This window comes from Sander vitreus, chromosome 6 (genome assembly GCF_031162955.1).
Source record: "Sander vitreus isolate 19-12246 chromosome 6, sanVit1, whole genome shotgun sequence".
In the NCBI taxonomy this organism is placed as follows: Eukaryota; Metazoa; Chordata; class Actinopteri; order Perciformes; family Percidae; genus Sander; species Sander vitreus.
Genome location: NC_135860.1, coordinates 4,406,810 through 4,477,737, shown reverse-complemented (window position 1 = coordinate 4,477,737; position 70,928 = coordinate 4,406,810). Strand labels below are relative to the sequence as shown.

General features: G+C 39.9%; 4 protein-coding genes and 1 long non-coding RNA gene across 5 annotated transcripts in view; 4 read left to right on the top strand and 1 right to left on the bottom strand.

Annotated features, from left to right (window-relative positions):
* dpy19l1l (dpy-19-like 1, like (H. sapiens)) overlaps nucleotides 1–2,874 on the top strand; it is a 29,325-nt gene extending 26,451 nt beyond the window's left edge. The window contains exons 21-22 of the mRNA XM_078252154.1: nucleotides 71–196; nucleotides 777–2,874. Of these exons, the coding sequence (XP_078108280.1) occupies nucleotides 71–196; nucleotides 777–948 (298 nt within the window). The 3' untranslated portion in view covers nucleotides 949–2,874. The remainder of the gene's footprint in view (nucleotides 1–70; nucleotides 197–776) is intronic.
* Nucleotides 2,875–3,992: 1,118 nt separating this feature from the next.
* LOC144519184 (uncharacterized) lies at nucleotides 3,993–8,982 on the top strand. The gene is made up of 6 exons (XM_078252153.1): nucleotides 3,993–4,140; nucleotides 4,417–4,484; nucleotides 6,679–6,964; nucleotides 7,188–7,342; nucleotides 8,001–8,274; nucleotides 8,482–8,982. The coding sequence occupies exons 2-6, from the start codon at nucleotides 4,421–4,423 to the stop codon at nucleotides 8,630–8,632; spliced, it is 930 nt and encodes a 309-aa protein (XP_078108279.1). The 5' UTR covers nucleotides 3,993–4,140; nucleotides 4,417–4,420; the 3' UTR covers nucleotides 8,633–8,982.
* A 4,252-nt stretch (nucleotides 8,983–13,234) lies between these two features.
* Nucleotides 13,235–38,170, bottom strand: LOC144518879 (uncharacterized). Its single transcript, XM_078251751.1, has 11 exons — nucleotides 38,107–38,170; nucleotides 37,407–37,695; nucleotides 36,988–37,142; nucleotides 36,411–36,690; nucleotides 36,064–36,212; nucleotides 31,452–31,542; nucleotides 31,140–31,207; nucleotides 30,290–30,575; nucleotides 29,839–29,993; nucleotides 13,870–14,149; nucleotides 13,235–13,639 (listed from the first exon to the last, which is right to left on the bottom strand). Exons 1-11 carry the CDS (start codon nucleotides 38,168–38,170, stop codon nucleotides 13,489–13,491), a joined length of 1,968 nt encoding a protein of 655 aa, XP_078107877.1. The 3' UTR covers nucleotides 13,235–13,488.
* On the top strand, nucleotides 22,707–24,943 carry LOC144519183 (uncharacterized). Its single transcript, XR_013502089.1, has 3 exons — nucleotides 22,707–22,884; nucleotides 23,155–23,222; nucleotides 23,458–24,943. It is a non-coding gene; the product is annotated as an uncharacterized LOC144519183 (long non-coding RNA).
* Nucleotides 38,171–40,615: 2,445 nt separating the features above from the next.
* Nucleotides 40,616–70,144, top strand: smarcc1a (SWI/SNF related BAF chromatin remodeling complex subunit C1a). The gene is made up of 28 exons (XM_078252152.1): nucleotides 40,616–40,856; nucleotides 42,280–42,399; nucleotides 42,539–42,624; nucleotides 42,915–42,996; nucleotides 43,449–43,541; nucleotides 43,702–43,771; nucleotides 44,029–44,098; nucleotides 44,584–44,659; nucleotides 45,007–45,132; nucleotides 46,605–46,723; nucleotides 47,203–47,336; nucleotides 48,983–49,042; nucleotides 49,191–49,228; nucleotides 50,739–50,860; nucleotides 51,262–51,333; nucleotides 51,447–51,560; nucleotides 52,203–52,356; nucleotides 52,537–52,647; nucleotides 52,742–52,801; nucleotides 53,202–53,460; nucleotides 53,687–53,848; nucleotides 55,031–55,086; nucleotides 57,270–57,420; nucleotides 58,210–58,388; nucleotides 58,814–58,948; nucleotides 61,632–61,959; nucleotides 65,295–65,420; nucleotides 66,132–70,144. Exons 1-28 carry the CDS (start codon nucleotides 40,671–40,673, stop codon nucleotides 66,221–66,223), a joined length of 3,381 nt encoding a protein of 1,126 aa, XP_078108278.1. The 5' UTR covers nucleotides 40,616–40,670; the 3' UTR covers nucleotides 66,224–70,144.
* Nucleotides 70,145–70,928: the final 784 nt, after the last annotated feature.

The following is a 70,928-nucleotide window of genomic DNA, read 5'->3' as shown; positions in this document are numbered from 1 at the left end:
CAAACATTGTATTGATTTACATATTTATATTTATATAATAGATATTCATACTGTATTGCGTTCCACGCAGGGAGAGAACCAAGCTGGTCTACTCCATGTACAGCCGCATGACTGGCGAAACGGTCCGGGGGAACCTGATGAAGCTGGGAGTGGACTTCTTCGTCCTGGAGGATTCCTGGTGCACAAGGCGAACCAGGTACCTCCCAGAAAGGGGGCACATTGTTACCCCAGGACCACGTTTCTTTCTTTTTTCTATTCTTTGAAATTTGTTTCAAATATGTAAAAGAAAACAGAAAATCAGGCCATTCAGAAAATAAAAAATATAGAAAACATATAATATTAACAAAACACTTGATTTTTTTTCAAATTTATTTTCACATGTCCGAAAAAGGAGTGGGAAGAAGTATCCACTTTATAATCCCACCCCTTCTCCACGAAACATTTTTTAATAATTTAACAAACTTTCTCCGTCATGATTTTTCTTTTTTTAAACTCTTATAATAAATATAAATAAATAAATAAGTGAATAAAATAAAATGATTAAGGGAAAGCTACGAATGAATCTAAATAAATAAACAATATGCAAACACCTTTCTCCCTGTACCCTGTGAGAATCATCTCCTTATATTTCTCTTTTTTTTTATCGAGAGAGAATAACAAAGAAAGCATAAACTATACGTTTTTATTCAGTTAAAATGCTAACCTTGTTTTCTTCTTTCTGTCTTTGTCTTCCTCTCTGTATCTTGTTTCTTCCCTCACTCTCTCTCTTCGCCCAGGCCTGGGTGCAGCATGCCAGAGATCTGGGACATTGAGGATCCCCAAAATGTTGGTAAAACTCCGTTTTGCACCCACATGTCCAAGAGCTCACGTCCCCACTTCGCCACGGTCTTCTCCAATGACATTTACAAAGTTTTAAAAGTCCCCAAAGCTACCAAAGATCTCAGATAACACCGTGGGGCCGACTGGGTTTTTGCATTTTGATGAGTCACTGCCATTGCTGCTTTTTTACCCAAACCCCCCGCAGTTCCCCTATTTTTTTGTGGTGCTCTGATTCTCTGAGCGAGGGACTCGTACATTAATAGGTTGGACACGCCTAAACGGTTTGAGTCTCTCCACACTCGGTGCGTTCGCAGTTCTCGTGACTTCAAGGAAATCCCTGTTCCCCACATTTTGCCAATCATCCTTACTGCTGCATCGTTGTCATCCGGCGAGTTTCCCATTACGCCCATTGGTGCCCAAGTTAATGCTAAAAGGTTTAGTTAGGCTTTATTTAGTCTGTTGCATTGGTTCTGTTGTATAGAATCTTTAGTTTAAGAAACATTGTCTTCAAAGAGATGCTGTTCATACATCAGTATTGTTTCTAACTGTGTAGAATTCATTTTTCTTTGACTCGTGCTGAAGAAGTACACTTTGTCTGGACCAATCGATGATGTCCACATACTGTGAAGCAATACCCTTTGCAAACTTGACAAAAGCTGACTTCCTGTATTGTTATGCATAGTGTTGATCTCTAAAAAATGTTTTTCAGTAGTACATGATTTTTATAATTTATTTCTGTGAGTGTTTTTTATGCAAAGTCCAGAGACGTTTTCTTTAGAAGCCAACAGTGTTTTAAGTCTTTGGACTCGCAGGGGAACATTCTGTTCTAGTGTTTGGAAGCTTTTAACAACATTTGTACTACATATCATTGAGCCCAGACGGAATTCATTGGAATTCAACATTTCACACAGTAGAAGAACTTTCATTCTTGATTTAGTCATAAACTGGCAAAGAATTTTCTTAACTGTGCCCTGTTCCAACATTTATGTAAATACCCAAACAGTTGTTTTGTAAAATACCAGTGTTCGGCCTTTAAAAGGTTATTTTTGTTTCTTGAATTACTGTTTATTGCCAAAGGAAGTGTTGATATTGAAGCTGCATATTCGGGGGACTGTAGCACATAAAAAAAATATGTTTTTAGTGATTTAAGAACCTTAAATTTGTGAGTTCTGTGGCAGCCAATCCAAACTATTTGTAGCAGTGGATTTAATGTAAATGGTAGCAGTCGTTGGTTTCTTCTTCAGGGCGCATAAATGACTTGATTTCAGCAAATACACTTAATTGCTTTTTGGCTGATCTTTTGGTTAGATGAGAAGATCGATATCAGGTCTGTATAGGAGAGTTTTATCAATCTCCTTGTTTAATGGGAAGAAGGCAAATCATTGTACTCAAAATGTTGAACTATTCTTATTAAGACGAAGGAGTCGCCATGTTGGAGGGGTAGCAACAGGAGAAACAAATGTTTTCCTCCTGCTAGAGCGTGAGTTTAAGCCAACGCCGCACAGAACTGTTCTGTTGCATGTTTACTCCTCCAACATGATGGGATGTCCTTCACCATTATCGATTACTACTTATCAAATACTTAATGGGTTTTTCATTTCTGAAAAGGCTGCAAGCTTCTCTCAGCTTTAATGTATTCTTTGTGGATGAACTTGTAACGGGTTAAAATAATTGAGGTACACAACACACCGTGGTGCCGGTGATTTCGTTGATTGGGCGCCAGAATGAGATGATAGTCCTTCTGCAGCGAGATTAAATGTGCCGGAGCGAGCGCTTGAACAAATCACACAGTACACATTTAATCTGTGACATTTTGTCTATCTGATTTCAGAGCTGTTGGTTTATGTATTACTTGTACGAAGACTGAAGTTTCACGGTGTAGAAGTGATCTTCTAGGTCGAGTGCCCGTTTTTTTAAGGACTGTAGCCGCCCTTCCCAAAACACTTTGACATAAGTAGTTTGTTCCTGTCGCAAACGTAAATGTGTTTCAGATGTCTTTTATAATATGTCTATTTTGTCTGTATTTTAAAAAAATAAATAAAATATTTGCCATTAGCACCTTTGCTTTTCTTTTTTTTTTTTTTGTCCTAAATAAATGTTTAAAAAATAGAAATCAGTTATTTTCCTTCTTAATAATAGTCTAATCAGGAATTACATTTTCTATAGATGGTGTCACAGATGTTTCATGCAAAACTGCAAAAGAAATCCATTGCTGATATTGTTTTATCAAAAGTGTTTACTACAAAGCAAAATGAACACAATAACCCCAGTTAGTTATTTATTTAAAGTCAGTAAGTTTGAGTCATGGAGATGAGAGTCCTGCACCTGAAAAGAACCACTCTAATATTTTCTGTGTCAACTTCAGCAAGTAGATGAACGTGTGTTAGTGGACAGCAGAGAAATGAGTCCAGAAACACAGTCTGCTTAAATGAATGTCGTCGTGGCAAAATAAAAGCCCTTTAAGTTTTAAATCATGTAAAGAGTTCAGCCCATTGGTTAACTCCCTTGATGGTTAATGCATTTGATTTCACTTCCCTACTTGTGAGTTTAATTTCAGAGGTTATCCAAGTACATGCAGAGAAGTATGCCAAAGATCACTCAATTCACAATTTAATTTTTCACCAATATTATTGGTTCAAGAGTATATAGAGTAACTTATCTAGGAAAAATATAGGAAGACAATATTCTTACACTCAGTGGCAGTGGTGGAATAACTAAGGAATGGAAATAACTAATGTACTCAAGTACTGTACTTGTGTACAATGTTGAGGTACTTGAGTATTTCCATGTTATGCTACTTTATACTTCTACTTCACCACACAGAGGGAAATATTGTACTTTTTACTCCACTACATTTGTCTGGAAAGTTATTATGATTTTACAAACAAAACCTACAATCAACTTATAGAGTATGATACATTGTTATAGATGTATAGATACATACAAGTACCATGTTTGATGTAGTAAAAATTAGCTCAACCTAAACCAGCTGTGATGGGTTTAGCCCATGCATGGAAAGTTACCAACAGGAAAAGAATGAGGAAAAACAGAAACCGTTAATGCAGAAAATGCTTAGCCTCAGATTTTTATTTTGCGCAATGTGCAAACTTCTGTTTTATGCCATCATCAGTTAAATGTCTGTTTCAACATTTAACATTTCTACTTCTCTTATTTCTCTCTGAAAACACAAAAACATAGTCCAACTCACCAGTTGACCTGTATCTCTTAACTAATCAAGTACAAATGTAGGAGCAGCAATATATATACTAACACAACATAAACAGCAGCTCCTCGTCGTCTGGGTTCATTTAGCAAGTCAAGGTATGTTGTTGAATAATGATACTTTTAAAATATATTTTATAATATATATTATTAAGAAAAGAATCTGCTTGCTGTGCATTCAAAGATAAGACTATACACATAGTTTCTTATTTGCAGTTGCCACCATGTTCATATCTACGCAGCTTGGACATTACATTAACTTCTGTAGCAAAGATAGTCGTAGGTCAGGGATGCATTTAATACATTTAATAATGATGACAATATTTATTCATTCAGTGTATTTCTGCTATTGACTCTCTTGTCTGTTTTAACCAGAACAATGAAACGCAGTTCAGTTCTTCTTTTGCTGTTCCTTCTGGGGACGTGCTCGGCTTACACCTATCGTAAGTATGATCCTGCTATATCTGTGATATTGTTCTTATAAAACATTAAAGACCCCCGACAGTGAAACATGTATTTTGTTTATTGTTACTTCACTTGAATGTTTGAGCTTCACTGTGCAGAATGATTTATGTGCAGAGTTTCACATTAGAAAGCTGGTTTCACATTCACCTGCTGAAGGGGGGAAAGTTTCTCTGAGTTTACCTGAAATTCAGTTTAAGACGTTGACGTACGCTGCTATCACTGCCAAGGACAAGGGCGGACTGCAGCGTGTCATTCGGTCTGCAGAGAAGGTGATTGGCTGCAATCTGCTGCCGCTCCAGGACCTCTACGCCACCAGGACTCTGAAGCGTGCTGGAAAGATTGTGGCTGATCGGATCCCCTCCCACCCCGGCCACAAACTCTTTGAGTCACTCCCCTCTGGCAGGAGGCTGAGGTCCATCAGGACCAAAACCTCACGCCACAAGAACAGTTTCTTCCCCTCCGCCACTAGCCTTATCAAAAAGGCCTGGAAACCACCCTGACTCTCTCCACACTCCACCTCTGGCTCTACATGCCACTGTACTTACTCTGCTGTACTGCTCTTTTTATTTTTAATACATACTATCTATATATATTTATACTTGTTTATATTCTAATACTTGATTTTCTTAAAGTGCCCATATTATGCTCATTTTCAGGTTCATAATTGTATTTTAAGGTTGTACCAGAATAGGTTTACATGGTTTAATTTTCAAAAAACACCATATTTTTGTTGTACTGCACAGCTCTCTCTCACTGCTGCAGATCCTCTTTTCACCTGGTCTCTGTTTTAGCTACAGAGTGAGGCCTCTTTTCTTCTTCTTCTGTACTATCTTTGATTGCACTCGCACATGCGCAGTAGCTCAGATGTAGATCATGTCAGCTAGCTAGCTCCATAGACAGTAAAAGAAAGGCTGTTTCTCCAACTTCGGTCAGTTACAAGGCAGGATTAGCTGGGAGACTTCTAAATGAGGGCGCACATGGAAGTAGTTCTTTTGTAGATTATGGTGAACTTGTGTGTGTTGTAGCAGTGCTTTGCTATTGAGAATGAGGTAGCATGCTAACGCTAATGCTACGAGCTAACGGTTGTGGTTAGCCAGCTCGTTTCGGCTCGTGACATCACAAGCCGTGCCGATTTTGAACAGCTCACCCGGAGACTGAAGGCAGGACTCATTCAGAAACCGTATCTCACTCAAAACAGCATGGATGGATTTTTTTCAAAGTTTGTATGCGTGTGGAAGCACCAGAGACACAAAAGAACACCCCAAATCCCAGAAAAAGTGTTTTTTTCATAATATGGGCTCTTTAACCTTCTTATTTTTAGAGAATGTGTGACATGCACCTACAACACCAAAGCAACTTCCTTATACGTGTAAAAAACATACTTGGCAATAAGGCTTTTTCTGATTCTGATTCTGTACGAAAGGGTTTTGAGGCATTACACCATCACACGGTCTGCACAGTTGTCTTTCAACATTTTCAGCAGGATGTATCTAGTAAGTGAAAACGTTTAACTTACTACGCTATGAAAAGAGATGAAATAGCAAATTATCGGTTGGGAGCGAGACATTGATTTAAGCTTTAAGCAGCTGTAATCAATATATTTATAATAACATATTAAATGAAAGTGTGACGATGTGAAGGAGAGAGGCCACTCAGTAATGAACCTGCTGAGAATGATCACCTGAATTTGCAGCTCACCTCAGCTTTACAGTGCTTATACTTAGTTTTTAACTCGTTTAGCTGTCCAGCTTCAACTTTACTGTTTCGGTTCATTCTCACTGCTCTCATAGTGTCATGTTTGTGTTTTGCCACATCAGGAAGATGTTTTTAGTATAAGAGCTCTAAAAAGCCACTGTACACAGAGACTAGCTAATCAACATGGTGGAACACTTAGTAGCTAAAGAGACAGACATTTATCTCAGCAGTTCGTTAAGACCAAAAACAGCTAAAAGAGAGTGAATATTGGACTTATATTAGGTGGACAAACACCACTCCAAATGAATAATAAAAAAGCAGCTGTTTGCAAAAAAAGTTCACCATATTACCTTAAAAGGTGACACAACTTGTTTCTGCTGACACCAAGTAGCCAAATATACCAATAACCTGTTCAGTAATTTACAAACATGTTCCCATCAAGCATCTTAATGTGTTGTTCAACTGTTTCATTCACAGAAAATGTGGCCTTGCGTGGGAAAGCGACCCAGTCAAACCATTTTGCAGACATGTATGGTTTTGCCCACAATGCTATTGATGGAAATCGTGAATCTGACTACAAGGCCGGATCATGCACCCACACTATTGAACAGACCAGCCCCTGGTGGAGAGTGGACCTGCTGGAGTCCTACATCGTCACCTCCATCATCATCACCAACAGAGGAGACGCCTTTCCAGAAAGGCTCAACGGGGCAGAGATTCACATCGGCAACTCTTTACTAGACAATGGTGCTGCAAACCCAGTGTGAGTGAACGTAATGACTTCTTAAATACAGGGTTTCCCCCAGGAAATTGTTTAGCAGACACATGTTCACACTCATTGAACATGTGGCATTGCTGTGTGAGTACTGCCTCTACTTTTTCCCGCGGATTAAGTGTTGGTGTTATTTATTACTTTTTATTTCTATTTAGCTTTAGTACTTCAGTTGTAAAACATCTTCATGCACTGCTTCCTCTCTCTCTTTTAGGGCTGGTGTAATTTCTCATATTCCAGCAGGCAGGTCTTTTGAAATGACTTTTACCAGTCTTGTGGCGGGACGTCATGTGACTGTGGTTCTACCTGGTTTAAAAAGGATTCTTACACTCTGTGAAGTGGAAGTCTACGGGTACCGGGCCCCAACTGGTGAGAATTCAATATGTGGCTGAAGCCACACAAGATTTGATTTTCTAGGTGATGGCTCTGTTCCATTTTATATCTGGCTCTCCAGCCAGCTCCTTTATTTTAAAAATGAATGAACCTTTTAAAAATTATTCATAGGCAATATCAATTGGTAAATCATGAGAAAAAAAAGTTTCTCAAGATTTGAAACTGTGCTATTGTGGATACAGACATACAACACATGTCATTTAGCTGACGCCTTTATCCTTACAATTACTATATATGTCAGAGGTCGCCTACCTCTGGTGCAACTAAGGGTTAAGTGTCTTGCTCAGGGACACATTGGTTGATGTATCGCAGTGGGACTCGAACCCTGGTCTCCCACACCAAAGGCATGTGTCATATCCACTGAGCCATGACATACACACATTTACTATTGCTAGCTGCTGGTGCATCCTTAAAGTTTTGCTGTGTTGATCCAAATTAACAACAAGCATCTTCACAACTTTTCATGACTTCTCCATTTTTGACTGCAGTTTCCTCTTACCACTGGATAGGGCAACAATATGCTTGTTGTGAATTTCAGTTTCAAGACATATAGAGATTTGGGCAACTTTGTTCTGCAGAGAGCATCAAGGAAAACTAGTTATAATGATGTTTGCGAAATGTGTTCTGTTTGCAGGAGAGAACCTGGCAGTCTATGGTAAAGCCTCACAGTCATCACTGTATTCTACATTAATTGCATATAATGCTATAGATGGGAACCGGGACAGCGTCAGGAGTTCTTGTACTCACACTGAAAACGACTTTAACCCCTGGTGGCGACTGGAACTGGGCAAAACCCACAGAGTGTTTTCTGTTACCATAACCAACCGAGATTCTTACACTCACCGACTCAATGGAGCTGAGATCCGAATTGGAGATTCTCTTGAAAACAATGGCAACAACAATCCCAGGTAGTTTACACTGCATTAACTAAAATACTACTATAACTTTGTAAGTAATGGATGTCTGTCATTGGGTTTGTTTGGAACACATATATGCTTAATTTAAAAAAACTAAACTAAATGTAGGTTTGGCATCATTTAGCAGTCATTTATCTATCAAATTAGTATTCATTTATTCAAATGATCATGAGTTAAAGTATTTTCTTCTTCTGCTAGGTGTGCTGTGATCTCAAGCATCCCTGGAGGTTTCACTGAAACCTTCCAGTGTAACGGGATGGACGGTCGCTACGTTAACATCGTCATTCCTGGAAGAAGCGAGTACCTGACCCTGTGTGAGGTGGAGGTCTACGGCTCCAGACTGGATTAGGTCTGAGGAGGTTCAAAATGTATAACAATAACATTTTACATTGCATATGTTCAGCTGATACTCTTGTACAGACTCATATTGCAATCATAGATTAAGATTAATTTGCTATCTACAGATGGATGGGAGTTCTAGCTTGTTAAACTACAGATAATCAATACATTTTCATATAATGATATCTATCCATGTCCATCATCATCAGTGTGTACAGAAATCAAACAGATTTTCTGAGTTTTTGTAGTTTTATTTTATATTATTATGGACCTATTTCCTCCTTATTTGTCCTCATGTGGTCTTTTCAGCATCTAAACTGAATCCCTGCGAATTCAAAATAAACATTATAATCAAACCAGGAGGTTGTGCCTTTTATGTTTCACCTGGCAGCGTATCAGCAACATTAATATTCTCTAATTTTACAGTTTTATGTCTATGTTTATCTGACCTATCAAATCTAAGGAACTTATCTAAGTACAACTGTATTTATGTGGGAATTGACAGTAAACAGCAAGTACATGTGGCACTTTTTTTTTAAACAAAACGTGGCCTATAAAATGAAAACGCTTAACAAAAGTGCGTGTTTACATTGTTGCTATGTCCATTCAACTAATGTCTAATGTAACCTGAATATTCCATGGATGTATGAAGAGAACGGAATATTCCTCTCATTTCCTTATCATGTTGCAAGAATAAAATAATGTGACATTAGCTGTGTCTGTGTGTGAGAGTCAAGGTGGCTCCATCCTGTGGCGCCACTACACTGCTCTGATTGTTGGTGATGTTTGTTTTTCGTGCTGTATGCTTGTTCAGCTATGGACAGAGTGAGATTTCAAAAATCATCCAAAAAGGATCCCCTGGGACTTTAAAAGCAGGACACAAAAATGAAGTTTCATTTTTCTTAAGGCTGAGTATACTTCCTTAAACAGCTGGGTACTGTAGCTATAAGCAAACTTTCCTCAAACAAGTCATTATTGCATTTGTTGGAGATTTTACATATATTTACATATATTACTGAATAAAGATGTCAAAAAATGACTATACCTTTTGTTATATATATAATTTTTGGTTTTTGTTATCGCAAGTGTTTCCAACAATGTTCAAACCCAGTGAATATCGCTTGGTTGCCTGTCAATTGCGTCATATAACCTTTGACCTCTTTAGTGGCTCCAACGAAAAGAAGAAGAATTTCTGGTAAAACACAGGAATACCTTAAAACACCAGATGATACGTTCAAGAGTAATTGTAAATAATACAATGTCCTGGTTCAACACGCTCATTAAGTTATTTTTAGTATGATTATTTTGACCACGATTAACAGCGCTAAGCTAACCCGCAATTGAATTCACCATGTAACGTCAACTGTAGTTGACTTATTAAATGCTAAGTTAGCTAGCGAAATACCTAAGATTCAAATAAGTGGTGAACCCCAGAACCTTTATTTTTCAATGTTCACAAATTCAAATCAGAGTGACATCTGAAATGGCCTTACCTAACCTCTCTCTTTAACATACTTGTAAATAATAAATAATGGCATATGTTATTTAAACTTAAGGGGAGGCACCAAAGCTTATATATTTCATTAATTTACTGGCTTATTTAAAACCGGGGCAGTGTACAATAAATGTATTGCACCAGATATATTACAATACTAATTCCCATCTGTTGTATCTGGGCATCAGGCTATAAGAGCACTTTTATAATAGAAAATATAGTAACATAACACTAATGTACACCTGTAGGACAGAACTACATATAAACGCCTCTTGTCCATGGGTCTCCTGACAGACCTCCAGCTGACGGCGGGGTCTGGAGCATCCCTGGCTGGCCGGCGATCGAGCGATCCTGACCACCAGCTGGCTGTCACGTCAGACTGGAGCTTCTGAAGTCCGACAACCTCGGAGCAAATGTGCAATTGGCCATCAATTTTCGTAAAGCTGCCCATATTCGAACTCTACACAGTTGATTTCTCGCATAAAAAAGTCTCAATAGTGAATTTAGCGATGAAATAGCAGACGGAAATATACGAAAATTGAAATTAAGAGATAAATAAAGTATCTCTATCTCTATCTATATTCTTGGGTTTTCTCCCAAGAAGATAGATAGATATGTTTCCAAAATGACGACAGAGGTATTGACGTTTGCTGGGTTACAGTCAAATTGTTTTTGGGGTAGGAAGAATGATTCTTCACCATTGGCAAGCCCCTTACAGTCATTGGAGTAATGAAAACCCTTAAGACCAAGCTGTTTTTGTAAATTTGCCCCCCTTACACTCAATCGTTAATAAAGAAATCATTCATCACAGATACTATCCAATCACATAACATCATGGAGTTTACTTCCATGCACTCCTACTCATCTAGGATCCAGTGATCATCTAAGGACACACCATGAAATATACCCCAGAGTTCATGTAATACACACTCATTGCTTTCCCCACAGAGAGTACTGATCAAACAGTACCATTTAACTAGAACTTTGGTTCAACACATTCACATTTACAATAATGCTTTCACTTAACTATAAAATTACATGTATGATTTCAGTTATGGTAGGGGTGTCCAACCTACATACAGCCCAACCCCTTTTACAATGTATATGGATTGTGAGTTTTTTTATATAATTGAATCACTATCATCATATGGAAATATAAACCACAGGAAACCAGAGTCGCCCGGCTGGGGGATGTGATGAGCACCTTGGTCAAAACTATTAATCTCATCTGATCAAGAGCGCTTAATCACTGGACGTTTCTTCCTCTCAATTGTGTGCTGGCTTAGACGTCAGACAGTTCTTGGAATGGTTCTATTCTCTGATATCTGAAAGTGTCTGGTTTTTTTGCAAAAAAGAAAACAGCTTTGATGAACTGAACAACCCTGAGCGGTTGGCAGACTTTCTGTAGTTGATCTCACCTGCCGTCTTAACATATTGAAAATATGTTTGCAAGGAAAATATGGATTTATATTTAAAATGTATGCAAACAAGCTTTGAGTTTTTGAGAGGCCAATCAATGACCCTAACCCGCAATTTCCACCAACTGTGGAACGGCTGCGGATCCGCTCCGGAAAGGCGGCGGAGTCAATAGATTTCCATTAAAGTCAGTGTGTGTATTTTCACTGACTGCGGAACGGCTGCGTTCGGACTCCGTCACAGCTCCGGCAATCCGTAGCCCTCCGGAGCAGATACGCAGAGCTTCTAATTCAGCACAGGGCAGATTGTGCGGGACAGGAAGTCTAGCACATAAACTAAATAAAACATCCGGTTAATTTTAAAAATAAAATACACCGTGCTCACGGCGGATCATATTTCCCTGACAGACAGAAACAAAACCAAAACATTACTGTCACTCATAAGTAAAATGTAAACCACAGCAATTTTGTTTTATATATTTTTCCCATTTCCAACAACAAGAACAATAGTTAACTTTATTTACACAGCCTACTACTTTCCCAATACATTCAAAAAGGAACCCAAAATAAACATTTAGTATTTTTAGCAAGCTGATTATAGAATTATAAATATTGTACTTACCCATGGTAGAATCACAATAATCTCTACAAAAAAAGGAGATCAGCAGGTCAGCACCTGCAGAGTTGTTTCCCCTCTACTCTTCTGGATGGAAACAAACTGTTTTCACGGTTTTGTAGTTCTGTTTATAGAAACTACATCCTGTTATATCGCGCGATCATACGTGAATTCACGAGATGTCGTGGGTCCTCGTGACTTCAGCTGTCAGTCAAGGCCGTTTCGCAACAAATCCGGGCCTGGTGGGTATTGAAGGACGGCGGAGCACGGAGCCTACACGCAGCGGAGCCGATCCGCAGCCGTTCCGCAGTTGGTGGAAATTGCGGGTAATACTGCACACTTCTCAACTCTGTGGGCCCAAACATTTCTGTGAAAATTGGGAAATACTGTATGTGACTGTGACTGAGTTCTCAGTGCTTTCAAGATCTCATTCCCATTGAGAAGGACATTAACCTGTTCTTAATGTGTCTTTCTGCCAATGTGGAAGGAGTACAGAGGATGTGCAGTTGTAGTTTATTGAAATGTGATAGAATGATACTCTCTGTAGTTGCCACCAGCAGCTCCCACTGTCAGAGTGCTACAGGGATTTAGAAAGGGGCTTTTAGAAAATCTCTCAAAACGTATATACGTTATTGAAGAACATATTAAATATTTGGGTTGTGTTTCCAAAATGACGACAGAGGTTTTTAACCTATGTTGGGTTACAGCAAAAAAGTTTTGAGGTAGGAAGAATGATTCCACTCTTCCCCTCAGCTAGAGTTACTGTATCGTGCTGATTAGGCTTCAAGTTGTAGAAACAGCTTCTTCACCCTTGGCAAGCCCCTTCCAGACATGGGACAGAGCGATTAATACCTTTAAACCAAGCTGTTTGTAGGAGTGTGTCCTGGTCATCCAAGGACACCCAATGAAATATACCCCAAAGTTCATGTAATACACACTCTCACAGAGAAATGATAGCACTGATTCAACAACTATGATGACGTTAGTACCAGCCCTGCATCACCTGTAATTTCCTGTTGTCAAGTGCTGGAGTGGATGCCAACTTGTCCTAGAATATGGGCTTCAAATGAATAGAACAATAGGCTGTTTTAATTTTAATTGATTTAATTATATTTCAGTATTGATGACATACAGTTTTTATCTTGCAGCAGGTTTTGAGAGTACACCAAAAATCTAGCATTAGATTAGAAATTGAAACATGGCCAAACTTAATAATATGTATGCACAAGAAGTGGTGTTAACAAAATCCTACAAATGGAATCACTGTCATACTAGGAGCTAATGAATGAGTTTACAATGAAGTGATTTGTTTTTGTTACGCATTGTGAACTTCTTCAGAGCTAATCCAGGCGAGAGCCATACACCTCCACCTCACACAGACTCAGGAACTCTTCTTTTCCTGGGATGACTATGTTGACGTAGCGTCCGTCCATCCCATTACACTTGAACTCACCAACACCACCTGCTGGAATATTTGTGATCACAGCACACCTGGCAGAAGAAACAGAAATCAAAAAGGTTTCTCTTTGTTGCTTGCACGATCAGCCATGATTGCAAATGTAGGAACTGCGAGAAGAGCTTTCTCTGTCGACCTAAATGTGCTAACATTTTTTTTTATTACAGCAGCAGTAAAATATGCTGTGTTGAAATATGAAATACAACTGTATCTAAAGATGTAAAGTAAGAAACCAGGGACTCTAAATTAACAGGTGACAAGCTACCTGGCATTGCTGTTGCCAAAGTTTGCGAGAGAATCTCCAATGCGAATCTCAGCTCCATTGAGTCGTTCTGCGTCTTCATCTCGGTTGGTTATTTTAACAGAAAACACTTTGTGGGTTTTGCGCAGATCCAGTCTCCACCAGGGGTCGATGTTGTTGTTTGTGTGAGTGCAGGAGCCGTCCTCCCACCTGCTGCCATTATTCCCATCTATGGCATTGTATGCAGTGCCAAACATGTACAGTGATGACTGTGTGGCTTTTCCTTGAAGTGCCAGGTTCTCTCCTGCAAAAAGAATACTTACAAAGATTACAATTTTTTCACCTGGACTTGTTTGAGCTTTACATGACAACTAAATCATGACAAATTGTAGGTCTTATTAAATGCTACCACATATGTGACTTCTAATATCGTATTCCTATGAATGTGATTTAATTTGCAGAAAAGACAGGATCAGGGGCTGAGTGGAGGGGGTAGCTTTTGGGGCTCCAGTCCCAAATGTTTTCTCAAAAGCCCCAAATATTTGAGGTTTTTGATATACCATCAACTGTTATTTCTAGTACAAATATGCTATTCCCTGAATCAATCTGATATAATTGTGTACATGTTTTTTTGTGGATCCTTGATTTACAATTAGAGCAATCCAGATTATCATGGGATCAATTAAAATGTAGCACATTTGTCAGCTAAACGTTTATTCTGTGAACCCTTCTCCAGCATAGTGTAACAAAAGTATGTTTCAAGATCATTAATGCTATTATGTAACTTAGGAAATAATAACATCAGACAACTCTTGCCTCTTTTAAGGTGACAGGAGTGAAAAGGAGTCATCCTCAACATTTGTTGTGTTCTGGGTTCAGAATGATAAAGAGAGTAGGAAAACAATAATATAAAAAAAAACAATAATATACAAAATAGGATGTAGGCTCTACAGGATGACTGTTTTTCTTAGAAAGTTTAATGTTTTTCCGAAATGATGTACAGATGTTTATGCATTGTATTATCTCAAATGGGCCCACCACCTGTGGGAGGAACCGCTGGGGTCGGGTGCGCTGCCACACGGGTGGCAAGTGAAGGTCAGGGGCCTCGACAGACCAGACCCGGGCAGCAGACGCTGGCTCTGGGGACGTGGAACGTCACCTCTCTGTGGGGGAAGGAGCCGGAACTTGTGCGGGAGGTGGAGCGCTACCGGTTAGATCTGGTGGGGCTTACCTCTATGCTCTACGGTGGTTCCCCTTTTTAAAAAGGGGGACCAGAGGGTGTGTGCCAATTACAGGGGTATCACACTTCTCAGCCTCCCCGGTAAAGTCTACTCCAAGGTGCTGGAAATGAGGGTTAGGTTGATAGTCGAACCTCAGGTTGAAGAGGAACAATGCGGATTCCGTCCTGGTCGTGGAACAACGGACCAGATCTTTACTCTCGCAAGGATCCTGGAGGGAGCCTGGGAGTATGCCCAACCGGTCTAAGTTTTGTGGATCTGGAGAAGGCGTATGACCGGGTGCCCCGGGAGATACTGTGGGAGGTGCTGCGGGAGTACGGGGTGAGGGGGTCCCTTCTCAGGGCCATCCAATCTCTGTACGACCAAAGCGAGGTTCTCTGCAGTAAGTCGGACTTGTTTCAGGTGAGAGTTGGCCTCCGCCAGGGCTGCGCTTTGTCACCAATCCTGTTTGTAGTATTTATGGACAGGATATCGAGGCGTAGTCGGGGTGGAGAGGGGTTGCAGTTCAGTGGGCTGGGGATCTCATCGCTGCTTTTTGCAGATGATGTGGTCCTGATGGCATCATCGGCCTGTGACCTTCAGCACTCACTGGATCGGTTCGCAGCCGAGTGTGAAACGGCTGGGATGAGGATCAGCACCTCTAAATCGGAGGCCATGGTTCTCAGCAGGAAACCGATGGAGTGCCTTCTCCAGGTAGGGAATGAGTCCTTACCCCAAATGAAGGAGTTCAAGTACCTTGGGGTCTTGTTCGCAAGTGAGGGGACAATGGAGCGGAAGATTGGTCAGAGAATCGGCGCAGCGGGTGCGGTATTACATTGAATTTATCGCACCGTTGTGACGAAAAGAGAGCTGAGCCAGAAGGCAAAGCTCTCAATCTACCGGTCAGTTTTTGTTCCTACACTCACCTATGGTCATGAAGGCTGGGTCATGACCGAAAGAACAAGATCCAGGGTACAAGCGGCCGAAATGGGTTTCCTCAGGAGGGTAGCTGGCGTCTCCTTTAGAGATAGGGTGAGAAGCTCAGTTATCCGTGAGGAGCTCGGAGTAGAGCCGCTGCTCCTTCTCGTCAAAAGGAGCCAGTTGAGGTGGTTCGGGCATCTGGTAAGGATGCCCCCTGGGCGCCTCCCTAGGGAGGTGTTCCAGGCACGTCCAGCTGGGAGGAGGCCTCGGGGAAGACCCAGGACTAGGTGGAGGGATTATATCTCTAACCTGGCCTGGGAACGCCTCGGGATCCCCCAGTCGGAGCTGGTTAATGTGGCTCGGGAAAGGGAAGTTTGGGGTCCCCTGCTGGAGCTGCTACCCCCGTGACCCGATACCGGATAAGCGGACGAAGATGGATGGATGAATGGATTATCTCAAATTGCTTGAATAATAGGGCATATACAGTAGCTGCTGTAAATGGGGAAAAAAATCTCTCCGGGTGAGCATGCCCCACTAGGTTTGGACTGAGCCCCGAATGTTTCCGGCCATGGGCAGGATTTACCTCCATTTACTCCATGTTTTTTTTTTAATTAATAGGATGTATAAATGTTACATTTAAAGTCATAACATCTCTACAAATACACTAATTAAAGTACTAACTACATGTATCACATCGCAAATTTAGCTTATAAGCATGGTGACTTTATAACATCAACAAAAAATGTGTCATATGATTATTTTGGCTTATACAGCAGTTTATAATTAAGATGAAAATCCCTGAATATTTATTTATGTAATAGCTCAATTTCTCACCAGTTGGGGCACGGTACCCGTAGACTTCCACTTCACAGAGTGTAAGGATCTTTGATGAACCCGGTACAACCACAGTCACATAACGTCCCTCCACATGATCAGTAACAGTCAGAGTGAATGATTTGCCTCTACCAAGACTATAAATTTTACCAGCCCTAAAGAAAGAGAATAAAAAAGCAGCACATGAATCACATTTTACTGCCCCAGAAACATGCTTCATTTTCTCAGAACGATGAAAGAAATGCTTAAAGAGATATTTTGCTGATTTAAATACAACTCTGTGTCATGGCAGTATGGGCAATGTAATTAGATGAAAAGTGTTTTGTTTTCTCTCCGTAGTGCCAGTGCACAGATCTCCCCGCAGAGCATAGCAGCGAAGGTCTGCCGAGATCCACCGGTCAGCGAAACCAATCACTTAGATCCTTCTAAATCCGCTGGATGACCTCAGCAGATGTCAGCTGCCCCATTCCTCTATGCACTGGGTCATCTAACACCCCCTCCCCCCCCACACACACACACACACACACAAAGATGACACAGAGCTCGATATAAATCTGCAAAGTATCCCTTCAGTGAAGGAGTTACAGAAGTTAGTGGAACAAAGGCTAGACGGGATGTGATGGCAGGACCTCAGCTCTCTATTTGGGAAAGTGGAAGCTAGTAAGCTAGGCTAACTTGATTCCTACCATTAGCTTAACATTGACGCATAAAATGTGGTAACGTCAGCGCAATGTTAGCACATTTCCGCAATGCATTACTTTTTTATTTAAACAAGGCAGAGTTAACATTGAGCAAAATGCTCAGACAAACCTACACAAACAATTGTGTTCTTTGAAAATGCAGGATATTTTCTTACAATGGGTTTGAGGCACCATTGTTTTCTAAAGAGTTGCCAATGTGGATCTCTGCCCCGTTGATCCTTAATTCACAGCAATCTCCTCTGTTGGTGATAATGACGGAAGTGACGATGTAGGACTCTAGCAGGTCCACTCTCCACCAGGGGTTGCTCTCTTCATCAGTGTGGGTGCATGATCCAGAATGAAAACCAGATTCACGGTTTCCATCAATAGCAGCTTCGGCAGCTCCAAACGCGTGCTCATAACGGTCTGACTGGGTTGCTTTTCCACGCAAGGCCACATTTTCTAGGAATGAGAGTTAAAATACATACAAAAGATATGAAATATCGTTTGTGAATTGTTAAGCTTTAATTAAGCTTTAATCAGTGTCTCAACTAATAACTTAACTGTGGTCCTGTCACACTTCGTCTTTCTGTCCCTCCTCTTCAGACCCATATTTAGTCCTTCAAACCAAATCATTGCCATTTTCCATCCGTCCACCAGATGCCCTCGGACTTTCCCGCTTGTCCCCAGCTCTGCCTGGCCTCTCCCACTCACCTCCTCACCTGCATCCCATTCACTTATCGGCCACACTCACATACAAGTTTGCCTCCTTTTGATCCTTCTTAGATCATCCCAGTTGAAATGCAGCATTCTGTTACCTGCCTGATACATGTTACCTGTCTGCTTGTTACCTGTCCACACTAGGTGTAAACTTAAACCGTTCAGGTAATTTTCCAACCCAATTGTTATCAACTATAGTGTGTTTCTGTCTTCTGGATTTCTGGATTTGATGTCTTTCTGGATTTGATGTCTTTCTGGATGTGTTCTTTGTATTTGCAGCATGTTGCATTACAGTGCACATGTTGCCAAATTGATTAATGTGTTTCTCAGTGTTTATTATCTATGCTGTGACACGCATGGTTGTCGAATTGGAGATTGAAGATGTTTTCTGTATTTATTTATACAAATATATACAAAAATCCCGCAGGAATTTGTTGCAGAAAAGAGGAAGTTAATCTGCTAATACAGTCCAACTACAAAACAACATTTGGAGAAACTAGCTAATGCAGCACACAAATGTAATGTGAGCATTTCCCAACTTTTTATGCAGAACACAATTCTGTTGCTATAAACACAAAATTGCATTTAAAAAAAGCTGTTGTAAAGCTTTTGTTACCCAACATTTGTTGCTTATGAGTATATGTTTTTCTATGGAGGGAAAAACTTGCTTATGTCCAGACAAATTATTTGTATAACGATACTTTGGTGACACTTTACTTGAAGGTATCTACATAAGAGTGACATGACACTGTCATGAACACATGACACTGTCATGACAGTCATGACACATGAACCCTAACCCTAACTATAACTTGTCATGACAAAAACCGAATGACACTTACTAAAAGATGCGTTATGTCATAAATGTTTATGACTTGTTTATAATGTTTATGACACGTTCATGACAGTGTCATGTCACTCTTATGTAGATACCATCAAGTAAAGTGTAACAGATACTTTTTTACTTTTCTTGCTAACAAAACAGTCAGACATATAGTTACCTACTGGTGATGTTTTACAATGAAGACATCACACATACTGTTGGATCATGCTTACCATAAGTGGAAACTGAGCACGTCTCCAGGAGGAGTAGCAGAAGGAAAACATACAGTTTCATCATTCTGGTTGAGAAAGATGAGAGTCATTACTTGACCATGTACACTTTTTAATCTTCATTATTACTGTTGAACACTGTTGAGAAATGTATTGCATTAGAATTATGGAGGAGTGATAACAACGGAAATGTTGAATGTGTTAGATTTCAACAAAATAGGAGAAAGTGCAAAGATATAGTACGTAAGTATTCGGTTGTGGTTGAAGTTCACAATTAGGATTAAGGTTTAAATTATTTGCTTCCTTATGCTGCAGAACTACATATCTTTTGTAAAGTAATATATTCTCAAGCAGCGAAAAGCAAGTTAAGACAGCAGGATACACAGGAACTCATGTACTGGATGATCTGATGCTCAAAAGAAATTAAAAGTGTTACCTCGAGACCTCGACTCTCTGATGTCTGATGAGAAAAAAGGCTCCCAAACTAAACTAAGCTATTCTTTTGCCCTTTATATGCATCTCTTTCTTCACTTCTACATCAGTCAAACCATGTCCAACCAATCATCAGAATCAGATCAAATTCATATTCAGCACTTACCCAATCACAGCCCATTGGTTAACTCCCTTGATGGTTAATGCACTTGATTTCACTTCCCTACTTGTGAGTTTAATTTCAGAGGTTATCCAAGTACATGCAGAGAAGTATGCCAAAGATCACTCAATTCATGTCCATTGTTTACCAATATTATTGGTTTAAGATTAATAACTTAAAAGAAATAATAGGAAACAAATGACTGTTACACTCACTTAGTGGCAGTGGTGGAATAACTAAGGAATGGAAATAACTAATGTCCTCAAGTACAAGTGTACAATGTTGAGTTACTTTGAGTATTTCCATTTTATGCTACGCTATACTTCTACTGCACTATACCTCGGAGAGGTGCGCCTCTGCAAAATAGCCTCGGGCAGGAACTTGTTTTAGTGGAACATACATGTGTACGTTTAAAAGTTGTTTTAGTCGTGCAACAGAAAACTCAGATTGGACAGATAGTCTAGCTAGCTGTCTGGATTTACTCTGCAGAGATCTCAGGAGCAGTTAAGTCCTCATATATCCACAGGAGTTTAAAATGCCAACACAAAGGAACCCCAAAGCAACGGACATCCGGCCTAAACAAGGGACATCAGGCGTAATTTCCAGCGGAGCAATCCTGGAAGTGGAAAGTCGTGTATATACCCTAAAGCATCTAATAATCAAATTATATGATACACAATAAAATATAACACTCTCAAAGGGCCCACTCTGCCCAACTACTTCTTCTTGTAACAGTACTTTTACAGAGGGGTATTGCAATGTGCACAATCATCTCTCCACACTATAGCTTGATTAAAATGGACCACTAAACAAACTTATAACCAACGACTTCAGTTCAGACATTGATTTTGCGAACAGCCTGATGCTCATTACTCACCATCTAATAGTATCGTACTTTAAAGGCATTTGTGTGATTGAGTTCTTTTGCAGCTTGCTCGTTAACCAACCATGTGAGAAAAACAGCAGAAAACAGTGTCAGCCTTTCTTTATGTGTTCGGAGCAAGTGTGCAGGGGTTGGTGCAAATCGCTGCCATCTTTGACACCAAAATTGCAGTCCAACCCTGTAGAGACCAGGGTCCCATGATTATATGTCTGGCTTTAGTCCATGGAAAGTTACCAACATATCAAATTTGCAGGAAAAGAATGGAGGGAACAGTAACCGTTAATGCTGAAATTGCTTAGTCTCAGGTTTTTATTTTGCACAATGTGCACACTTCTGTTTTATGCCAACATCACTTAAATGTCTGTTTCAGCATTTCTTATTTCTACTTCTCTGTTTTTCTCTCTGAAAACACACACACATAATCCAACTCTCTCTAGTTTATTTAGCTTACCAAGTTAGTCTACTCTCTAATTATTGATATTAAGGTGTAATGGCATTTAATATGTAATCATGCCTCATTCCGATAACTTAAAACTTACAACAATTCAGCAATAATACAATCTGAGGAGTTGTGATAATGACACCACAATGTGCAAGAAGTGCACAATGTGGAAGAAGTACTTAGATCCTTTTAAATTAGTAAAAATATAATTTCAACAGAAAACTATTACAATGATAGTCCTGCATTCAAAATCTTACTTGAGTAGAAGTACGTGTGTATGGCAAAATATACTTAAAGTATCCAAAGTAAAAGTACTCATTATGCAGAATGACCCATTTCAGATGTTTCTGTACTCAAGTGATCGTACATTTACAAAAGATAAACTTGCACATGCACGTCTGAAAATGTTATTGAAATGTTCTGTTTACATAGTTGATTGCTCTTGATTTACACATCAGTAAAGTCTTTACTAGCTAAGACATTTCTTAAGTTTTAAGGGTGCATAGTAATTTAGGTAATGACTTAACTAGTTACCAAGAATGTAGAAAGGAACGTATACGTTCAAACTTAGGAATGCATTTGTGACTGGCTTCTGATCTCGAGGAGCTTTCCTTTGTCAAATTCATTGTGTCAGCTGCTGCACTGTGCTTTACAAAATAAACGTGTGTGTGTGTGTGTGTGTGTGTGTGTGTGTGTGTGTGTGTGTGTGTGTGTTTTTCATGGTGATAAAGGAACATGTCACCCAGTGCAACAGTGTGGCATAATACATTTTAAAGTCAAATCAATTTTCATAATAATATTCATCCATGTTAATCATCATCTGTGTGTACACACATTTTTATTGCTTCTCTGTTTTTATTTGATATTATCATGGACATATTCTCAACTATTTTGTCCATGTGGTTTTACACTTCATTGTTTGTGTTTTCAGCATCAATTTTATATTTTTAATGTGAATGCAAAGACATTACAGACATTATGGGTTGTCATTGGTTTTATTGCCAAGTACGTTTTTTTAACACATACAAGGAATTTGTTTTGGTGTTTTGGTGTTGGTGTAGTTTTGGTGTTGGTAAGTCAATACATTTTCATACAATTATATTCATCCATGTCAAGCAGTATCAGCAACATTAAAACAATTATCTCTGTGTTTATATCTGACCAGGAAGGACAACTGTAGTTATTAAGGAATTGACAGTAAGCAGCAAGTAAATGTGGCATGTTTTTCAAAACAAAAGGCAGCCTATAAAAGCAAAGCACATCATAAAAGTTGACATTGTTGCAATGTACTGTACATTCAACTCATTCAACTAATTTCATGAACTTCTGCACCCAGATTTTGTCAAAATCTAGTGTTAAAACCTTCATTCTTTCAGCTGAAGCTGAAGTTTGATGAATGATGTGACAATAAAGTATTGAATCTTGAATCTAAAAAAAACAAAGGTAGTACTAGACAAAACAAACATAAAAATGAGCCCTGAGAGCTGATCCCTGATTTCCTTGATTGCAGACTCAAGCCTTATCTACATACAAGGACAAAGACAAGTCATCTGTGGTAAATCATCAATAAACAATAGCATGTGCCATGATAAGATGTGCACATAAATATCCCTGTGTGGTCCACACCAAATCACATTCACCAACACAACATCAACTGGGGCTCCTCGTCTTCTTCTGAGTTTATTTCGCAAGTCAAGGTATGTGGTTGTAGTTAAATAATGGTGCTTTTAAATACGCAGTCTGTAGGCTTATTTGATTTTTGTCTTGTGCATTGGTTACGACTACACACATGTAGTTTCTTATTTGACACTAGTTTTTCATTTTAACTGTTAATTTATTTTATGCAGTATAAGTATCTAAATTCTGGTTGTTGTAGGTCAGGGATAGATTTTATACAGTAATAATGATGACAATGTTTATTCATTCAGTGTATTTCTATTATTGACTCTCTGGTCTGTCTCAACCAGAACAGTGAAACACAGATCAGTTCTGCTTTTGCTGTTCCTTCTGGGGACGTGCTCGGCTTACACCTATCGTAAGTATGATCCTGCTATATCTGTAAAATCTCTGTTAAAGTCCACCTCCAATCAAAATGTGTTTTGCTTTTTGTTATCACTTGGACTTTTGAGCGTCACTGTGCAGTATGATTGATGTCCAGAGTTTTACACTAGAATGCAGTTTTCACATTCATCTGCTAAAGCGGGACATACTGTATATCAACGATGTGTTCACAACTTGTAAATTTTAACATTTAACTGTTTTATCCACAGAAAATGTGGCCTTGCGAGGAAAAGCGACCCAGTCGGAGCGTTATGCGGACTTGTATGGTTTTGCCCACAATGCTATTGATGGAAACCGTGAATCTGACTACTTTGCCGGATCATGCACCCACACTGTTGTACAGACCAACCCCTGGTGGAGAGTGGACCTGCTGGAGTCTTACATCGTCACCTCCATCATCATCACCAACAGAGGAGACGCCTTTCCAGAAAGGCTCAACGGGGCAGAGATTCACATCGGCAACTCTTGGTGGACAATGGTGCTGCAAACCCAGTGTGAGTGAACGTTAGTACTTCTTAAATACAGGGTTTCCCCCAGGAAATTGTATAGCAGACGCAAGCCACCCTAAGATGCTGACTCAGCTCATCTTATTAACAATTGGTTAGTAGATGATAAACTAAACGGTCAGTGTATGTTTTGGTCATTTGATTTTCATTTCATAAACAGGTATTAAAAAACAAAATGAATGGTTATTTGATTTTTGTTTTAAAATACAAAATTTGAAATTGAAATACAAGGCATTTTTTTCCTTTTCATGGTCAAAAGGGGATGGGAGAAATTTAAAATATGTTTTTATTTTCATTTTCTATTTCTTATAACAAAAAATAAAATCACTCGAAAATAGAAACGAAAAAAAGGCCTGTTTTTTCATATTCAGAGACCGGATGTTGTCATTTCCAATGCAACAGCGCCAGTGTAGGCTACCACTGTTATGTGGCTGTTATGTTGCTTTCAGCCCAGGCTAAAATTACTTTGAAAACCTAGCTATACTCTTGATAATGATTGGAGGGACTTTTATTTCATAATGTCACATTTCTTTAGTCCCCTCTCTCCCTGCCTTCCTCTGACTCTCCGTCTCTACCCGCAGCAGACAACTTCGCCTGAAGAGAGTCAAACCAGTTGAGGACTTGACTTTCAGTTCACGGCTGTAACGTTACCGTTACAGCGCCAAAATCTGGTCCCCGCAAACTTTCTGTTGCTGCCGTTAAGCTTGCTGATCTGGCAGAAAGTCACCGGCGGTTCGGGATCAGATCATGGGGATCAGACCTCCGGTGCTGGGTCTAATGTTATAATGTTCGCTGCTGCCGCTGCAGCTAGCTAGCAGCTAGCCACCAGCCCTATGACCTGGGTCCCTGGTTCGCTCTATGTGCGCTCCCCTGTGCTGACTGACTCTGGGCCGTCTGCAGAGCTAGCGTTACCCACTCTAGCTAAGCTGGGAATCAGACGAATCTGCCGCGCTCGTGTTTTATTCATATTTTCTTTTCTTTGCAGATAGTGATATGCTTTGATGCACTGATGTCAGGCAGGCTTGCTTTTAGTCTGAGTCTGTGAGATAACCAAACTTCCTTTGAATATAACGTGCAAATAAATAGACGGAAATAAATAAAAGTCCCCTGAAATAAATACAAGTAAAACATATAGGCTATTGAACTATAATGACTAATGCATTATGAAAATCGAATGACCAAAACATACACTGACCCTAAACGGTCAGTGTATGTTTTGGTCATTCGATTTTCATTTCATTAACAGGTTATATTAACAGGTATAACCATTAACAAATGGTTATTTGATTTTCGGTTTAAAATACAAAATTGAAATACAAGGTGTTTTTTTCCGTTTCATGCTCAAAAGGGAATGTGAAAATTTAAAACATGCTTCGATTTTCATTTTCTATTTCATATAACAAAAAATTAAATCACTAGAAAACAGAAATGAAAAAAATGCCAGTTTTTTCATATTCTGAGACCGGATGTTGCATTTCCAAGGCAGTACCACTTTCTCTTAATACATCCATGTATTAGTACAGTTTAGGTTTTACTATTGGCTCTAACATTAAATCAGCCACATCCCCAGGAACAAGGTTAACCAAACAAGGAAAAAATACAAAGTGGGGTCATTAAATACACATAATGTCCGTCATATGTTGTTCAATCTAGCTAAACTATAAAGAAAATCTATTTGTTTACGGACATCAAGCTAGGCTATATGCTAGCATGTCTGAAATTAGCCAAATCCCCAGGAACATGGTTAACCAAACGAGGAAAAAATACAAAGTGGGGTCATTAAATACCAGTTGTAAATACACACATACTGTCCATCATATGTCGTTCAATCTAGCTAGCTAAACTACCGGTATAAAAGAAAAGCTATTTGTTTACGGACATCAAGCTAGGCTAGCTATGGCTAGCGCCATATGCTATGTGCTTAATTTATGTTACTCACCCTCATAGTTGTGTACGTAACTTGATATGTCCCACTTCAAAGCTTTCTCCCGTTTCCTGATGGGTGCAGGTGAAAGAGCGTCGACCATTCTGTGCACATTATTGACATATACTAATAATAAAGCGATGGACGGCGGGGGTAAATAAACTTGGGTTACAGATCCATGGTTACAGAGGAGCCCTCCGCAACGGATGTTCTAACATAAAACGAACGCACCCTCAACGGGGCAGGGATCATTTCATTGGTCAACACTACAGCTGGCATTCTATTGGTTGCTGAATTTTGATAGGGTTGTCACACAAACAATCCGAGAGCGCAGGAAAAATCCGAGAGGAGAAGATTTGCAAGCGCGCAGAATCAGCCTGAGTGCAAGGAGAAATATCTGAGTCCAAGCACAAAGTTTGAGCACAAGCACAGCAAATCCAAGCGCGAGCAGTGACTATTTGAGTGTGAGAGCAAGGTTTTGAGGGAAATTATTACAACATCTGAACGTAATATTAGTGAGAAATGCTCTCAAATTGAAATAATGCGTTCTTGAATAAAGATAGGAATATAACTCCATAATACTCTTGTACAGACTCATGTTGCAATCATAGATTAAGATTAATTTGCTATCTACAGACAGATGGGAGTTCTAGCTTGTTAAACTAGAGCTAATCCAGTAAAACTGTAATGTCATTTAAAGTTAATGCGGCATTGTCTGAAAAAGCAACCCAGCCAGATCGTAATGGTGACAATAGTAATTCACCCAATTCATTAAGGTCCATCAGTTTTCATATAATGATATCTATCCATGTCCATCATCATCAGTGTGTACAGAAATCAAACACATTTTCTGAGTTTTTGTAGTTTTATTTTATATTATTATGGACCTATTTCCTCCTTATTTGTCCTCATGTGGTCTTTTCAGCATCTAAACTGAATCCCTGCGAATTCAAAATACACATGTACAACTGTATTTATGTGGGAATTGACAGTAAACAGCAAGTACATGTGGCACTTTTTTTTTTAAACAAAACGTGGCCTATAAAATGAAAACGCTTAACAAAAGTGCGTGTTTACATTGTTGCTATGTCCATTCAGCTAATGTCTAATGTAACCTGAATATTCCATGGATGTATGAAGAGAACGGAATATTCCTCTCATTTCCTTATCATGTTGCAAGAATAAAATAATGTGACATTAGCTGTGTCTGTGTGTGAGAGTCAAGGTGGCTCCATCCTGTGGCGCCACTACACTGCTCTGATTGTTGGTGATGTTTGTTTTTCGTGCTGTATGCTTGTTCAGCTATGGACAGAGTGAGATTTCAAAAATCATCCAAAAAGGATCCCCTGGGACTTTAAAAGCAGGACACAAAAATGAAGTTTCATTTTTCTTAAGGCTGAGTATACTTCCTTAAACAGCTGGGTACTGTAGTTATAAGCAAACTTTCCTCAAACAAGTCATTATTGCATTTGTTGGAGATTTTACATATATATATTTACATATATTACTGAATAAAGATGTCAAAAAATGACTATTCCAACAATGTTCAAACCCAGTGAATATCGCTTGGTTGCCTGTCAATTGCGTCATATAACCTTTGACCTCTCTAGTGGCTCCAACGAAAAGAAGAACTTCTGGTAAAACACAGGAATACCTTAAAACACCAGATGATACGTTCAAGAGTAATTGTAAATAATACAATGTCCTGGTTCAACACGCTCATTAAGTTATTTTTAGTATGATTATTTTGACCACACTTAACAGCGCTAAGCTAACCCGCAATTGAATTCACTATATAACCAGTAATGTTTTATTGGTTCTTGTAATACGGCAGATGTTGGGAGAAAGATTTTGTTATGGGCTTCGACGTACTAATAAAAAAACAATACAAACATTGTTAAAAAGAAAAGAAGAAAAAAAAAGTTAGCCAGCGAGCACACCCTGGTCCATCTGCCTCATTCCCCAGCCATCGGGACAATGAGTTTGGAGAACAGTGATACACGGAGTCAAGGCGTTGAAGTAAAGGAGGCAGCAGTAATATGTCCCCATAGGCGACAAAGAACACTTAAGAATGTAGCCTAGCCCTCAGTGTCTTCACTAGTTTTTTATATATTTACATGTTTGTGTCGAAAGGAGCCAGTTGAGGTGGTTCGGGCATCTGGTAAGGATGCCCCCTGGGCGCCTGCCTAGGGAGGTGTTCCAGGCACGTCCAGCTGGGAGGAGGCCTCGGGGGAGACCCAGGACTAGGTGGAGGGATTATATCTCTAACCTGGCCTGGGAACGCCTCGGGATCCCCCAGTCGGAGCTGGTTAATGTGGCCCGGGAAAGGGAAGTTTGGGGTCCCCTGCTGGAGCTGCTACCCCCGCGACCCGACCCCGGATAAGCGGATGAAGATGGATGGATGGATGGACATTTTTGTGTGACAAGGATCAGGTATAATACACATTCCATTTCAACACTTGAAATGTATGTATGTAATGTATTATACAAAGCCAGAGGCTAATCATCATCCTCAGTGCCCAGGCAGGTGAACAAATATACAAACAGCATATCGATACAACAGGCTTCTTTTTTTTTTAAACTGTTCACTATGTACACAGAGACAGTATGCACACAGCACACAAAACAGCTGTGGGTGCTCATAAAATTTTAATTCATGATTGCATTTTTTATTCTCCTTTAACCACCTTTTTAACATCATAAAAATGGGGAAGTTTTGAAATGCAATAGAAGGGAGTTCCATTTTTTTCTTCTCAGAAAAAAAGGTTCTCTGTATGCACTCTAAAAGAGAGCCTGTCATCCACCCAAATACTCAAGTACTTGATGATTGCAACATGAGGCTATGCAATAGCATCAGCTGACGTCTGCAATGTAACATATCGTTGTTATACATTTGGAACCTCCTCAGACCTAATCCAGTCTGGAGCCGTAGACCTCCACCTCACACAGGCACAGGTACTCGCTTCTTCCAGGAATGATGATGTTAACGTAGCGACCGTCCATCCCGTTACACTGGAAGGTTTCGGTGAAACCTGGAAAGATTTTTGAGATCACAGCACACCTAGCAGAAAAATAAATTTGTGTGTTAACTCATCGAATGATCGTTTGAATAACAGATAGATAATAGAAACATTTGATAGAAATACGGTAAGTTGCTGCTAAATTACACCAAACCTCTATTATTTGTTTTCTTTTTTATTGCTCATGTTTCAAACAAACCCAAAGACAGATATCCTTTACTTAACTTTTTTTAGTTATAGTATTATATATATATATATATATATATATAAGTTAACGGACTGTAAACTACCTGGGATTGCTGTTGCCATTGTCAAAAAGAGAATCTCCAATTCGGATCTCAGCTCCAGCAAGTTGTAAATTAAGATTTTTGTAGTTAGTTATGGTAACAGAAAACACTCTGTGGGTTTTGCCCAGGTCTAGTCGCCACCAGGGGTTTAACTCATGGACTGTGTGAGAACAAGAGGCCTGGCTCCAGACGCTGGCGCGATTCCCATCTATAGCATTATATGCCGTGCCTGTAGAATGTTGGGATGACTGTGTGGCTTTTCCTTGGAGTGCCAGGTTCTCTCCTGCAAACAGAAAACATTTGCAAATATCCGCACTGAAAACTAGTTTTCCTTGAAGAACAAATTGGCCATGATCTGTCTTGAAACTGAAATTGTTACCAATTTCAGTGATAAGAAGAAATTACAGTTAAAAAAGGAGAGGTCATGGAAAGTTGTAGAGATGTCTTTTGTTTATTTGGACCAGCACGGAACAACTTGAACGATGCAGCAGTGCCATCAGTAGTAAATTTGTAGATTGCGTTATGTCAGTATGTACGAAACATTTGCAAATCTCAACTTTTGAGAAATGATTTATTGTATAATTTACCAAAATACATTGCCTATGAATCATTTTTAAGATGTTCATTAATAAAAACAATTAAAAAACAATCTATTATGCATGTTTGAGTTAAGACACATGCAGCTTAAATAGATACTAACTTTGCCAAGGAGAGATCTATGTGTAACAGTAAAGTTTTTTCTTCATTCAAATGAATGCAGTTTAAACTATGGTGTGACCGCAGCTGTATAGGAAATTAGGCGGTGGCATCAAATCACATCTTGTGTGGCTTCAGCCACATATTCATTCCTCACCAGTTGGGGCACGGTACCCGTAGACTTCCACTTCACAGAGTGTAAGAATCCTTTTTAAACCAGGTAGAACCACAGTCACATGACGTCCCTCCACAAGTCTGGTAAAAGTCATATTTAAAGACCTGCCTGCTGGAATATGAGAAATTACACCAGCCCTAAAAGAGAGAGAGGAAGCATTGCAATAAAGTTTTATAACTGCGCCACTTGAAAGGGGAATAGCAATTTAAAGTAATAAATAACACCAACACTTAATCTGCTGGAAAAAGAGTAGACGCAGTATTTCACACAGCAAATGCAACCTGTTCAATGAGTGTAGCTAACATTTAGTGCATCATCTACTAGCTATAAATCATAAAATGAGCTATGTCAGGGTTAGGGTGGCTTACCCCTGCTAAACAATTTCCTGGTGGAAATTCTGTAGCCTTTTTAAGAAGTACTAACATTCACTCACACTGGGTTTGCAGCACCATTGTCTTGTAATGAGTTGCCGATGTGAATCTCTGCCCCGTTCATCATTTCTGCACAGCAGTCTCCTCTGTTGGTGATGATGATAGAGGTGACGATGTAGGACTCCAGCAGGTCCACTCTCCACCAGGGGTTGGTCTGTTCATCAGTCTGGGTGCATGAACCGCCACTGAAGGTAGGATCACGATTTCCATCGATAGCATTGTAGGCAGCTCCAAATGTGTGCTCAAGACGGTCTGACTGGGTCGCTTTTCCACGCAAGGCCACATTTTCTGTGAATGTGAAACAGTTGAAATACACGTTAAAATGTTTAAGGGAAGAATGTTTGTAAATTACCAAACCTCTTTAAAAAACACACTCAACCCCTCTGATGTAAAGCATTACAGACCTATCTCCCTTCTTCCACTTCATTCTAAGGACCGCACTTACAGGGTAACTTGGAGATAATCTGTGTCTGAACCTTGCAAACTCAATCCTGGAGTAACGCAGGGTTCACTTCTGGGTCCATTCAACGTTTCTCTTTACACCACGTCATTTTGCGCAGTTATTCACTCACATGGCTTTTCCTTTTACAGCAATGCAATTGGCACTCAACTAACTCTGTCTGCATATTGGTATAAAATTGTGCAGATCTGTCCTGGTGAGGTGTTCTTAGGTAAAGAACCTTTCCGTTCTTCAGCAGATTAATTTAAAAACAGCCATCTAGTGTCAAACTCTTTACAAAAATCATTCTGCACGGTAAAGCTCAAACATGTGAGAAAACAATAAGCAAAACTAGTTTTTACATGTTGGGGACTATAGCGAAGGTATCACAGATATAGCCGGATCATACTTACGATAGGTGTAAGCCGAGCACGTCCCCAGAAGGAACAGCAAAAGCAGAACTGAACTGTGTTTCATTGTTCTGGTTGAGACAGACCAGAGAGTCAACAATAGAATTACAGTGAAGGATAAACATTGTTATCATTACTGTATGAAATCTATCCCTGGTCTACAACAATCAATTGCTCCAGAAGTTAGATATCTAAAGTGGTGGCAGATAAGAAAGTGTGAAATCTTAACTGCCAGTGCAGAGTAAGCTGACAAATATCAAACAACCCTACAGACTGTGTATCCAAAAGCATAATTTTTCAACTACAACCACATACCTTGACTTGCGAAATAAACTCAGAAGAAGACGAGGAGCCCCAGTTGATGTTGTGTTGGTGAATGTGATTTGGTGTGGACCACACAGGGATATTTATGTGCACGTCTTATCATGGCACAAGCTATTGTTTATTGATGATTTACCACAGATGACTTGTCTTTGTCCTTGTATGTAGATAAGGCTTGAGTCTGCAATCAAGGAAATCAGGGATCAGCTCTCAGGGCTCATTTTTATGTTTGTTTTGTCTAGTACTACCTTTGTTTTTTTAGATTCAAGATTCAATACTTTATTGCCACATCATTCATGAAACTTCAGCTTCAGCTGAAAGAATGAAGGTTTTAACACTAGATTTTGACAAAATCTGGGTGCAGAAGTTCATGAAATTAGTTGAATGAGTTGAATGTACAGTACATTGCAACAATGTCAACTTTTATGATGTGCTTTGCTTTTATAGGCTGCCTTTTGTTTTGAAAAACATGCCACATTTACTTGCTGTTTACTGTCAATTCCTTAGTAACTACAGTTGTCCTTCCTGGTCAGATATAAACACAGAGATAAGAATTGTAATGTTGCTGACACACTACCAGGTGAATCACATAGGGCACAAGTCCTGTCTGATTAGATAATATGTACTTGTCATTATCGGGAATCTAATGTTGATGCTCAAAAGACAAACAATGAAGTGTGAAACCACATGAGAACAATGAGGAGAGAATATGTTCATAATAATAATATAATATATTTCTGTACACATTGATTCTAATTGACATGGATAATTATAATTGTAAAAAAATGTATTGACTTAAATGAGAATGGAAATATATTAAACTGTTGGTAATGGGAGTGCCATAAGGGACACATATGAGAACTGAAAAGTTTTTCTTAATGCTCTCTGCAGAATAAAAAATTTCCACAATCTGTGAGTGTCTTGAAACTGAAATGCAAAACTATTTGCACATTGTTGCCCTTTCTAGTGGTAAGATGGAACTGCAGTAAAACATGGCTAGGTCATGGAAAGTTGTAAGTTGTTTATTTGGACCAGCACTGTCTGCAATACATGAAGGGTGCACCAACAGCTAGCAGACGTAAATGTGTAAATTGTGTTGTATGACAGTATACACAGTATGTATGATAAATATGCAAACATTTTTCTGCAAAATTATTTATTATGATTTCCCAATATATATTACCCATAAACAATTGTTTAGATGTTAATTTATTTTCAATATAAGTCTCACTATTGCATGTTAGAGTCTGATAGGGCCTACGTGCAGCTTTGCAAAGGAGAGATCCAACAGGAAGTTAATGCATTTTGCCCGTTTCCTTCATTCAAAACAATGCAGCTCAAACTCTGCTGTATAGAAATTGAGACGGAGGCATCACCTAGAGTTCACATTAAGTAAATTTTTCAACTCAAGTCAATTTTTATTCATATAGCCCAATATCAGAAAGCTTAACTTGCAAAAAGATACAGTTTTAGATGCACACAAGATATAGCTTTCGTAAATGTAGGTATTACTTAGTTTCTTTATGTCTGCATACATGGAAAGACGTAGTAGTTTCAGAGTAGTAGAGTAGTAGTAAATATCTTTTTTTCTTTATTGTGTAAATTCTCACATACAACAGCATGAGATAAATCCAATCCTAACTTATGCTATTTACTTCATAAGTCAAATGTTATTGGGATAACGTTTTGTAAATTCAGATATGTTTTATTGTTTTTGTGAAATGTAAAGTCTTTGAGATTGGCATCATTACTAAACAGCATTAATCAAGTTTCAGGTCAGATATGTTCACCCTGTTCCATATTACATCTTTAACTCTTCACTGAATGGGTAAGATATAAGCAAGCTAATGGTAGTTCTGTCAGTTGGGTCAGTTATCTCCACAACAGCTTCACCTGGCAGTCACTGGGTAGAAACAACTAATCTCTGAGTAGAAGTAGTTTGTGTGGTGTAACCCGTATTAATTTGGATGCATACAATTCTTAGTAAACACTTAGACCGAGGTCTACCAACAGTTGTTGGAACTGGTTCCAGATGATGAAGCAGGACTCATCTTAAAGCCCTTATCATGTCAATTGATATTGTGCTTTGAGTATACTCCCAAACTTAATTACAATTATTAAAAATACCTTAAAACAATGTCAACACAATGAAACCAGGGCTTTTGGGGCACCTGGGAATCAAGCTAGCTAGACTATCTGTCCAATCTGAGTTTTCTGTTGCACGACTAAAACAACTTTTGAACGTAAACAAGTTCCTTCCCGAGGCTATTTTGCAGACACACTGAGGCTCCATGCGGGGCTCCGTGCAGGGCTCCGTGCAGGGCTCCGTGCAGGGCTCCGTGCAGGGCTCCATGCGGGGCACCATGCGGGGCTCTGTGCAGCGCTTAGCATCGCCCAAGACAATTGGGATTGGTTGAAAGAAATGTCAAAAAAAAACGTTTTTCTCCCATCCCAGAAAGATGTGTGGACTAGCCAGACCTTGCTCCACAGCACTGTGGAGCAAGGTCTGGCAAAGCGAGACTACACAGCTGGTAATCCAGTTGTGCTCACATACACTGTCCTGGTGCTGTATGTACCAAATCAATCAATCTTTATTATTTCTTTTAAAGAATCTCCAATAACAAAGCCAATATGTTATTATTTAGTATGAGGAAGATATCAAAGGCACATAGATTATTGTCTGACATTAAACTGAGGCTTTCCCCTATATGTCAGACATTTAAAGCCTGTGACTTGAAACTGAAAACATCTGTGAGGGTGTTCAGAGCCTTTAAAAGAAAATAGCAAAATGCAATGAATTATACATGTATTATTATTATTATTATTATTATTATTATTATTATTATTATTTACTGTAGATGACCCTGCTTTTCAAAGGAGTTCCCATATTGTTAGACTCATGTCAGACTTTCATTATTTGTACTAGAGATGTTCCGATACCGATACCAGTATCGGTATCAGCTCCGATACTGCCTAAAACGCTGGTATCGGTATCGGGAAGTACTGGAGTTTATGCACCGATCCGATACCACGTAAGAAAGCCCTAAAGAAAATCTACATTAAAGTAGTTTATTTATGTTCTTTTTCTGTTATAACTGACTGTCAAACTGCATTATAAAAGAAAGTTCTGGGGCGTTCATTGTTTGTGTTTGTTCATGTTTCACAAAGAGTTTAACCTGAGCCAGACCGACAACAAAGATAGAAATAATATCACATCCATACAGGGATTGTAGTATACAGCTGTTAAAACAGAATAAAATATATGACACATTGGTATCGGATCGGTACTCGGTATCGGCCGATACGCAAGTTCAGGTATCAGAATCGTATGGGGAAGCAAAAAATGGTATCAGACCATCTCTAATTTGTACATTGTGTAAAAATCAAAGACATAGTTCACAGAACAATAAAGTATTAAAAGAAGTTCAAATAGTTCAGACAACTGCAGAGGACCACTTCTATTTACACCTCGTCGGCCACATTCATCCCGTTACTTAGATCAAGATTTTTTTATATATTGTAAAGGACCTCAAATGTTTTTAACGAATAATTCTTTACTTTTACTAATGCAAATGATCTTGTCCCACAGGTAGAGTTATGGACAATTCTTTAATCCAATTAATTAACTTTGGTTTACAAGTCTTTGAGTGTTAGATAACTCTTTTGCAAGTAGTAAACAAAGAAGGCAAGGATATCTTTATTAGATGTATGATGTTGATCAGTGTATGAACCTAAAATGAAAAACTTAAGGTTAAATGTTTAATGTATGTCCAGTATACCCTCCAGAGCTTCTTTCATCTCACTTCAACTCTTCACTTGATCATATTCCCAAACACAGTGAAAAATGTCCCTCTCTCCTGTCCACAACTAATATACAAATGCACTAATTACTTATGTTTGAGGAACGTTTGCTCATGGAAATTACTGAACTATATCTTTGTGACCCTTTTTTCAAAGTCTCTGGTGATCTTTTTCTTGATGACTTTTGAAAATCTCAATCCATTCGTAGCTGAACAAGCATACAGCACGAAAAACAAACATCACCAACAAGCAAAGCGGCATAGTGTCGCCACAGACACAGTCTAGTCAATTTTATTCTTGCAACATGTAAAGTTAATCTGAGGAATATACATTTATTTTGAGGTTACATACGACATAAGTTGAATGTACATTGCAACAATTTAAACATGCCCTTGTATTCTGTGTTTTCCTTTTATATGCTGCCTTTGTTACTTTTGTTAAATTTTTCCTCCGAATTCTTTCAAAAAATGTATGAGGACAATGCACATTGACCAACATTTCTGTAATTGTGCCAGTGTTATCCAACCGGCTAATTTTCATCTGTAGTCAGTTACTTAGCATTCATGTCTTTATGGTGGGAGGAAACTGGAGTACCCTTAGGAAACCCACGAAAACATGGGGAGAACATGCAAGCTCCACACAGAAAGGCTCTGCTCGGGGATTGAAGTGGAAAGGCAGCAGTGCTAAGTACTGAGTCACAGTGCTGCACAGATCAACATCAAAGGAATACGAACAAATAAAATCAGACTTAATCAAATTTTAACTGAGAAACAGTTTTGTCTTTGTCATTATTATTGCCAGGCTTAATCCAGTCTGGAGCCGTACACCTCCACCTCACACAGGACAAGGTAAGTGGTTCTTCCAGGAATGACGATGTTAACGTAGCGACCGTCCATCCCGTTACACTGGAAGGTTTCAGTGAAACCTGGAGAGATGCTTGAGATCACAGCACACCTAGCAGAAGGAGAAATTAATTTGGTGACTCATTGAGTGTTCAGATGAATAAATGGTTACTCAGATAAAGGTACCAAATTATTTGATGACCCAAATAATGAGTATAAATGTGTTTCAAACAAACCCAATGATAGCTACCCAATACCATTAATCACAAGCTGTAGGTTATAGCAGTATAGTTAATGGACATTAAACTACCTGGGATTGTTGTTGCCGTTGATATCAAGAGAATCTCCAATTCGAATCTCGGCTCCAGCAAGTTGCAAATTAGGATCGTTGTAGTTGGTTATGTTCACAGAAAATACTTTATGGGTTTTGCCCAGGTCCAGGCGCCACCAGGGGTTTAACTCCTCGAGTGTGCCACTACAGGAACTCTGGCTCCAGACGCTGGCACGATTCCCATCTATGGCATAATATGCAATGCCTCCAGCATTCACTGATGACTGTGTGGCTTTCCCTTGGATTGCTAGGTTCTCTCCTGCAAACAGAACACATTTACAAACATCAGCACTGATAATCAGTTTTCCTTGATGCTCTGTGCAGAACAAAGTGTCCCAATCTGTGTCTGTCTCGAAACTTGAATTCACAACTATTTGCACATTGTTGGGAGGAGAGATCATGGATACTACTTTGCTAAAACGAAATCTATCAGTAACAGGAAGCACATGCTTTTGCCCGTTTTCGTTACTCAAATGAATGCATTTCAAACTCTCGTATGGTGCATCACCTAGAAAATCACATCTTGTGTGGCTTCAGTAACATATTCATTCCTCACCAGTTGGGGCCCGGTACCCGTAGACTTCCACTTCACAGAGTGTAAGAATCCTTTTTAAACCAGGTAGAACCACAGTCACATATCGTCCCTCAACAAGTTTGGTAAAAGTCAATTTTAAAGACCTGCCTGCTGGAATATGAGGGATTACACCAACCCTAAAAGAGAGAGAGGAAGCAGTGCATGAAGTTGCTTTATAACTGCAGTAATTGAAAGGTAAAAAGCTATATAATTTAATAAATAACTCCAACATGTAATTTGCCATAAAAAGCCATTTTAAACAGCAAAAGCCACATGTTCAATGAGTCTCTCTAGTCCATCATTTACGAGCTAATAGATCATAAGATGAGCTGCGTCAAGATCTGGGTGGATCAATGTCCTGGGTAAAACCATGTATTTAAGAAGTCATTATGTCCACTCACACTGGGTTTGCGGAACCATGGTCTTGCAAAGAGTTGCCGATGTGAATCAGTGCCCCGTTGAGCCTTTCTGCACAGCAGTCATTTCTGTTGGTGACGATGATGGAGGTGACGATGTAGGACTCCAGCAGGTCCACTCTCCACCAGGGGTAGGTCTGTTCAACAGTGTGGGTGCATGATCCGGCCTTGTAGTCAGATTCACGGTTTCCATCGATAGCATTGGAGGCAGCTCCAAACGGGTTCTCCCCATAACGGTTTGACTGGGTCGCTTTTCCACGCAAAGCCACATTTTCTGTGAATGAAACAGTTGAACTACACATTAAAATGTTTGGTGAAAACCTGCAATCACTCATGTGTAAACCTCCAGACTTGTTTTAAGACACCTGCTTTCAATAAATGTACTCATTCAATGTACTCAAAAATCCAGAATCTGTGACTGTTGTCTCCAACTTCACTAAAGAGTCCATTCCAGTGTGCACTGGAGGCTTCAAGCTTCCACATCACATGTTGTGCTCCAAAGTAGTTGTGATGTGAGGAAAAGTTGCAGATACTCTGCACATCCATTATTTTGCACAGTGACGCTCAAACATCCAAGTTAAGTAACAATAAGCAAAACACAGTTTTGAGTGTTGGGGGGGGGGGACTTAAATGTTTTATGACAAAGATATCACAGGTATCACAGATATAGCAGGATCATACTTACGATAGGTGTAAGCCGAGCACGTCCCCAGAAGGAACAGCAAAAGCAGAACTGAACTGTGTTTCATTGTTCTGGTTGAGCCAGACAAAAGAGTCAATAACTGAAATACACTGAAGGATCAACATTGTCGTCATTATTGTATGAAATGTATCCCTGACCTACGACTATCTTTGTTACAGAAGTTAAATATCAAAACTGCATACAAATATTTAACTGTTGAAAAGAATAACTGGTGGCAAAGAAGAAACTAAGTGTGTAGTCTTAACTGTCAAAAACTAAATAACCCTCCAAATTGTGTATTTAAAAGCATAATTTTTCAACTACAACCACATACCTTGACTGGCGAAATAAACTCAGAAGAAGACGAGGAGCTGCTGTTTATGTTGTGTTGGTGAATGTGATTTGGTGTGGACCACACAGGGATATATATTTATGTGCACATCTTATCATGCCACATGCTATTGCTTATTGATGATTTACCACAGATGACCGGCATTTTAAGGTTCATTTCGGCTGTTTTTTTTTATTTTATCTGGTGCTACCTTTGTAACTGTAGATAGCCTACACGATTTAATAATGAATTGCCACATCAACAGCTACTACTTATTAAATCATATAACATGCAGTCATAAAAACATAGCAGCTCATTAAAAAAAGTGTCAAGTGTATTAAATCAACTACATGTAGATGTACATGTAAAGCTTAGCTAAATCCTCAACTAATGCAAATGAAATTCTGCATTTTTCTTGTTTTCTTGTCAATAACTAGCCTCATGATTAGACATGATTTTCTGCCCAAACGTCTTGAATAGATGGTTCCCATTTCGTGCTGGCCAAAAAAATCTCTGTTGATCCTTTTTTGATGACGGAAATGGTGTTCTCCAATTCAAAAAAGAGGAGATGGTGTGAACCTGTTCCACCTCATGGCCTTGGATGTACAAAGACATAAACTCTCTGCAGCCAAATAGAGTCTGGTATCAGCTAACATGTAAGACAGACGTGCAAAAGTTCACTCCGGTCACACTTTTATGATTGGCTTTTATAGGCTGTTTCAAAAAAAGTGCCATATACTTTCTATTTGCTGTCAATTACCAAAAAATTACAGTTGTCCTTCCTGGTCAGATAAACACAGAGATAAAACAGTATATCATTGTTGCTGATACGCTGCCGGATCATATAATACACAAGTTGCTGGTTTGATTAGGTAATGTCTGTGTTCTCAAGAATGTAATATGCTGAACAGGCGAACAAACAATAAAGAGTGAAACCACATAAGGACAAAGGAGAATATGTCCGTATTAATATGAAATACCAAACTAGGGAAGCCCTCTACATGCTACATTGGCTCCCTGTGCGTTTTAGAATAGATTTTATTGTTTGCTTTCAAGGCCTTAAATGGTCTGGCCCTGGAGTATTTGTCTGAAATTTTAACTCTGCGGGAGCACAACCGGTCATTGCGTTCTTCAAATCAGCGAGTTTTAGAAGTGCCAAGGTCAAGGTATAAACGCGGGGGGGGGGGGGATCAGGCTTTTGCAGTTGTTGCCCCGAGACTCTGGAACAAGTTACCCCCTGATATTCGCACTATTACAGATGTAGCTCTTTTTAAGTCCAAACTCAAAACGTATCTGTTTAGTCTGGCTTTTAATACGTAGCAATGGTGTGACAATTTCATTCTTCTGTTTCTTTGTAACCTTTTCTGATTGTACTGTTTTCTATGTTCATTCTTTCTATTGTATAATATGTGTTTTTACTCTTGGTTTCTGATGTTAAGCACTTTGGATATCTGCTGGTTCTGTAAAGTGCTATATAAATACATTTTGATTGATTGATTGATTGATTGATATAGTAACGTGTATAATTTCTGTATGCATGTGATCGTTGTGCAATATATTCAAACATTGAAATTTGAATACAGTTTATATTACAGGTGCCAAGGTATAAATAGTGGGATTAAATGGGCATCAGTAGACGTGTGCGTTCTTCTTTCCAAACAGTAATAAGATAAGAATGTTTCTAAGAATTTTTTTATTGCAAAAATATGTTTCAAAAGAGCAACACATTAAGGCAGGGGGGTGGAAACGTGATGTTAACAAACAAGGCATATATGATTAGAAAGAAATAATATAGGACAAACTGAGTCAACAAACTACAACTAAACTATAAATGACTCTAAAATAAATAAATAAATAGTAATCAATTGTATTTGTCACATTAAATTATATAAGGCGTAACTACAGTGAAATGTAATTTTTATATAATATTAAATAAATAATAATAATTATAGAATCTATAATAATTATGAAACTATTACGTCACATTGCAGATTTTTTGTGTGCATGTTTTCTTTTTATTACTCTCCAAAAGGACAACAGCGTGTAATGTAAACAGACAAACGTCCCGTGTAGACACACGGGACACTACATTTCCCATAAGCCCTATATTATCGAGACGATCAAGACTCGCGACACTTAAGTGTCAACACGTTTGCGGCTGCGCAATATCATTCGAAAACTTGCACGGTGAGCGACGCCGTGGAGGAGAAAGACAACGCAGCGAACAAAACACACAATGGCGACGGCGGCGACAACGGCAGGCGGAACGGGCTCAGGCGGAGCGGCCACCGGCCCGGTCGGCGGCGGAACCGCAGTGGGACGAAAGAAGGACGGTGGTCCTTCCACGAAATTCTGGGAAAGTTCAGAGACGATTTCCCAGTTCGAGACGGTGCGGCAGTGGATCGGAAAGCACTACAAGAAGGTGAGCTAGCTAGCTGCTTTGGTTCTCCATTGATATCTATGACGGCCCGCGTCCCGCTAGCACAATGGAGCGCTGCTATCCTAGCTAGCTGCTGCCACACAATAACTTACTCAAGTTAAAGTTTAAGCAGTGTATACAAGCATTTACTTTTGTTTGCGAGTTTCAGATGATACCCAGTTAGCACATGTTTGTGTCAACATGCCACAAAATAGACTCTGGCGTTACTTGAGCGAAGCTGTTTATCTATAAGCTAGCTCGCCGTTAGCTAGCTAACCGCTCATTCAGTGCCGTTTCTAATAACACACATGCGGCGATAATGTTTACAAACGAGCGGCAGATTGAAGTTGCAGCTACTGCAGTTGTTCATCTTGTATTTGCAGCTTTTCTCAATTCACAACATTTTCACGAAACTATGAGCATTGCAAAAGGCCCGAGAAGCTAACTATCTGTTAATCACGGAACACCGGGCAAAAAACATATTATTAGCAACATGGAACCAAACTTGCCATTGTATTCCTATTCAATTACATTGTAGTCAGAAAATAATCGTCAGATCACTGTGTGCGTTTTGCAAGCACCGTTATATTTTCTGCTGAAGAGTGAGCGGTGTTGAGTTTTGTCAACACAGCAGCATACCACTCACCCACTAATTTAGCCAAACAAAGAATTGTCCTCCTGTCTCTTCATGCCCTCGTTCAAACCCACTGACACGCTTTAGCCGGTTATGTTAAATAAATCAATTACAAACCTAGATGAGGAATTGTGGATGCAACTAGTTTTAAACTCAGAACTAAACATGGAAACAAGCTTCTGCAGAATGCCAACACAGATGCTTGGCTTGAGTTTATTTATATGCCCACTGTACGTAAAACGGATAAGTTGGATGTATTTTAATGCTAGAAGTGGGTCTCCGTTATAAATAGACCAGGTCTTGTGTGAGCTTTTCCCCCTTTTTAGTTTTGGCTTGTCCTACTTTTTCATAGCAATACCTTTGCAGCATTGTAGCTTAGTGCCAGAGTAGGAGTGGACATTTATTTGTGGCCAGGAAAAGAAAATCATGTATGCGTGAGACTTGGTAGATAGCGGGACCCGTGACAGCAAATATCTACCTTGTTGAAACGGCTTAATGGCAACTTATCACAATCTTTAAACGCAGCACCACACTGGACTGCGCAGGCTCCACACTTACATGACATGTACGTTTACTATGAAATTAAAATGTGAATAATTATATTCTCAGCCCAACTCAAAGCTGACATTTCCCTGCTTCACTTTTTACATTAGAGTTGTGATACTGTGTTGTTCGGGACTAATTGTGTGTGTGTGTGTGTGTGTGTGTGTGTGTGTGTGTGTATGTATGTATATCAGTTTACTGGTTTGTGTTAATACATGTTTTTTTTTTTTTTTATCTGTCTTGTCCCAGTATGTCCAGAATGACTCCCCCTCCAGTAAATCCTTGGCGGGCCTGGTGGTCCAGCTGCTGCAGTTCCAGGAGGACGCATTTGGACGCAGGGTCAACAATCCTGCCCTTACCAAGCTACCTGTAAGCACAACACATGCTTTTTATTTCTATTAAACCACATACATTTTGTGGTGTTTGTGCTCTGTGGCGTTTCTGAAATCCATGGCTAACATACCCTGTGTGCTGAAGCGTCATATCCTTATTGATCTTCTATCTTCAGGCCAAGTGTTTCCTGGATTTCAAGGCAGGAGGTGCTCTCTGTCACATCTTGGGTTCAGTCTACAAGTTTAAGAGCGAGCAGGGGTGGTGAGTTAACCCTTATTTAAACCCTCACGTAGTCCTGATATGTAACCAGTTTGCTTTGTCAAAGACAAAGAAGCTCCTTTTTCCACTCAAGTTCATTTTATTATAGCCCAATATCACAAATTTGCCTCAGAGGGCTTTACAATCTGTACAATCTGTTCGTGCTTTCACACTTGCACGCTCTTGTTTTCACTCTTACAAAACGCTGCGTTATAGCTGTTGTTTGTTCTGTACTTGACTGCTGCAACCACATCTCATTGCATGTCTTACTGTTCTCTGTCAACCACTCCCAGGCGTAGATTTGACCTGCAGAATCCTTCCCGGATGGACAGGAACGTGGAAATGTTCTTAAATGTAGAGAAGAACTTGGTCCAGGTATGACCGATACGCTCCCTGCGCAAGCAGCTTACGGATGAACAGCTCGGTGTCCCCAATTAAAATTTCTGCTGCAGTCTGTCAATGCTCGTTGTGTATTTAGTTGAACAAACTTGTTTGGTCTTATTGGAACGATCCTGCATATGGAGAAAGACACCATAAGTAGTTGTATCATTTTAACTAGGCTTCATTTTTTCCCCAGTAAGTAACGCCAGAGTTGTACGGTTCTAGTTAACTGACAATAAGCTGCTGTTATGAAGTCTTTGTGATCTGACCTGCATTATTTAGTAATAGTATAGATGTTTTTCTTTTTGTAACCTCTATGCAGTTTTAATCAAACCAAACTGGATGGATGGATGGATAGATAGATAGATAGATAGATAGATCGGAACATACATTTTTGTGATGAAAAATATTGTTTCTGGTTCTAATTTAATGTTTCGGTACTTTAGAACAACTGCTTGACTCGACCCACTGTCTTCCTGTCGCCGGACATTGAGCAGAAACAAGCCAGTAAGCTCAAAGACATCATCAAAAGGCACCAGGTGAGCCCAAACGTAGTATGTCAAACTAGCCAATGAAATAATTTGTCAGTGAAGTAGAAAGGCTGTTTTTTTTTTTTGTTTTTTTTTCTAATTGCAAACTCTGTTAAATCTGTGTATCTTTGGTTGTTTATTATTATTTTCTCCATTCTGTCCTCTCCAGGGTTCCATTACTGATGACAAGTCAAAGGCCACCCACCACATCTACCCCTCTCCATCCCAACATGAAGAAGGTAATTGCTGATTGTCTTCCACATTCAGTATATCTAAAATCAGATATTTTTTTTATATATTGTACTAATAAAAAAAAAAAATGCGAGATGCATTTCCTATAATGATAACACTTTACATATAGTTGTAAGTAAATATGTGACTGGTAATCCTATCAGTTATTTTGTAATATTAGACATGCTTTTCGTGTAATACTTAGTATTTCGTATAGTTTATTGGCCAATGTGTATATGTCAGCATTGGTTTGTGTGTGTTGCAGAGGAATGGCTTCGCCCTGTCATGAAGAAAGACAAGCAGGTGCTGGTTCACTGGGGTGTGTCCCCAGACAGGTGAGCAGAGAGGAGGATAAAGAGGCGAACAAACAAGGCGCCTAACACTCGTATATATTTTTTTGTTCATACCACGCAATTTTTGTTGAACCAACTCTCAACATCTTCTCTTATATTTCCTTAGTCTGTCATCAAAAACTTATTTTAAAATGATTATAGTCAGTTAGTAAAGCAGGAGGGCAGACACGATGCTCCAGGGTCGTCACATTTTTCAGTGTTTTTTTTTTTTTTTGAGTTCTCTACTTTGTTTTTGGATGTAGATTTGAATTGATGTTCAATTAGATAAACGCCAAATAATAAAAAAACAAAACCAGTGCCATACCAACAGTGCTGTTATTTTTATATATATAAATAAAACCCAGATTAATTTTCAATACCGAATGTTTTTCATTTTATTAAGCATTTTATTTTTTATATTTATTGAACTGTGGCATGTCAGTTCATCGATGTCGTACTTATCGCTGACCCATTTTTTATTCTATTAGCTATGACACCTGGGTGTCAGCCAGCGAGGTGGATGGGGACGTGGAGGACCCCCCCAACACTGACAGACCATGGAAGGTGAGCAATGAGGAGTACAAGCAGAGAAGGAACTTTTAGCAAGCTCAACATCTTGAAACCAAAACGGACTTTGGTATTCAAAAAAGAAAAAAATGTATCCAGTCAAGCCCTCAATTTAATTTATTTAGAATTTTTATTATGGCTAACGAGTTGAAACACTTTAAATGTCTAGTTCATGTTTGTTAAAAGTGACATAATATCCAATAAATGAAAATCGGGGGATCAGCGTAAAGAGATGATTTAGATTTTAGTAGGATAAACAAAGAATAAAAAACAATCGGCACACTGAGACTCGATCGTGTTGAACGACTTGCCTCAACCCCCGTCTCCGTCGCTCCCCCACTCAGGTCCATGCCAAGTGGGTTTTAGACACCGATGCCTTCAATGAGTGGATGAATGAAGAAGACTATGAGGTAGACGAGAACAAGAAGCCAGTCAGCTTCCGCCAGAGGATCTTCCCCAAGGAGGAGGAGGTAGGTATCTTGTGTGTGTGTGGAGTCTGAAAAGTTTTTTTTTTTTTTTTAAAGCCCTCAGCTCATCAGTACAGCTTAAAACCACTGTTTGTTGTTAATTGTCAGCAGCAACTTTCCTGATTTCTCCCACATAATAACCCATTAACTAATCAACAAAAGACACAAAATGTTCAAAGTGGCTGTTCATGAAGAATATAAATCAAATAATGGTCATGAATTATGTACTGTATGGAAAGTTGGTGATGAAAATAAGTCTGAATGGTGTGTGTAAGTGTGTTTTGTTGCATGTGGCTGGGACCTGTGGATTGTGCGTTGTCGTTCTCCTTCGTCTGCGTCTAGCCTCTGTCGGTCTGTTGCCCATCCTTTCCAAACCTTTCTTCACTCTTTGTCTCCTTCTAATGTATTTCAGGGTTTCTGTCATGTTTGGAGAATGATTTTGAACAATAACTAGGATTTCAAATCGAAACAAAAGCTGATAAACTAAAGTAGGTTCACTAGCCACAAATTACTTCACAGGACAAACGCTTTCACATGATTGCAATTAGATGTCGTGAAGAATTCATAAAGAGGGAGAACATTTAGTTTTGGTTTAGAAATTACACTATCTTTTTGACTTGATCTAGTCACTGTCACCTTATGGAAAATACCCTCACAGTTTCTGCTAGTTTAAATTTAACTTGTCATGCCAATGTTTCAATGCTTATATGCCAATGTGTTAATGCTCCCAACTAATTGTGGGAGCAAAAAGGGCAGCTTATCTGAAGCCTGTTTGATTCAGAGATTTTGATTAACTTACATTTGGTTGAGAGTGCACAATGGCGAAAAAAGAATCGGTAAACAACCAGAAACATAGTATGTAGTTGGGCTGCACAATTAATTGCAATTCTGTGGAAATCGCACTGTGGACTAGTGCAAAGTCCAAATCGCAGGGGGGTGCGCAATATTTGTTAAAGGCAAAGTATGTGTTGTTAAATATGTCTCGACCTGCAACTCATATCCTACAGGCTAAAGAAAAAAAATCTTTGTTTGGTACAGATCCTCACTACAATCATTTTTAATTTCTTATCATTTTCAACGAAAAGGAGAATAATGATACAAAAATTATCATTCCCTCCAATATCGTGAATCATAATCACAATATCAGTCAAAATAGTCGCAATTAGATATTTTCCTCATATCGTGCAGCCGTAGTATGTAGGGGATGTGTCTGCTAAAGATGAGCTTTCACCACAATGCACAAATCAAGAAGTGAAGGTTTGGGTTAAAGAGAAACTATTTTGAGATAGTGAACAGTATACAGGAACCCTGGTCGTCTCCTCCACCACCACGGCATCCTCCCCCCCCCCCCCTGCTGTCGTTCTCCCACCGCTTCCCCTCCTTGTGTGTGCAACCGTTCCATCCTCTCATTCTGCGCCTCTTTCTCTCATCCTCCATCCCTCGCTCCCTGCGCTGCACGGGGTTTGTCTGATCAGTCTTCCCGTACACCCGATCGCAAGGAGCGCAAGGCCAACTCTGCCGGCAAGAAGAGGAGGCGCTCGCCCTCGCCGCCCATCACTCCTGCCGAGTCCCGCAAGAAGGGAGGAAAAAAGGGGTAAGGAGGCCACTTTAAATATTCCCCTTAATAGCCAGAGGTAGAGCAAGTCATTGAAGTTGTAAAATAAAAAAGTTTATTGATGTAGCAGACAGGTCTCAGTAATTTCCCTAAACAGCTGGGCACTGTAGTTTTTAGCAAATGTCACTCAAACAAGAGTATATTACTTCGGATGTTACCAAAGGGTCTGTGCACTGGAAATTGAAAATAAATGATACACAAGACATTGGCAGAGTACAACATTGTTAAGTCCAAACACTTCACACATCAGCACAAAACAAAGTCATTTGTGCTGATGGCGTCATGGTCTGCACAGCTGAAGGTGAAGCTGAAAGAAGGAAGCTGTCTGGAACACCTTTTTACATGCCTGATCTTGTGATATTTGGCTTGTTTTGAGCTGCCATACTGACTTGCTATAATAGATATTTGTTGAGGATTTCCAGGGACATTTGACGGACTTATGGCTCTCTTGCTGTCAGGAACCCGGGGCCTCACTGGAAGCAGCGGCGGGGCCACAGGGGTGAAGAGGAGGACACGGAGGAGGACGTAACCAAGGACATGGACGACTCCTCAGCTGGTGCCAGCATGGAGGAGGGCAGCATCTCCAAGAATGGTATATGCCGAGGGTGGGGGGGCTAAGCTGCACAATACATGAGCACTCTGAATGACCAGGTTGAGGCAGCAGTTTGGTCAAAATGTAAAAAGAGAAATGCATTCCCACGGTGGCGTCTTCACATGATTTGTTTTGTCCAAAATGAAAGCTATTAAATTAGCAATGATGATAAAATGGAGAAAATTGGTGAATACTAGCGATAACTTTAAAAAAAAAAAAAAAAAAGTAATCTACTGTACAACATCCAGCTTCATATTAGCCTAAAATGAAATTAATACACGTACATTGTTATTTCTTGTGTATCTGATTAGAGTCAGTTGTCATCTCAAGTTGAACATCGGACCAAGGTATTTTTCAACTCTGTGGGGGGAAAAAAATATTTTATTCAGGCTTAAAATTTGTAAAAAAAAGAAAAGAAATACATTTCTGTTCTTAAGTGTTATCTTTGACCTTGATTGATTTAAGATTTTTTTCTTTGAGTGATGTACAGCAAATCGGTACCAGAGGTCCATTTAAATAATTTATTTTCAATTCTAATGTTTGTGGTGGGTTTTCTGTGATTCCCTGTGGGGTTATCTTACACTGAGGCATGAGGATGACAGAACATCCACGCAACTCATAACAATCCTCTGTCTCTCTCACAGACACACCCCACATTGTCTAGTCAGAAACGTAGGAGAACAGCCTGCGGATAAATGAAGCTTGATCTGTACTCTCCTTTAAAAAAACCCTTTAAAACCAAACACACAATCCTTACTAAAAATGTTCTTCAGGGTTGCATGATACTGACAAAATGTGATATTGCGATATCGATTATGAATATTGCGATGTCAATATTAATTTTGATATTTTTAAATGTATGTAAAATTACAAAAGCTACGGGAAAACGCATCAAAATGGATTCATAACAAATAAAACAAGTTTTCTTACAACACAAGGTTTATTTCAACTGATAGTCATATTGGACTGATACAACATGAATAAATAAGGACCGTGTCTACAGAACAGGACATGTTTTACTGGTTGGACAGTATAAAATATATAAATAAAGAGACCAGGACATGTTTTACTGGTTGGACAGTATAAAATATATAAATAAAGAGACCAGGACACAACTTTTCTTTCTCTTCTCTGATTCGTTCCGTTTTGTTGTCTCTATTTCTTCACTTACACTGTCACTCTGTCCAAACATGCACACACGTGGTACGCTCCATAGGGTTTGTCACGTAGTGGTCCTGTGCGCTGACGTGCACTAACATGTGCACGTGGCACGGTAACTGGCCAATGAAATGATGATCATTATAGCGTTTCAAGCGGGCTCTAAATCAAACCCAACTAAGCCACACAGCCAACGGACGGGACGCAGCGCTCCACAAAATATTGCATACTTGTCGCGACACTTTCGATATAATGTTGCGCAACGTGATATTGCGATAAAGATATTGAGTCGATATATCATGCACCCCTAATGTTCTTTTTAGAGCAAGTCCCACGTTTACAAAAAGCCCCCCAAAAGAGAAAAAAAACACACATACCCTTTCTCTAGCTGTTTTAGTGTCCTCTTTTGCAAAACACAGTGCATGTTAATGCCTCCATGCCCACGGCTGAATTTTTTTTCATCTTTTTCTCTCTTCTTCCATTCACAGCGAATTCAAAGAAAGACAGTGAGAATACTCCAGTGAAAGGAGGGAATGGGGCCGACTTGGGTAAGTATCTATAACGGAATTGATCTGTGTAGTTGTGTATTAATGAAATTAAATAATTCAGAAGAATAATACATTCTTAGATACTTTTCAAAAGGATTAATTGTCCTTGTGATGCATCTCAACTAAAATCTGATTTTACTTTTTCTAGATGACATGGAGGACGACTCTGTGCTGTCTGGTGGAAAGGTAAGATGATTGATGACTCGGACTGTGTGTGTCACAAATGCCCACCAGACATTATTAGAGCTTAGAGTGCTGTTGTCACAGTGAAACATCTCGTGGGTAGGACGCCATTGTTGAACAATCTGCAATCGGGGAAAAAAAAAAAAAAAAGTAAAAGTTTCGGCACACTGGATTCAAGCCCCCAGAAAATGTATTTGACTGAAAAAAGCAATGTTTCAACCCTACTGGATCTTCATCAGGTAAATGGCCAACATGACAAATAGCAGGTTTTGTTACAATCATGTTGACATCATTATTTAAAGGTGCAATATGTAATACTGACAGCTAGTGTTTAAAATAGTTACTGCAGTACAAATTCAAAATACTGGAGAGAGTCGTCACCCCTGTCCCTTCCTCCCCAGACTCGAAGTCCATGGAGATTCCCAGGCTGAGACCGCAGCATCCACAACAATGTTGCTGGACGCTTGTCTCACATAGCCAGACATTACTTCACAGCACAGCGGAGTAGCTAACGTTGCTGGCTATATTATTATCATAAAAGCCTGTGCTCACGCGGACAGACACACTTCCTTGGCTTAGAGAACTGCTAAAAATAATTAGTGCTGTCAGTTAAACGCGTTATTAACGGCGAAATAAACACAAACCCATTTTAACGGCGTCAGTTTTTTTTTATCGCGAGGTTAACGTTCTTTTTGGCCTAGCAAACTTTGTAGTTTTTTTCACATGCTGTTGCAACAACTAGTAGCGTTTAGAAAAACTACAACACCACACCGGATCTAGCTAGACCGGAAACAAAACGACAGGCACGCCACACACACTTGTTGTTTTTCCACTTTTCCATGTTAAGAGCATTAAAATGAGAAAAAATAATGGGACAAAAAGAAATCAAGGGACATTTACAATGGATAAAAATGTGGGATTAATTGCGAGTTAACTATGACATTAATGCAATTAATCGCGATTAATTTATCTTTCAAATACTTCTCCAATATTTCCCCGGGGTTTCTTACTTCTCTGGTCACGCAACTGTTTTGTTTTTTTAGGTTGGGTAGAATCTATCTCCGTTGATCCTGTTGGTTTGTTTGCTGCTTTCATGGCTGTACTAACGTTACAGCTGTAGCGCGCTGGGTTTACCTTTTTACAGGTATATCTGGTAACCCGGCCTGGCTGTCAGAATGGGCAGTTGATAACAACACACAGGCCGAAACACAAACAGAAATTCCGTCACGGAACGGAAATTTCAAAAGGAGAAAATACTGGCATTAGCATTGTTGTCAGAAAAGATGGTATTTCAACTTAGCATGTTTCCTTGACGCTTTGGGGTCATTTTTGGATTTATTACAGTAAATATATTACATATTGGACCTTTTTAAACAATTTCATGAAAGGAGTTGATAATGCATATATACTTTTACGAAAGTGAACTTTTAAAGTTTTTATTGGCATCACAATACTGTTCCTACAGAAGCAGTAATCATTATGCTGACCTGTCTGACTCTTTCTCTTCCTGCAGGATGATGAGGAACAGAGCAAAGCAGAAATCAACCGACTGATGGACGCTAGCGAGGACAATGTGACTGAACAGACTCACCACATCATCATACCCAGCTACGGAGCCTGGTTTGACTACAACTGGTAAGAGCTGGGGAAGGAGGACAAACACATTACTAGTACACAAACGTTACGCCCATTTTTCAGATTATTCTTGTGATAAAATCTGAAATCTGCCACAAATATCGTGCTATAATGCTGAATTTAGTTTTAAGAAGGGGGTACCAAGGCTACTCTTATCTGTCTTTTTATTTAAACCACTAACTGTATCTTGTGCACTTAATATGAAAAACGTGTCTCTCACTATTATGCCTCTCACTATTATAGCAGTCAAATGTGACTCGTAGGTTTAAGAAGATTGCACCTTAAAACAACAGTTAAACAGATTTTAATATAGCAGATAAGGAACCACCGTACATTTTTCAAATCATTGATGAAACCAAATCTTTGATTACTTTTTCCAATTTGTTTTTCTTTGCTGCTAGCATCCATGAGATTGAGAGAAGAGCCCTGCCTGAGTTCTTCAATGGAAAGAACAAGTCCAAAACTCCAGAGATGTGAGTTTGTACACACACCCATCATCCACACACGGTTACAAATGGGTTACAAATGACACGAAAACACCAGACAGGTGCTAATCTCTTTGCGGGTCTTCTCGACTCTTTATCAGATACCTGGCCTATCGCAACTTCATGATCGACACATATCGGCTAAACCCTCAGGAGTACCTCACCTCCACCTCCTGTCGCAGGAACTTGACCGGGGATGTCTGTGCCATCATGAGGTGAGAAAAGTGTTTTTTTTCCCCCCCATGTTTTAAATTTGACAAAATACCTGAAGTACATACACAAACTTAGCTCCAGATTCCCTCCCTGTCCCACATACAAACTTAAAAAGTACTTACTCAAAAGGAAAGACTCCTGTGTAGAGAGCATGCAAATAATCTTGAGTTATTTAATAGATGACTAGTGGTTAATCAACAGTGGTAATATGTCTATATCATATATGAAACCTGCATTGGCAGTGTTTCCATCCATTTGAAATAAACCTGCCAAATATTTATGTATGTTGTATCCTTTTCTGACATTGTATCGGGTGTTTTCAAGCGGAATTCAGTTGTTAATTTCCAAAAAGCCATCTAGCAATGAGAAGACGAGAATCTGATTTCCATGCCATTGCTATACACTTTTTTAGCGATGCATAAAAATATATACTTTTTAAAACCTTTTTGGAAAGTACCCTTTAATGTGCACTAATTGTTGTACAATTCCCATATAAACAAACTTCCAGATACAATGGGAAGGTAAATGCTTTATTTTTTTTTACCAAAGTGTATGCATTCTTAAGATGGGCCAGTATCAGAAGTTCTTGTCACCACAAAGACACAGAATGAATTGCATATGCTTTTATTTTCTTCTGTGTCCAGGGTTCATGCATTTTTGGAGCAGTGGGGTTTGGTAAACTACCAGGTTGACTCTGAGAGTCGCCCTTTGCCCATGGGCCCCCCACCCACACCCCACTTCACCGTGCTGGCTGACACACCATCTGGCCTCATGCCCCTGAACCACAGACCCCCACCGGTAAGGCAGACCAAAATATACAAGGCCGAGTGATCGATGGAAGAAAGTATTTTTTTAAATGGAGAAAGTTGAGTTTTTTTATTACAAAACACAACGAAAGACTGACATAAAGATCTCTACAGGGACTAAAACAAAACTACGTAAACATTGTTGCTCACATACTGTGTTTCATCCCATTAGATTCCCCCTCAACAGCCAATGCCCAACTTTGCCGACAAAGGCAAAGACAAGGCCATCGACCTGCAGAACTTCGGCCTTCGCAGTGACCTCTACAACAAGAAAAATCTCAAGGTCGGCACACGGCTCACTTAACAACCTTCACCACATTATGATTTTATTTCTCTTGAACTCTTTATGTGATCATTTTGCTTTTGGTTCGCAACAGGGTAAAGCTGCCAACTCTACCAGGGATTGGACCGAGCAGGAGACTCTACTGCTGCTGGAGGTGAGGCTCAAAGGACATTAGAGACTTAAGAAACCTGTAAAAAATACTTAATTGGACTTACTGCATGTCATTCGTCTTTAACCTCTATCACTTTCCAGGCAGTTACCCCTTTTCTTTTTCTTCCCTACTTGTCCCTCTTATTCTTTTTTTTAACTCTTTTGTCAGCTCCATTCTCAGTGCCCTTCTTGCATCCTTCCTAGCTTTGTATATTTTCTCTTTTACATTTGAATTACCCATCCTTCCTCAGTAGATAACCCTCATCCTCTCTCTAGCCCATCATTTTCCACTTTAATCTGTTCATCTGTCCTCCCACTCTTTTTCTGTCCACCTCTGTCAACATTGCACACTGACAAGATATTATGACTAAGACTTGCCTATTCACTCCCCTCACCTCTTCCAGGCCCTGGAGATGTTCAAAGACGACTGGAACAAAGTGTCTGAGCACATCGGTTCACGCACCCAGGACGAGTGTATCCTGCATTTCTTGCGGCTGCCCATTGAGGATCCATACATGGAGAGCACTGAGGCCTCCCTAGGCCCTCTGGCCTACCAGCCCATACCCTTCAGCCAGTCTGGAAACCCCGTCATGAGCACAGTAGCCTTCCTGGCCTCTGTGGTTGATCCCAGAGTGGCGTCTGCTGCTGCCAGGGCAGCCCTAGGTGAGAACGGACAGAAGGAAGATAAAACTGCAGAGTCACATGTGAAATCTAAAGTCTCACTATGATTAAAAACATTGAATCGGTACATGCAGGCTCATACCTTTTTTCTAGCTTTCAGTTAATATAACTTTTAATATAAAATTAAACTGGGATGGAACTGATAGATATTGGATGTGGATGTCAATTTTGAATTGTAAATGATTAAATGTCCTCTCTCTGTCTGCAGAGGAGTTCTCCCGTGTCCGTGAGGAGGTGCCGGCTGAGTTGGTGGAGGCTCACGTGAAGAAGGTGCAGGAGGCAGCCAGGAGCACAGGAAAGGTGGACCCCGCCTTCGGCCTGGAGAGCAGTGGCATCGCTGGCACCGCCCCTGAGGAACCAGAAAAGACCGGTGAGTAACGTGACGAGGCGTAGATACAGGACCTGAAGTCGCTGGTTACCGTCTCCCTACCAGAAGAGAAATTGTTTGTTAAAAAAAAAAAAATGTTGTTGGCTTTTATAACCTCCAATTTGGTTTTATTCACAGCAGATTTGGTAGTTTTTGTGTATTGTAATGTATGTAGCCACTGGAGGGCAGCAGATTGTAGCATTGCAATAATATGCAAACATTTAGGCAAGGAAAGGCATCTTTGGGGTGTGTATGAGGACATGTTCATGTGGACAGTGTCATCCCTTCATCCCTACTCACATCCTTGTTTTTCCTCCATCTTTGTCTGAATATTGGGCAGATAATGATCAGTGTGTCTTGCCATTTGAAGGCGATACACGTCCGTTTCTACCAGCAGGGAGGTGAGCTATACAGAAATATTTGTGTGTGCATACAGCCGTGGCAACCGGTGGATTAAAACAACGGTGGCAGATGGGGAGGAGGAGGAGCAGGAAACTGGGTCATCACTGCCATGTGCTTATTCCTTACTCTCTGTTTTGCTCAATGCTTTTATTTAAACAGACACACACACTCTCTCTCACACAACACCAATCATTTGTTATACCTGAATTAATGCCCTCCTGAGCCACAGTTGCAATCGATGAGCTTAAATGCGCTGCCTGGCCTGAAGCTCTCGACCGACCCATGCATCACACAATCAATATTCAAACCCTTAACGCACGCTCAAGTGCACCCGTGACATGGTTTAACACTCAACCGTACACATGTATTCATCCGGTCACATGTCTGCAAGCGCTCGTACACACTTCACACGCGCCCTTTCCTGCTCACTTAAAATGCGTTTGACCTTAATTTCCTGTCCTCAGTTTTTTCCTTTAAACACTAGTTTTTGATGGTGTTTGCCTCAGAGAATCTATAAAGGCATTTTATTTCAAACGGCACAGGATGATATGTCAGTGCTCCCTCATTCTGTTGGATGGATTTTTTTCTTCATCTGATTATGCATGCCTAAACGCATTCTCAACCCGTTTCTTGCTCGTATTCTTGGTTTTTGGCTGCATAAATAATTCATCGAGAAATAAACAGTTGAAATAAAAAATATAGGCTTCTATGCAACAATCATGAACCATGTTGATCATTTTAAGTCTGTCATGATGCCAATTTCTCCCACTTTTTTACTTGCAGAAAACCCAGAGGCAGAGAAGATGGACACGGACGCAGACTCCCAGCAGGCTGATAAGGTAAGGCCACCTTTCATATATCTTCGTGGATCATACATGTTGAGGGAAACCTGCATTTTTAGAAAATTGGTTGCATTTGTGAAACATTGGTATAATGGAAACCTCTGCTAATTAATAGATGAAGCTGCCAATAATTAGCATTTTTTTATGTCAACAAATCCCACATAAAGAATAAAATCAACAAAGCATTAGTCCGCCTCTAAGCGCTTTAAGACTTTTTTACTCTGTCTGTGGCACTCATCCTATATCGAAGAAATAATTGGTGTTTAAAGTAAATTTTCCACTTATCTACATTAGAGCTGGGCGATGTGGAGAAAATCAAATATCACAAGGTTTTTGACCAAATGCATCGATGTCGATATTGCGGCAATATTGTAGGGTTTTTTTAATTTAGTTTTCAGTATAACAAAGTGCAAAGTTGTTCATATGTTATAGACAGGTTATATGAAAGGAATAAATCAAAAATCAACTTATGCCACGTATATCAAAAAGATAACAATAAAAGAAATGGCAAAAACGATCCCTCCAAGGTCACTGCCAGTATCAGCCTGTCACAATAATAATCCACGATAAGTGAATGGGTAGGCTGTAATTCCATTGAACTGTGCTTGATTAACAAGCATTGATAAACGCCTGGAATGAGTTTAAAAAAGCTCCCCATGCTTTCTGAAACCTTGCATTTCAATGTTGAAGCGAGTACTTGATTTTACACAATTAGATATTTGATAAATAATCACCTGTAATGTGGACACTTTACCAATAATGTGAATAAATAAACCGCTAGTAAGTCTGGTAAGTTCAGAAAATCACATCACTTTACTGTAATGCAGCCTTTAAAACCAGGAAAAGACACCACTTGTGTCATATCACAATATCCAAAATTTAAAACGATATCCAGCCTCGTATATCAATGCGGATATAATATTGTTATATTGCCCAGCCCTAATCGACATTTGATGTTTGGTTTGGAAAGGCCCACCGGCTGAATGTTCACATTGTCCCCTCTCTGCTGGGCAGCTTGTTGGCTGATGGCTTCTTCATTAGCATCCATTAACCAGTGTAGGACACTGTGTCCAAATCACAGTGATTGTCCACCAAAAAGCGGTTAGGGTCACAATACGACCCATTGCTCCATTTGCCCTGAGGATCACAGCATTTAACAGCTCTTACTACAGCGACGTTAAAACGTTCCGTTCACAATTTCCCCTTTTTATGAATGTCAGCGAGTACTCCTCCGTTAAGAGCCAGACAAGCATGTTTGTGTGCTCGTTCTCTGGGGAAATATCTATTAATTGGTCTAAACATTGATGTCTTTCGGATAGCTTTTGAGAAAAGTACCTCTTCCGCCTGTGTACGGAAGATTTAACGGTGTTCCTTACAGGCGACCAATGTTGTTTTCCGTACAGAGCCCATTTCATGATTTCAACGGTTCTTGTCTGTTAAAGAAAATAAATTTGAAATGTTAAAATATTTAATAAATGTAAATAAAATTCACATTGTTGATCCTTTATTAAATAACAGCGCTGTAACGTAATCCTTGCGTTCAGGATGACATGCAAACAGCGTCTCTGTTGACAGACTTGCTGCTGACTGGCATTGCTGACTGGCATTGATCTTACAAATGCTCATTTCAGTGCATTTATTCAACACGTGATTACATAATTATAATTAACCTTTTTTTGTACAGCCTGTAATGCTGTGAGACACATAAATTAAGTGGAAATGAGTATTCTGCTCTAGTCATTGCTGCAGCTTCCCTCGCCACGCGCTAGGGGCGCACTAGCAAACTTACTGCAATCTCACAGGAACAAATGGCCGGGTTGTCTCTTGCTTGGTGGGAAATAAAAGAGGGGGATCTGAAGATGACACTCGTATACATTTTAATCATGACCTAATATTTATTTAGTGATCGGCGAAAAAGTCATCTGTACGGAACATCGTTAATGTACCCAATACAGTTAGTGTACATTACCTGTTGTGGTTGTTTAGTTGTTCTTCGATGCTGTATCCAGGCCATTTGCTACATTTCTACCATCTTTTGTGTACTGCTTTTTCTAAGTTGTGTTTTGCTACCCATATTTTTTTTAATCTAAAGTCAGATCAGACTTGAAACATAGCCACGTATTTCCTGTGGCATTGACACAGGCCACTTATCATTGTGTGTCTGTGTCCTCATCCTGCAGGCGGAGTTAAAGGACGAGGCAGAGAAGCCCAGCGAGTCTGCGGAGAAGAGCGACAAGACAGAGGCCACAGAAAAGGTGAAGGAGGGATCCGAGGCGTCGGAGCACGATGAGGAGAGTGAAGAGGGAGGGGAGGCCAAGACGGCTTCAGCAGGTAACGCCCAAATTCATGATGATGATGATAAGTTAAGTTATAAGTTAATGTTCCACACACTTTAAGTTCATAATCTCACAACTGGAATTTCATTAACAGTTAGTTCCTAATTAAGGCTGCAACTAAATATTCAGTTCATTATCAGTGACTCTGCTGATTATTTAGCGATTATCCCATTGATCTCTAAAATGTCAGAAAGTAGTAGGAAAGTAGTTCCTAAAGCTAAGGTTAAAAATCGCCTATTATGTCCGACCAACAGTCCACAACAAAAAGATATTCGGTTAACTGACATTTTACTCAGAAAAGCAGCAAATCCTTTCTGGAACTAGGGAATGTTTGGCATTTTTTATGATTATCAAAATGATTTTTTTTTTCTGTGGATTGAATAAATGATTAATCAGCTATATCTTTCAGCTCTACTTGTAATACAGATGTCATCTTCAAAAGTTAACTACTGACTAATTTGTGAAAAATGTACTTGCAGGCGCCCAGATAGCTCAGTTGGTAGAGCAGGCACCCATATATAAAGGGTAACTCCTTGACGCAGTGGCCCCGGGTTCTACTCCGCCCTGCAGCCCTTTGCTGCATGTCATTCCTCCTCTCTCCCCCCTTTCATGTCTTCAGCTGTCCTGTCAAAGAAAGATGTTGTATTTGCAAACGTCACTGTGCAGAAGCCTTTTTCAACACACCTGTCCCTTTAAAACATCTATACAAGAGTGCAGAAGGACATCTTTTTTGTGTGTGATTATTCTGAGTTTGAAGTTAAACATCTGTCTCCTTCCCTCTCAGACAAAGACAAAGAGGAGGCTATGGAGACGTCGTCCTCAGAACAGGAGAAGGATAAGGAGGAGAAGGCGGCTACAGAGGAGGGAGATGACAAGAGGAAGAAACTGGAGCATGACATTGGAGAGGGGAACATTGCCACTGCAGCTGCTGCTGCCCTGGCATCTGCTGCCACCAAGGCCAAGGTGATTTTTGGGGGGGTGCTAACACAGCATACACACTTAAGCAACTAAGATCTTTGCAATGTTCACCCAAGTTGTCATTTTGAAAACCTTGCTGTAAGTCATTGGGTTGATCCCATGGTTTACTTAACTATGCCAAGAATGCAGAAGACGAAAGGCGGACTGTGAATCCGTCATTCTGCTAATCGCTAATGTTCTGACGTCCTTTGTGTGTCCCGCACATCCGAATGCACGTGGAATACTAAATCTTTTCATAGGATTAGAAAGAAAATATGTGAAATACAGTATTTAAAGAAAGGTGTTCATCGACCGAGTAAATTCAATCAAGTTCTGGTCACAAAGCAACTGCAGAATGAGCTAAACTTGGTATTAGGCATTGATCAGATATTTATCATTTGTCTGACTCCCCTCTTATGTCATCCTCTCAGCACTTGGCGGCGGTGGAGGAGAGGAAGATCAAGTCCCTGGTGGCTCTGCTGGTGGAGACCCAGATGAAGAAGTTGGAGATCAAGCTGAGGCACTTTGAGGAGCTCGAGACCATCATGGACCGAGAGAAAGAGGCTGTAAGTCAGAAAAAATGCTGTCCTGCTTTGTTGATTAAATGTGGATGCTATTGGCCAGCATTGACCCTGCAAAACTGCATGAGTTTCAACATGAACATTTCCACTTATCTCTACACACTCAGTAAGGGCTCTCAGCTATGGTTATTAATAATGAAGGTGATCTGTTAAAAGAGGCTCATCCTGCAGGCTGAAGTCATACCCACTCACTAAAGCGTATATATACGTTGGGGTTTAACTATATACGTAACTAAAACCAGAAAATCTCTAATCACCATAGACCAAGGTTTGCTGAAAAGGCAGAACCTGTTTTCACTGTCCTACAGCTACTACTTGGAAATGAGACAACACATTCAAGTAACATGTAGCTACTTACTGAAGGTTAATTTCAGACACTATGGAATAAACGTTAATTAGCAACATCTGATAGAGTCTGCCACTGGTGATGTGTCCTTTTAACCGCCAAAAGTAATGGTAAGTGCTGTTCAAAGTGAGAGGCCTGTTAATATTACCTGAATACGTGTTTGTTACTCTTCGCTAATATAAAGAATGAGGAGAGATTAAGTGATAGGAGCTTTGTTAGCGCCAGAGCTTAATGTGTTAAAGTGATCTGAAATAGAACCGGCTATTGGAACCCAACACATCATTACTTGCTGGTTTTAAATAGTGAGCTACATCTGTTTTTACCTAATGTGTTTTCTAGCAGCCTTAGTTGTTATACTTCCCTTAGGCCGGGAAAGTTTAAAAGTATGTTTCCATCTAGTTTGTGTCATGTAACCACACCTCCTGCATCACTGGTGCAATGAATAATAGTGAATAGCTGGAAAACATGTTTAAAACAAGCAAGCAGCACTTTTGAGAAAAGGCCCCAATACAGTTCTCAATTTAAACCATGTTTGATGGGTCATTTTTTTTCCCTTGACAGGTTGCACAAATATTAATAAATATTCAAGAGGTTAAAACAACACCCTTTTGGTACCTGTTTGTTCCTGTTTAATGTGCACATATGTATTGGGGAAACCTCTGCAAGTGCTTTTGCTGAGAAACTCTCCTCAGTTTTGACTGTTTAAATTTGGATTCCCTAAGTGAAACCAATCCGAACCCAGTTGAGTTTAAAAGACTTCTGATGTTTTCGCTCAACTGTTGGCCAGTCCTCTGAGATCCTAATGAGGTTCTAAACTGCTCACAATAATTAATCTTTGGAGTCAGTCAGTATCTTGTTTGTTTGCAAAGTATTAAACTAGAGTTTCAAAATGATGAATAATTATGGAGTGAAACACATTTTTTGAAAAGAAAGAGGACATTTGTTAATGACAGTTATGATTCAGAATGATGAGAGGACGTGCTTGCATGAAGAAAGTAAATGGTCATTGAATTACAGGATTTTGTAAAAATCCCAAGATGACCCAGTGTCACACAGTTCTACTTCTGTGGTTTCTAAATTGAAATGAGTAGCAAGTAAATATTTGCAGTTCATCGGCCGAAGTTGGCCACTGAACAAGTTGCTTCCTACATGGTCCAAATCCTCCACAGAGACTGAAGAGGAGACATAGAATTACTTCTTTTGTGAACAAGCTGAATTGAGAATGAAACATTTCCCAGAGCAAAGCGGCTGTATAGTCAGGCAAGTGAAACTGTTACCTGCCTCTTCAGTGCCATTGAATAGCCCTCAGCTCTGTGTGTGTGTGTCCCGTCGCTGGCCAGTCCCTGGAGACGCCAGTGAGAGTGTAAAACTGTGTTTTCACGGTGGAGGCTTCGGGAGCGTAGCCCAGTTTCACAGCTGTAAATAGTGGATGAAAAGAAGTCTGGTTTACCTAAGCTTTCCAAAGACTGGCAAGAAATCAAACCTCTGCTGCTGCCATAAGCTAATAAAACTAACAAAACAACAAAAAAAAAAAACAAAGATCCACACAGCAAAGAGGCACAAGACAGTTTTACACCGAGTCTTCACAGGCCTGTGCATGCACCATCGCCTCTACAGACCTGCAAGCAACCAATGAATTGCTCTCTCGTCCTCATGTAGGATATTGCCGTTGAGCTTCATAAAGCCAAAAAGAGAATCTTTATGCAAGCAAGCGGTTTTTTAAGTGCTCAGTTCACCCAAATTACTAAAAGACATATTTTTTTCACTTAGCCCTAGTTGAATCTAGCCATGCAGATACTTTTAGATAGATTTTTTTGTATATGTCCACTTTATGAGAGCATTGACGACAACAGTGGGAAACCTTTCAAACTTTATTTTATGGTCCGTTATACTAACTTTTAAAGTAAGTAATTAAGTGAAATATTGGTAATGGTCTAATGAAACTTTAAAATTGCTGAGGACACCCAGGGCCCCTTTCATGGACTCTTAGTGTTCCAGAGATCCACCGTTATACAACACCCTGTCCCTCACCTCATTAATGTTTACAATTCATCTATAATTTTATCTTCTATCTGTATACTGTAAAACTGTATTTTATTATGTTGGTAATTCTGTACACCCGACATCTTTTGCATGTCGGTCTTTCCAGATAGAGGGGTTTCACCTCTGTTGCTCTTCCTGGGGCTTCTAACATTTGTTTGCTTAGTTAAAGATTTTTGTGTGGGCAGCTGAATGTCATTCTCATTATAACTCATTCTTATTATAACAAATCTCTTCATTTAATCATCTTTCTTGGCATTTCCTCCCATCTTCTTTTTGCAGCTGGAGCTTCAGCGACAGCAGCTACTCACTGAGCGACAGGCGTTCCACATGGAGCAGCTCAAATATGCCGAGATGAAGGCGAGGCAGCAGATGGAGCAGCAAGCCGCCGCCGCGGCTGCCGCTGCTGCGGCTGCTGCGCAGGCTCAAGGACAGGGGCAGGCTCCTGGATCTGGGCCCCCTCCATCAGGCATGCACCCTGGAGGGCCCCCGCCACACCACGGTGCGCCAGTGCCCTACCACGGAGGGCCTCCACCCGGTGCTGCCATGCACCCAGGCTACCCTCCAATGGGTCACCACCCCATGGCCCCTCACCACCCAGGACAGACAGGTGAGAGACAAACACATGGCAAGTAGAGGTGGTAATTGTTCTCGTGGTCCATACTGGCCGTGAAGACATCCCTTCTTTAAACGTAATGTAAGAGATGGGGAAAGGGTGTCCGTGGGGTTTTAAAAAATATTAAAAGGTAGTAAATCAAATTAGTAAAAATGAAGGCCATTAAAAGGTATTAATCGCCATTTTACGAGGTTTTCATTTTTTTAATCATTTTTTTTGCTTGTTTCATTATGTCTATTTAAAGTTGATCTTGTAAAGTTCGTGTGATATTATATCCTATCCCGCATCGGGTGATAGCCTATCTTAGCCTGACAAGCCAGACCCACATCAAGATGTTGGGTCTGGGAACTCACCATTGGCAGGGCTCAATCCGAGGGGCGGGATAAACGGTTGTCAAATTTCCTCTGCACGCTACAACCAAGCAGAGCAGCGAAGAAGATAGCGGAGCTAGTTAATAGATTAAACTTTTGCCGTATCCGGTCAGCAAAACTCCGAACACATTTTCCTTTTTTAAGAATGACTTCAGTGCCGTTCTTTCTTTTCTCAAAGAAAAGCTCAACTCCAAGTCTTCCAGAGTCGCGGCCATTCCGGCCGATTCCAAAGACCGCTATTGGCCAGCAGCAGCTCTTCTTTCTTTAAAAGTTGTTTGTATTCCACAAACATGAACAGAGATCCTGAGTGGTGCATCACACAGATGAAGAGTATAGTGCAAACATTCCTCCAGGGCAAGCAGTTGGCAGGTGGCATCTCAGCTGTTAAGAAAATATTGTATAGGGACAGTAGAAGTGGATAGGTAATTCATATTGATTAAGGACATGTTAGCGGTCTCAGTGTGCAAGGTGGTTTTGTGCATTCTGTGTAAGTGTCATTGCTTTTACCTAAATAATTTATTTGAACAAGTTCTGAAAAAATCCACTATACACTCCTAGTTCTCTATGTCTGCGTTTTTCATGTTGGTTTTGAGCGGGATGCACCCCTCGTGGGGAAGAAAAAGCTATTCAATTCAAGCACTTACTATGAGATCACAGGTTCACTTAGTTTCAAATGGTTATAATGGCATCACAAGTTCAAATGGTGAATACTTGTTTGCTTGTATGTATGTCTGTTTTCTTGTATTTCACTTGCCTCATGGAATATTTTCCATGTGTACTCATTTGGGTGACTGTACATACAGAAGAAGGTTCACTTAGTTTGAAGTGGTTATAATGGCATCAGTGAATGCTTGTTTCTTTGAACTGCTTTAATTTATCATTTTAGTTCATCTATTAATTTTATTCTAAAGGTAAAATAAATGCAAGATGGGTTAGGGTGCAAGATGTTTCCAAAGTCAGTGAGTCTTAATGTATTCTGTTGACTTTCCCTATCTGCATTGTTCTATTGGCCTAGAGGGTGTAGTTTTATAAATCTCAAACTCCGTTCAATGGTAAGAAACGTGTTACCGTATAACCTTAAGAATCACTGTAAGAATCACACTTTGTGGCTGTGGCGTCGCTGTAACCTCCACTCATAAACGTTTTTATAACTTTGAAGCATTAAATCTTCAAAATATACAGCCATGCGACGCACCAATTGAAAGCGTAGTCTCTCATGATTCATTAAGCCCACACACAAAGCATAAGATGATTTATAGCAGTTACACAACTGCTACAAAGTTAAAGAAAATAAAACAATACAGCGTAAACTGCGCAGCTGGTGTCTAGAATCGAGAGTGCATCCGTAACTTTTTCCTTGTCCCTTTAGCCACTGCGGGGATTTTTTGCCCAAAACTTTTTTTCTTAAATCCCCAAGAGTCCAAGGAAATGGAATATCCAAGCCATTATATCCAAAACGAGCTGTTTGCCTCACAATCTTGAGGTTTCTGGCCGAATCACAACGGAAAAACGCTAAACTGTTTTTCATTTCCGCACATGAATCGCGGCCTCGCTTCTCTCCTGAGGGTCCTACATGGTCAATGTGGGCGTCACTGTATGCTCTGAGATCGAAGGTTTCCATAGATACCTGGTATAAGCCAATCGGTTCAGGTTTGCCTGTGATATCCCAACGGGAAGCCGAAGACTCCTCTGACGCGATGTGAGCCCCACGCGCACTCGATCGACATTTGCTCGGACCAGTTAGATTTAAATGCTACAAGACCCGCCTACCCTTTTAGCCAATGAGCAGAGATTCCATAGACATATTGAAAGGCATTGACATTTTAACCCTGTGATGGCTGGCTCTGTGTTTCAGCACAAACGGTGACTGTTTTTATGCAGAGCACTCCCTGAGCAATTCATAATTACTTATTTCTATATTTTTATGTAAATAGTTATCTCAAGTATATGTATGATTGATGTGGGTGTGTTTGTGTATTTGATAAGTGTTGTATTTTGCAGTTTTTTTTGGGCCATTTTTGAGTCTTTTGGCTTATGGATTTTTTCTGTAGTAAGCTGAGACATGTGGCTATGACCTTGTGTTGTCTGTATCTCACTAGATGTGTTTACAGCAGTGTATTTTAATAATTTTACAGATGTACGACTTGGGCGGAAATAAAAAACCTCCATTCTAGCCTCTGTAACTCTGTCAGTAAGGCCTAGAATCACCCTGACCCTTGTAACAAAAACTTGAGTGTTTCCTTTCCAATGATACCAGGCACATCTGAGTGTCAGAGTATATGGGAGCTCTACCACTTTTAATTTGGGTATGTCGTTTAGACCAAAAAGCTTGAAAATTCAAGTTTCAAATTCAAGAGGATAAACCTGTAACTCAATGGCGTGTTGCTTAAAAAATATTGAGAAGGTATTAAAAATTGTATTAAAAGGTATTGAATTTACCTCCAGGATTTCTGTATATACCCTGTGTGGAACAACATCCACAGTCCTTTTAATGTGTGTGTAAAGTATGAAATACATCTGAAGTTAATGAGGCTTCAGCAATCTTGAGTTAGACAAATCAAGTGGATATCTTCTAAAGTTGCAGTTCTAAAACTCCCTTTTTGTGCTTCCCTGTAAAGTGTCTCATTGCTGAGCCACAGACCGTAAAGGGGTAGTAACACAAAGAGGTAACTTTGTACTAAAATGACTAACTTTGGAAGAAGACTTGGACGTCTGCCGCCTCATTTAAGCTTTAGGTACACAGAACCAGAAGACTGTGGATTTTGCCCTCCGTCACTTACTTTAAAAATGCTTTCACAAGGGGATTTCTTTGTGGCCAGTATGGAGAGGGGAAACAATTACAGCAAACAAAAACCCTTTCAATATACACATGGGCACATTAGTGTTTTTTCAAAAAAGAGTTCATGTTTTGTATGTCAAAGAATTTTGTCTGATTTAACCTGATTTTCTGCACTACAGGACCAATGGGACCAGGCCAGCCCATACCGGGACGTATGATGCCTGGCCCACCCTCTGCTGCCCCCCCTCCTGGCGGCATGCCTCCTATGATGCCCCCACGTCACCCTGGAGCACCCAACGGCATGTGTGAGTACAAATCTCCTTCTGCCACACAATCTCATTATGTTTGTATTGTGTGTTTTTACATTTATAGATTATATGTTTGTACACCAGATTTGAAGGCTTTTTATTGGGATGTTGTGTACACCATTTAATTCACCAAAACCAGTATACTTCATGGGTGTTTTTAGAACCCAGTATTTACACCACAAACAACTTCTGGAAAGAAAAAATAAAAATAAAAAAAAGCTTTCTGGGAATCTAAATATCACAGCAACCCAAAAGCTGACAGCTGGTATTTACTTTAAATGCCAGCTGCAGCTAAACGTTTGTGTCATTGCTGCTTATTAGCATCACATCACACACCAATCAGCAACTGAAATCAGGCTGCAGCGTGATGACAGCTTTTCAAATAGAGCCCTTGTTTTTTTTTCCATCAATTTTCTTTTGAAAGATGTGTTTGTACCTGTATTGTAGTTGTGATTAGCTGATATATACTTTAAGAATCATGTATATGGAGTTACTTTATCCAAGACCAAAGTATCAACATACATGTCTTCTTTTCTGTCTTATTATTCATCTCATCACCTTTTGAGATTTAAACCAACAGCCCTTAGGGTGGGTCCAGACTCTAGACCCCCAGGTTGGAAACCACCGTCAATGCCACCATGGAGTTTCCTTTACCCCATAAAGCGCTTCTTTTCTTGGTCTAAAAACCAGCATATTTCCTCTTTCCAGACCCTGGCCCACAACCTGCACAGCCTGAAGCGGTACCTCAAGTTCCTGTGGGTCCTCCAGCGCCCGCGAGTGGCCGAGTGGCTGAAAACTAAGACCTACATTGACACACACACACACACACACACACACACACACAACTAACTATCTCTGAACCCCTTTTTGATGGCTTTTGCTACTGGCTCGGTGTATTAGCCCCTCAACACTCAAAACTACCATCAACTTTATCACAGGTCACACACACCCACATACACACTCAGGGTCTCTCAGTGGCAAGGGTAACCCAATTATCCACACACACATCCAGACTTCCTCTCAGGGCACAGCGCAAGGGTCGTCGTAGTAATAAACACTGTTTTCTGCTCTGTTGGGCCAGATGGAGGTTGGAGAGAATGGACTGTGTATGGAAAACAAAACCAGGAGAGAGAACGATAAAACCTGTCTGTCTTTCTTACCTTCTTCTCTGTTCAATGCTGTTTTTAATGACACTCTAATCCCCCCTCCCATCTCTCTTTAAAACACACACCTCCTTATGTCTGGTGCCTCTTTTTGCAAGCCAAACACTAGAGGGAGCTAGTGAGAGCAGAATGCCGGTATTGTGGTACAGGGGTGTGAGTGTGTGCTGAGCAACCTCAGCTGTAACACACACACACACGTTATTCAGATTGATATGACTAAATCGCACACACACAGAGGGGACCCAGCCTGCCCTCGTCTTGTTGAGTATCTACCTCTCGCCCCTCTTTAAATGATACACTGTAGTTCTGTGTGTGGGTGTGTGTCTGTGAAAGTGTGTTTCATGGCCCTTCACACGTCTGCCACCTCTGACCAAAGTTTGTGCCACTTGTGTCATCTTTGCTTTTCCATTTGAGACTTGAGTTGAGATACAGACAGAAGATACTCTTTGGTCAAAAAGTTGGACAAACGAGGCAGGTTTAGGGATTAAAAAAAACTAAACTTGACATGTTGGTTTTTTAAGACTTGTTAATAGTTATTGAAGGTTCTTCTGTCTTGCCGCCACAAAAAAGTAGTTTTTAATCTGTTTGACAAGATACGTCTCCGTTCCCATTCCAACCCAAACAAAGATGGTGACTGCAGGTGATCTGCCAAAACGCATCTTGGCTGACTTATACGGATATGATTGGCTTTGTTGGTTTTGTCAACAAATCCCATTAAAAGACCAAAAACAAACAATGCATTAGTCCGACTCTGATTACTTTCTGACTTCCCTACTTAGTCTGTAGCTCTCAACCTCAAGCCCATTGGTACCCACTGAAGGCTCAGTAATTTCCTAAACAGCTTGCCACTGTAGTTTTTAGCAAATGCTACTCATACGGGAGTAAACAAAGCCTTCGTTGGGAACTATTTTTAGCAGTGGATTAATCAACATTTGTTGCTCTAATGTTGAATTTACTCAAAATAAATGTGTTTGTGGGAAACAAGGAACATGTCAGCCAGTGCAAAAATCTGACCCATTGATGTGTTTAAATAGTTTTTTGGACAACAATGGAGTTCTATGGCACAGAGGAACCAATTCATGGTTGGTTTTGGTTCTGATCAAAAGCAGTTTTCCTCGATACGTCACCACCTAGGTGCTGTTAATAAATGGATCATTGGAGCAGTGTGCGAGCTATTTATTTCTGTTACTTCATAAATTTGCTCACTTTTGGCTCAGCACCTGTCGTCCTTGGTTTGGATGTGCGTGCATACTCCTATTGGTTTTGGTTCCTTGACTAGATTTGTTGACCATATGGAAAATGTACTATATCACCAGACGTATCCTTTAAACATTAAAGCAAAAGTCTCAAATCTGATTACTTGTGAGACACAAGCCGAGGCTCAGTCAGACCATTAGAGGACAGACGGCTAAACACACAATCGTTCCCTCTGCCCCACACTAACCACAGTACTGTAACACACACACACACACACACACACACACACAGAAATGTAAGCTAAGCTGAGGCTCACACTGGAGGCTGCATGCACACACTGACTTGGCCAGACCCTGTCCCCAACGCACTGGACAACCACACACACACACACACACACACACACCGATACATGAACACACACACATACATATAATCTCCTGCTGACCTTCCCACAGCCTTTACAGAGAGGGAGATGCTGTGATGTGGCTCGACTGAGACATCAGAACATGGATGACGCTCTTCCTCAGCGCGGTGGGCTTCTAGATGTTTTTAGGTGCTGATACTGTAGCGAATAAACCCCGCCACCCTCCTCCTCTGCTCACGCCTAGTGCTGCCTACCTCGCTAGCCCCGCCTCTCACACAAAAACATTTTTGCTTTTATGGCCACCAGCCACGGGAAAACTAAAGCAATATCCTCATTCCTGTGTATCAACCTATTTGTGGTCGGCACACTGAGAAATACGGCTCTACCAACGAGAAGCAATCATGATTTCACAGTTTGGTCCTCAAATTCTGTGTCCTGTGGTGTTGTAGTACATAAAAAGCTGCGTAAACAAGGGGAACAACCACCGAACATTTATTTATAGAGCTGAAGTTATAGGCAATCGATTAGTCAATCCACAGGAAATTGAGAACTATTTTGTGATTTGTCATTTTTCATGCAAAAATAACTAAACATTCTCTGATTCCAGCTTTTCAGATGTGAATTTTTGGTGATTTTCTTTGTCTTATATGATGATTAATTGAATATCTATAGACGTATAATAGACATCACCTTGAGCTTCAGGAGTTTATAAGATGTGCATTTTTACTATCTCCTGACATTTTATTGACAGAAATAATCTGCCCTGTTCTTTTCATTATCAATTAATTGTTTAATCCTGCGATTTAAAGCTGTACTCAGCAGATACTTGGTAATCAATTACCTAGATTACCTGTTGACTAATTGATTAATGCGATTGAAAGTTCATTCTTGACCCCTGCCAAGAAGCAGTCTCAGTCATACTATTGTATCACACATTATTCCTCAGCAGTTGTTGTTGTTGTAGATGTTCAAATTTCCATTGTTTTCTGCCCATTTTAACAACTTTGTGCATTTTGGCTTAAAAGTTTAGACTGAAAGTTCATTCTCAACCTCGGAATCCGCAGTTGGCTCAACAATCTCACCAGAAGATCCGTTTGTAGCTGTTGAGCAGCTTTTGGTGGTATTACAATCTTCCTCGGCAGATGAGGTTGCCCAGCTGTCGTGGAAATCCTTAAAATGCTCAAAATAGATTTGGACAGCTACAATTCCATGACGAGTGCTTGAGGAATAACATGTATTACAATCAAAAGCTCTAGAACCGCTAATAAAGGACCATGCGACAAGATTGTTTAGCCAACTAATCGATTGTTTTCAGCCCTACACGAATATAAAAGAAACGGTGACATGAATTGGCTTTATACATGTTCCATTTACGTCTTTGAGTTTACAATGCATGTTGGCTTGAAATAAAGGTAAACTAATAGACAATAGGAAAATGAGTAAACTAAACTCGAGTGGCTTTACCCTCCTGCTCAATTACTCCTCTCCCCCTTCGCTAGCACTCTCTGCTACCTCTTCCTCGTCCATTTGCTAGCTACCTCTTCTAGAAATCTTCCTCTCGCTATCTGCTACCTCTCTGCGCACCCCTTCGCTACCTCTCGTTCCCATTTCCTTTCTTTTTATTTCCTCTTTTTTTTTTTTTTTCCTGCCCACGTGACTGCTTCATCACTGATTGTTGCCCTCTTCTACCAGTCTGATGGAAGAAGAAAACACACGTACAGTCGTTCACTCTCGCTCTCATTCACCGCGCCCTCCTTTCCCATTCAACATCTTTACAGGCTTGTTATGTAATATCACTTAAATATGACAGGAATCACCTTTACATATATTATCTTTAATCTATACTTTTTTGTGTTGATGGTATGTATTTTTAAGGAGACGTTTTGTGTAGATGGAAGTTATGTTATTTGAAAGTTTGTAGAATTTCGTTTTTTCTTTTGTATGGGGTCTGTTGGTACTTGGACCTAGACACTGTCAAATAAACTGTTTTGTATGAGGTTGATGTCCCAATATCTTTTATTGTTTTGATTCATTTTCCTCGCTACTTCTTTAGACAACATGATTCTCATAAGCCAGCATGAATACAACGAGCTCAGATTTTACTCTGAGGGAAATATTCCACAAAGGGGGAGCGGAAGCTGTATGTGCTTTTAAAGGCTGATCCAGTCACCTGAAAAGTCATTTCGGTTCACACTGTGTGTGCTCAAAAATCTGACCACACAGTGCTACTTTGAGACAGTTTGTTTCCACTGCATTTATGGTACAAAAACTGCACAAATGCGACTTATGTCGGTAACTGTGCGTAACAAAATTCCATGTGGACCAGAAGCTATATGTGCAATATATATACTAATACAAACATGTTTTACACTGCCAGAAAAGGTGTTGTACTGTCTATTTCAACATTTGAAAGCTGAGTCGAAAAAAAGTAATCTGAAGATGAATGTTGTTACTGTATTTTGTACAGCATTACAACATTATTGTTGTTTTTCATAAACTGCAGCTCCAGGAGGAGAAACTGGATTATCTATTTGTGTCTCCCTCCTGCCTTTGTGTTGGGATTAGGGACGCTGCTACAAAACATCTGCACGTAATGCATTTACAGTGTCAACTAGTGACATCACGGGCTTATCAAGCTGTTGTGGAAGTGTGGATTCGTAGTATTTCCAACAAAATGCATAAAAGCACATCACCAGCAGTACATGCAACAATTCCTATAAAATAAAAATGTATAAAACAATGCCTTATCAATGTGATTCAATGTAAGACATTTCTAAATAC

Excerpts from the sequence above, each read along its gene's own strand:
- LOC144519184 (XM_078252153.1), top strand. The coding sequence starts at position 4,421 with ATGAAACGCAGTTCAGTTCTTCTTTTGCTGTTCCTTCTGGGGACGTGC. Across the intron at positions 7,343-8,000 it reads CGGGTACCGGGCCCCAACTG|GAGAGAACCTGGCAGTCTAT; the intron begins GTGAGAATTCAA and ends TTCTGTTTGCAG. Across the intron at positions 8,275-8,481 it reads AATGGCAACAACAATCCCAG|GTGTGCTGTGATCTCAAGCA; the intron begins GTAGTTTACACT and ends TTCTTCTGCTAG.
- LOC144518879 (XM_078251751.1), bottom strand. The coding sequence starts at position 38,170 with ATGAAACACAGTTCAGTTCTGCTTTTGCTGTTCCTTCTGGGGACGTGC. Across the intron at positions 31,208-31,451 it reads AGTTTATTTCGCAAGTCAAG|AACAATGAAACACAGTTCAG; the intron begins GTATGTGGTTGT and ends TGTCTCAACCAG. Across the intron at positions 29,994-30,289 it reads AATGGTGCTGCAAACCCAGT|GGCTGGTGTAATTTCTCATA; the intron begins GTGAGTGAATGT and ends TCTCTCTTTTAG.
- smarcc1a (XM_078252152.1), top strand. The coding sequence starts at position 40,671 with ATGGCGACGGCGGCGACAACGGCAGGCGGAACGGGCTCAGGCGGAGCG. Across the intron at positions 43,542-43,701 it reads ACATCATCAAAAGGCACCAG|GGTTCCATTACTGATGACAA; the intron begins GTGAGCCCAAAC and ends TGTCCTCTCCAG. Across the intron at positions 58,389-58,813 it reads CTGCTGCCACCAAGGCCAAG|CACTTGGCGGCGGTGGAGGA; the intron begins GTGATTTTTGGG and ends TCATCCTCTCAG.